Here is a 69,055-nt window from a genome sequence, read left to right on the forward strand (position 1 = left end):
GTTAAAAAGTTGCTGGTGGTCTGAGTTCACTTACTTGGAGTATGGACTAAGGAGGGGAAAGCAAAGAGATGCATGACATCAGCAGCAGAAAGCCTGCGACACGGCAGCTCTGCTCAGTTTTCTCCATGGGGAAAGACCGTAACACTTACAAATGAGAACAGGGCTTTAAGTAGATAGTATGCAATGGAAAACTGAGCTAGCAACAGTACTTAATGCTGGTTTTCTCAATAAAATCATTTTGCTGTGTAAATGCGCTTATAATGGGGATCTGTTATGAGTCTCAGGCAGGCGACATGAAAGCCGGCCTTTCAAAATCTGATTAGGTGGATAATGTTTGCAAACATGACGCCTGGCAAAACCGGTCTGATTCTAAGGTAAACTCATTTTGGACATAACTGATGTCTCACTGAGCTAGCTTTTCAAAGCATGTCTGCGAACACCGGACCCCCGGGGATGGTGTGTGCGTGTAGGGGAGGGAAATTCCGGGGTTTAATATATCAAGATGACACACACGCTGCACACTTCTCTTAGAAAGTCACGACGCACAGTACTGTGCATTACAGGTATGGAGAAACACCACCATAGAGTCAGTTGACTTTGTTTAACCTATAACCTTTTTTCCTCCCACATAGTAGGTAGTAACATCACACAGAAACAGTGCTCTGGGGACATTTTGGACACATCGTATACAGCGCAGCCATTCAAATCAACGGCAACAGAACGCACGAAGAACCTGGTTTTCTTTCAAAGCATGAGCAGTTCTCATTTTACAACATGTGTTTTAACATAATTCAAAAAGTGCAATCTTTGCATGACAACCAGATAATTCTCAAAGGTTACTAGTGAGCTGATAAAATTAACGTTTGGCAAGGAGGTCATGGTTTACAAGTAGGCTGTCCGCTCACCAATGCTCAGAAAAATTCAGAACATACTTTTCATATTTAGATCCGAAGAGAGGGGAGAGACATTCTACTCAAGTCATGGCTGGGCTTTCTGTCCTGAAACGAAATTGGGCAGGCCATTTGCGTGGTTTCTCTGGATAAGTTCCATTTATTGATCAGTGTACAAAAAAATCTTGGCATTCATTTGAAGAGAAAAGAAGTTGCTATATCCAAATATTTAACATTTTAACATTGTGAAAGTTCAACGTTTATAACAGGGCTTTTTAAAATGGAGAAAAGTTTTGGAAAATTTTTAAAAAGAAACTTATGATTTATTAGAGTACAGGATCCAAAACACGTTTTTAGAAAAATATAAAGTGCCCAAATACCAACTTACACAGGTGATACAGGCTTCCTGGAGCCCCATGAAGCATTCATGAAGAAAGACATTTAAAAACAGTCTAGATACATATTTACAGCTGGGTCAGTAAAGGTAAAACCATCTTTCTTGACTTTGATGTGTCTAAGAAAAAAGGAAATCAATCAAACCAGAAAACCAACAATTCCAACTCTCAGCATGCTCAGGTTCTTATTAATGCATCTCATTCATATTAATTAATTCCACATTATCGAACTTTCCCCTTTAAATCAGAGTAGTGTACAATCCTCCCAACCTCGGCGGGCCAGGTGCTGTGAGTGGTCACATTTCCAGATGCAGGTTCAAATCCTTTGATTTTGGATTTGACTGATGAGGAACATGGACAGTGGATAATAGCTCATTCAGGCTGGAGGAGCCAGGGGCCAAATCCCCATCTCTTTCTAGTAACTGCTTCAAGCCTTCCCCTGCTATGAAGTGGTCTTAGGTGGCTTTCCAAACCTCGGTCACCCCAGGGTTTCCAAAGGGTAAACAAGCAGCAGGCATTCAACATGGGTGAGAATACTGCATGCAGATGGACAGACAGATGCACAGACAGGCCCCTAACGCCCCATTCACTAGAGCAACTGCATTATTTTAAACGTTGAGAGCAAAGTAACTAGGTCCTAACTTCAGAAGTTAGCTTCTATCGATTAATGACAAGATTAGCTCGCTTGAGAACTGGCAGGCCGAGAGTTGGGGGAACTCCAGAGCTGCACGAAGACGTGCAGTTACTCTGGGCTCAGTTACTGAGAACTTCGGAAAGGAGCCAGTGCCGTCTGAACACATGGTCAGGCTTTCCCAGAAGATGCCACAACAGGCTTCGTCCTGCTGCCGTCACGACCCTGGCGGCTTGGAAAAGCAGATTCCAACACGCACATCTCCTTTCACACAAGTCCAACACTCTTCAAATGAAAGACATTCTCTCTTTCTAACCTGCCACATTCGAACAGGCCTTGAAGTGCCTCTAAGGAATAACAAGAGGTGTGAAACCACTTTTTTTCCCTTCAAAACCTTTTTTTTTTTTTTAAGGTTCATTAATTTTTTTTTTTCCTGATTACAAAAGCAAAACCTCATTTTTTGGTCTTCGGAGACCATGGAGTATGACTTCTAAGAGCAAACATTAACATCAGATTTGTATGTCTCACTACAAAAAGAACCCATCAGTGATGTAAGACCTACTCATGATACTGAAGTAGATTTTTTAAATTAAAAAATAAAAGTAGTCATTTAAAATGGAGGAATTGTAGATGAGTATGGAAAAATCCATTCACAAAGTTCACTATTTGCATTTTCTCAAAGAATTTTATGTAATAAAATAGAAAACTAATGATTTATAGAGATGTGCATAAACTCAAGAGAGGAATATGGAAGGGAAAACTATGTTATATTCCCATTTAAAATTAAAAAAAAGATAAAACACTTGAAATCTGTGTTTCACATATTAGAAAAAAATAAATTCAAATGATTCTAATTACCATTAGCTTGTTAATGTCTCCATCTCTAAGATGCTGCCAAGATAGCACACAACTTTACCTCTGAATATGCAACTAAATTCAGGGTAAAAAGACACACAGTCCTCACTCGGGACCGAACATGTTCCACAGAGAAATCAGAAGGAAATTATTGCAAATGCATAACCCCATCTGTCCAGCCAAGGAAATGTTCTGAGACAAATGCAGACACGGGGGAATGGAGTGAATACAAAGAATGATTACAGGAGCGTCGACTGTGAGATCTCATCAAGACAGAATGTCACAAACTGTCACCACAGGACAAGCATACAAGCCATGCCACTGACACAGTGCCTTTCAGATTAATTCACTAGTGTAGGCGGAGAGCAACATTGTCTTTGCAGCTGGGGAAGAGCACACGGTATTTAAACTTAGTAGGAGGCAACCAGCCCTACTGGTGGAGTGGCTTTCCTGGTGCAGCGGGTCCCGAGGGCTCCGTGGAGACGTCTTCTTCCGGAGTCCCGTTCTCTTGGAAGATAGCAGCAGCAGCAAAGGTGCAATGTCCTCTCTAGACTTTACTCATCTATGTTCTCTTTCTTTGCACTGTAAATATTCTGCACCGTTTCATAGACAAACTCCAGATCTTCTGGATACCGGATCTCCAGCTCTGCGTTTGGGATGTAGTGAGTGCCAGTAAACTCTGAGAAATAGCGTCCCACGTCAGGGTGTGAGATTTCTTGAGGCTCCACGTTATATTCCAAGTTTTCTGTTGGTAAAGAGGCACACGGGCATTCTCATTACAATGTCCACTGCTGCCACACCTTTCATCCAGGGAACCTCCCATCACCCCTTCCAGGTGGCATTTTTGGGGTGGAGAAGGGAAGACTGAAGATGTTTAAGGAGTCAGGAGAGGGTAATGGGAAAAGGGCAGCAAGTGGCAATCAGGAGAACGTGGGTGGTGGCACGGGTGTCCCAAGAGCTCCCCACGGAACAGCAGGATTTTCCTCATCTCTGAGCAGGATGTCTGGCTCCAGCAAAACTCCAAAGGTCTCTTGGGGACTGGCAAACTAGAGATTCAACAGGTCTCTCTGACTGGACAATGGGACAAGATTATCCCTGCCTGCTCTCTTTTTGGTAGTGGCTAAGTTTCTGAAGCTGCCATGTCACATGGTGACAAGTCTCGTACCTGCCACCCCTCTCCTCTATTCATAGGAGCCCCTCACGCAGACCACACTTTCCACCCGAGCTCTTTCCAACACTGGCCCTTAGCTTCCAACAGCGAGCAGCCTCTTTCCAGGGCTGCTGTGAGACCGTGGGATGAATGGAAGGTGGCTTGCACCTCCAAACCCCATGTAGATATCAGATGTTATTATCTGTACCATCTCTTGGGAAAACCATGCTACCTCTTCTCTCTGTTCTCTATTTTGCCACTAGAGAAATAGAAAATAAGGCCGGGGGCAGTGGCTTACACCTGTAATCCCAGCACTTTGGGAGGCCGAGGCGGGAGGATCACCTGAGGTCAAGAGTTCAAGACCAGCCTGACTAACATGGTGAAACCCCGTCTCTACTAAAAATACAAAAACTAGCCAGGCATGGTGGTGCACTCCTGTAGTCTCAGCTACTCAGGAGGCTGAGGCAGGGAAATCGCTTGAACCTGGGAGGAGGAGGTTGCAGTGAGCTGAGATTATGCCATTGCACTCCAGCCTGGACAACAAGAGCAAAAGTCCATCTCAAAAAAAAAAAAAAAAAGAAAGAAAGAAATAGAAAATAAGACTGAAAAAATGGAAAAGAAAAGAAAAAAAAAAAAAGGGCCAGGCGCGGTGGCTCATGCCTGTAATCCCAGCACTTTGGGAGGATGAGGTAGGGGGTCATGAGGTCAGGAGTTTAAGACCAGCCTGGCCAAGATGGTAAAACTCCATCTCTACTGAAAACACAAAAATTAGCTGGGCGTCGTGGCGGGCGTCTGTAATCCCAGTTACTTGGGAGGCTGAGGCAGAGAACTGCTTGAACCTGGGAGGCGGAGGTTGCAGTGAACCAAGATCACACCACTGCACTCCAGCCTGGACAACAGAGCAAGACTCTGTCTCAAAAAAAAAAAAAAAAAAAAAAAAAAAAGATAATACAGGCAAGGTATTTAAAAGGCTTGGTTTCCCACCTCCCCAGAACAACTGGAACAAGGCTCCTCCACAGAGCCAGTTAAAGGACGGTGCTTTGTGCGCCCTTCTTTGCCGCCCACGAAGGCCTGGCCCAAGACTGAGTGTGGCCCCTGATGCAGGAGAAGCCCAGCCATGCCCTCCATGACCTGGCACCGGAAGGGAGCTGGGCTGGGCAGATCCTCCTATTGTGACTGTGTCCCTGGGGCACCCCAGTTCCGATCACTCTGAAGCCATCCTTGGCACTGCCCATCACTCGAATGAACGCAAATGGGTCTATGAATTAATACCAGTAAGGCCAACGATGGGCTCACCGACACAAACAGTGTGGCCTATTATTTCTTAAACAGCTGGGTTAAACGTCCTGAAACACAAAGTCAGGGCATCAGAGGCCCTGCATCCCCGAAGTACACAGGATGAATGCAGGCATCTTTCTGAAGCACTGACTTTAACTGGTAGTCTTTGGGGAGAGGGGGAAGGAGTTGTAGGACTCAATCTGCAGGGTTCTTTTTAAACCACAAAACAGGAGGAGCTGAAGAAATGTGAGAATATGTTGTTTTAGGCTGTTTCTGCAGACTGTGACCAGGGACAGAACTGTCTGAACAAATCAGTACCGCTGAGGAAGTCACAGACACGTCATGTGCAGAGATGAATGTATGGAGGCTGTTTACCTTAACAGTACTTATGCTAGAAAAAATGGAAGAGCAGTGTAAACGTCCAAGTGTAGGTCACTGTGTGAATAAGTGATGGCACATTAATTCAGCAAAGCAGGAGGCGGCCATGAAAATGAGCAACCTGTTTGTAAGATCCTCCAAGAAAGGTGGGGGTAGAAAGGCTGTACCACTTAGAAAGGGCCTGGAAGGCCATGGATCAGGGGTTGCTCCATGACGTGGCACAGTGGCACAGAGTTTAAACTGGGCACTTACAACATGCCAGACCCCACAGTGGTGTCACAGGCACCCCTGCCACATAACCCTGGAACGAGCCCCCTTCTGCTGTTGCGTGGGCTGCCCAAGGGTTTAACCCTGGACTCAAACCAGACAGTCCCATTCCAGGGCTGAAGGGAACCAGAAGAAAAACCCAACACTCAGGAGACAGCAGGCAGGGAGGGGCTGGGTAGACTCAGAGAACACCGCTGCCCCCAAAGGGACGCTCCAGCCCACGTTACACACAGGAGCCTGTGGTTTCAGGACCTCCCACTTTTCCCAGAAGGAAACTGAGTCATCCACTAACTCTGATCTCTCTACTGTCGCCAGGTCTCTAGAGATGATTTTCTCTTGGGAAGAATCAATAAATGTTAAAAAACAAAATGCTGCAAATGTTTCAAAATGCCACTGGCTAAGATGCCCTTTCCTGTCCACCCACTGCTGCCACCTCCCTCTTCACATCCAGTAACAGGAGGAACCAACTAGCAAAGCATATTTTCCTTGAGGAGGCTTACGGGGACATGACCACAACCCGGTATCTTAACCAGGCCAGCTGCCAGGGCCCTGGCCTTTGGATTTTTTCTTTTTTGTAGAGACAGGGTCTCGCTACGTTGCCCAGGCTGTTTTCAAACTCCTGGGCTCAAATGATCCTCCTGTCTTGGCCTCCCAAAGTGCTGGGATTACAAGTGTGAGCCACCACGCCTGGCCATGTTTGGATTTTCTTGCAGAGCTGCACAGAAATAGTAGAGGGAGGGTAAAGAAGCTGGGAATACCATCGAGACAAAAATCCCCTTTGCTCTAAGGGAACCACTGTTACCTGTCAATGGTAAACAGGACATAGGTATCTGAAGTACACAGAATTCAAGCAGGTAGTTTAGAATAACTGCTTTGTTGCCAGTTCGTCTGCAGCAGTTCTCATCTGGGGGCTCTTTTGCTACTACAGGGACATCTGGTAAGGTCTGCAGACATTTTTGGTTGTAATTGAGAGCTGCTGCCAGCTTGCAGTGGGTGGAGGCCAGGGATGCTGCTAAGTACCCTACAACGCACAGGATGGCTCCCCACAAATGGTTATCTTGACCAAAATGTGACTAGTGCTGGGCTGAGAAGCCCTGCTCCAGAGACCCAGCCCTGTGTTTCAGCATTGTTCCCTTCTCCTCCACTTTTTCCTTTCTATGTATTATCGAGGAACAGCCTGGTGTTGGTAACATTCAGCTTCTGTTGGGAGGAGGAAAGAAGCGGAAACTCAGGTTATCATCCACAGATCTGCCAGGGCAACGTGACCCAACAGCTACTACACAGAATTCTGAATGTGGGCCCAGAACAAGACGCATGCGAAGTCCAGGCAGGGACGGTGGGAAACCAGGCAAGAGGTAAGTGACAGTCCAGGAGGGTGCTCCCAGCCCCACTCCTGGCTGTTAGAGAGGAACAAGGACTGGATTTGGTGCATTTACTGGCCTGAGCTCCTAGCTTGCTAAGAAGCAGAACAGGAAAAAATTAACAACATAATGAAGTTGGCAACTATGTATTATGAAAGAAAAATAAATGCCAATCCACTAACAAGATTTTCACAAAGTTTACCTGTAAGAAAAATGATAAATCTAAGTAACACAAAACTTAATTGAATAAAACATGAACCAGGCACCACTTAAAAGTTCTGAAAAATCCTGAGAAATCTTCCTGGATTCTCTTCAAGTTTTCAGAGAAATCTGTCTGCTTATTTTAACGTTCAGCTATCCCAAAATACATTAATAAATACTATGGAAACACTACCCATGAGTCCTGTGTGGGCACCTGTCCTGTCCTGATCCGGTCCTCCTCTCCAAGACAAAAGCACCATTGGTGCCAGTGTGTCTTTCCAGTCCTTCTCCTATGAGCACACACATAGGCAGCTAGATACCCTAAGTATACTTAAAATTTGGTATTGCTTTGTGTATGTGTACTTAAACAAAACGTATCCTAACCACTCGCCTGCAACTGGCTTATTCAATTGCAGCTTAGTATTCATTCCAGTCTGCACAGACCACAGGCTACTAGAAGACTCTTTGTGAATGACAACTGTCTTGCTATTTTAACGAAGGGGCCAAAGGCCTCCTTGTACAAGTGTGGAGGGATCAAGGTGGAACTGCTAGGCTGGAACAGAATGTGTGCTTGAGATTTTTACAATTTGAAAGCAGAGCCAAAGCACCCTCTGACATGTTTGTGCCACTTAACACCCAACCCCGCCCCCATGCAGAGGATCCCCATTCACCTCACCACACTTGCCAGCAGGTACAGCTGGCCATGGATTGTGTGTGTGTGTGTGTGTGTGTGTGTGTGTGTGTCGGGCCGGGCCGGGCCGGGCGGACTGTCTGGGTGTAAAGTTGAGTTTGGAAGTATCAAATAAATTATGGAAAAGGGAACCAATGTTGTCGAGCTGGCCATGGATTGTGTGTGTGTGTGTGTGTGTGTGTGTGTGTGTGTGTGTGTGTGTGTGTGTGTGTGTTGTCGAGCTGGCCATGGATTGTGTGTGTGTGTGTGTGTGTGTGTGTGTGTGTGTGTGCGCGCGCGCGCGCGCGCGCGCGCGCGCGCGTGTGTGTGTGTCGGGCCGGGAGGACTGTCTGGGTGTAAAGTTGAGTTTGGAAGTATCAAATAAATTATGGAAAAGGGAACCAATGTTGTCGAGGACATGCCATGTACCAAGCATTGTACAGGTGCTTTACCATTACAGACAAAACTTAAGAACGAGATGTTCACATGGTAGTTGAATTCCTGGCCTTTCAATACGGCGGCTGACCTAGACTCGAGAGGCGGGACAGTAGGAGCACTCTCCCACCCAGGGCCATGAATGTATCAAAGCGCGCCCCCTAGTGGGAACACAACATTACACACATGCAAGATGCCGGTCATCCCGTTAGGATTTAGGTGAGAGAGAACATACCAGGGGAATAATTCTCTTCATTGTACAAACTAAAACTATTTGAAGATGTCATATATGTATGTGATTGCTAATTCACTCTTCAACTCTCTGTGCAGAGCTAGTAATTAGAAAAGCATTATGAATGGGTTCTACCTGGGCTAATACGATCATTGGAGCCAAAGGCTGGAAATTTAAATCAAGAAAAGTGTTTAAAAAATACATTTCATAAAAACACATTAACCCAGAAATGTTCAAAAAAATATTTAATATGTGTTTTTAAAATTTGGCCTCTCACTGGCTAAAAATGGGCAAATGTGACCATAAAATTGTCCCACGTGATTATAACACGTTGAATAAATAAAAATCCAGGAATCTACGGCAGAGACAAGGGCAGGGGAGCAGAGATAGGGAGGGGGAAGGGAGAGGCAGGGAGGAAGAAGGCGGCTCTTGTTCGTTGAAGTAGAGAGAGTAACAGTGGTGGAAAAAACAGCACTCGGCAATTCTCATATAAAGATTTAGGAAGGATATTCAAAAAGTGCTAAAACCATGATGTTCAAGGTCACTGGGGAACAGGATCTTCACAGGATGCTACAGAGTGACCACGTGGATTTCTTAATTGAAATAGTGAGTCACTATCTTAGCCAGGTGACCAAACTCAGTATCACTCACAGGGGGCCCCTGATGAGACCCAGTGGGAAGCATGCGGTGAGGGATGTGAAGTATTCTCCCCAAGAATTCTTATCCCGATCTCATCAGGACTCAGACTTCACTCCCAGCTGGCAGACATCATACAGTTAAGGAACCAATGAGGCAAATCCAAAATGTTATACAATTTACAAGACAACGGCCAGGCACGGTGGCTCACGCCTGTGATCTCAACACTTTTTTAGAGGCTGAAGCGGGCAGAATGCTTGAGTCCAGGAGTTCGAGACCAGCCTGGGCTACATGGTGAAACCCCGTTTCTACAAAAACACAAAAAATAGCCAGGTGTGGTGGCGCATGCCTGCAGTCCCAGCTACTTGGGAGGCTGACATAGAAGGATCACTTGAGCCCAGGAGGTTGAGGCTGCAGTGACTCATGTTTGCACCACTGCACTCCAGCCTGGGTGACAGAGCACCCTGTCTCAAAAAAAAAAAAGAAAAAAAAATTACAAGACAACCAGTCTGGATTCTTGAAAAAGTCAAAGTCATATGAAAAAGGGGGGAAAAAATGAAGAATGAGGAACTGTCTTTAATAAGAGAGACTAAAGAGAAAAAAAACAACCAAATATAGTGAATGAATTCTGGCTGGATCCTGATTTTAAGAAACCAGCCAAAAATAGGCATAAAGTTATTTTGTGACAATTGAGAAATTTGAAAACTATTAGATATTATAAAATAATTGTTATTAGGTGTGATAAATTGCAGTTATGCAGAGGAATCTCCTTATACTCAGACATAATTCAGTATTTAGGTCATTTCTGCAATATTCTTTCAAATGGTACAGGAAAACAGTAAAATCTCTATAGATAAAGCAAATATGGGAATCATTCACTGTTGAATCGACTGGAGGGTAAATGGGGGTATTTGATGTATTCTTTTAACTGTTCCACGTGCGAGCAAGAATGATGACTTCAAGGAAGATGAACGGAAGTGGGCTGGAGTATGCCAGGCGTGGGAACCGTGCTGGGGCTGTAAGGGGAAGGCCAGATCCCTAGGGCCTGGTAAAGCATTCTGGACTGCCTGCCGATGAGAAACTCCTGATGGTCAGTCAATTCAAGCAGCAAGTGGCCCGGTCCAGGGACACACTAGGAAGATCCTCTTGCTGTTGCTAAGGGAAATGCCCCGTTGGGGACAGGCCTGGAGGCAGGTGCCAGTTAGGAAGTAGGCAAGCAGAGACCACCAGAATGGAAATGGGAGACACATGAGAAGACAGCAGTGGGTGTGTAGACGGATGTATGGCGAGGGCGAGGGCGAGGGGAGAAGAGCAAGACACGGCCCCCACGTGGTGTCACTAGTGAGATGGGGGAGGCAGGAGCAAGTGGGGTATGGGGGCACAATGAGTTCATGTTTTTTCTTTCTTTACAGAGATAATCGAGTTAAAACAATGGGTTCAGTGAGTCGGGGTAAGAACGTTGGAGAGAAGACCCCTGAGAGCCCTCCAAGCACACATGCCTGGGGGCTGTTACAGAGGTGGGCACGGAGCCCAGAGAAGAGCTCGGGATGGAAACACGGCTTTGGGAGTCACCAGCACATCCACAGACATCCCAAGGGGGAAGGAGATGAAGGCCTAGAGGAGAGTCCCCTGGAGAGGGAGGACCCTGAAGACAGCCACATATCAGGCATGTTGGGGAGATCTGCCCCTCAGCCCAGGACTCAGAGTCCCTCAGGAAATGCTTGCTGACGGAGTGCCGATGGAACCGCTGGCAGAAGACGGGAACTATCATAGTGTAGGAACAGCTTTGAAGTTCTACATTTTAAATTCAAGAAGCCAATTTGCTAACATTACCCAGCATTTAGTTCCATCTCAATTTGAGATGGTAAAACCAACAAGCAGATATTAATTTTTTCAGTAATGACAATTTTATGACTAAACCTTACATTGCACGTTTACCTAGATATGATTAGAGATCAACTTCTGAAGTGAACAAATCACAACCCCTAAAACCAAATACTTAAGACCAACCCTAAACAGTGAATAATGATGCCATGTGGTAAAGCCATAGACACTGGCCCACAGTGTTGTTGGAAAGAAAATGCTCGTTTATTCTTGTGAATGCCATATGTTGTAGCGTATCAAGCACTTACCAAGTGACTCGTGCTGGCACCAGTGGCCCAGTGAATCAGTCAATAATGTCCAAATCATGTGCTGACTTTTAGAGACTGTTTATATTCAACACAGCTTCAAAAGTTACATAACATTACCGTTGGTGCCTCCATCTGCCACAAGAAGCACATAAACCCCTTACACCGTCCCCATCACACTGAGACAGGGCAAGTGATCTGCAGTTTCAACAAACATTTATCTTGATGCTGCTGTTCCAGGGGACCCTTTCAGTTTCTGATTAACTGACAATAATCATTATTTTCCAGCCTTTTATTTGGAGATGAGGTCTCACTCTGTCACCCAGACTGGAGTGCAGCAACACAATCAGAGCACACTGCAGCCTTCACTTCCCAGGCTCAAGTGATCCTCCCAACCCAGCCTCCTGAATAGTTGGGACCACAGGTGTACACTACTCTGCCTGGCTAATTTTTAAATTTTTTTGTAGAGATGGGGTCTTGCTGTGTTGTAGCTGGGAACACAGGTGCACACGACTCTGCCTGGCTAATTTTTAAATTGCAGAGATGAGGTCTTGCTGTGTTGCCCAGGCTGGTCTCCAACTCCTGAGCTCAAGCAATCCTCCTGCCTCACCCTCTCAAAGTGCTGGGATTATAGGTGTGAGCCACCTCACCTGGCAATTTCCAGCCTTTCAGAAAGTTCTGAGATTTTTACACATCCCATATTTTGATTATTGGATTTATCAGAACATAATACAGAGTTAGGTTAAACCTCAGACACGAGCAGTTACAGCATGATGGATGAAGAGGAGGCTCTGTCAAGCTGCCTGGCTTCAAATCGTGTTCTCTAAGTTAAAATCTCAATGGCTTCCCTGTGCCTCAGTTTCCTCATCTAGAAAATGATGATGATGATGTTTCTCAGATGGAGTTAATATACATTAGAATGATGCCCGTCACAGAATGGCACTACATTAGCATTCACGTTCATTTTTATTAATAAATGTGAATTATTAATTAATCAATGTGAATGCTTTGACAGACATACACTGAATTCATCCTATTAAGTGGAGGTGAAATTCAACAGGAACAAAGAGAAGGGAGACTCACACTGAAGGCATTCTTGTCTCTTACCGGCTTCCACAGGCTCCGTCAGTCTCCACCTCAGCCTTGCCCTGGGCTGGCACCTGCCGGGGCAGCAGTGGCCCGGACGCCTACCCAACCTTACTGCACACTGGCGGGCTCTCAGGTGCTCCCAGGGCCGGCACTGTGGGCTGCAGTTCCCACAGGTGGCCACACGAGGGCGTCTCCGGCGTCAGCCGGCAGCCACAGCCTCGGGAGGCCAGGGGGCACCAGGGGGCCCCCAAGTGTTCACCTGGTTCCCTTCTAGTCTGGGAGGAGCCAAGGGCAGGGTCCAGGAGGCAGGACTTACAGGAATTTGATTGGCATAGACAGTGGCCAATCAGATGTCCGGGCTATGGGAGCGGAGGCCCTAGGGGAGGGAGGGTGTGACTACTGACCCCACCCCAGGGCTGCGCCTGTGCAGACCCAGCCACGTTTAGCTGACTGTAGGCTGGCCATGGGGCGTCTGCCGCCTCCGAAGGCACCCACGGCTCACGCCCACAGCACCTACCCGAGGGCTCAAACGTGCGCTGAAAACACACCCGCGGGGCCACTGGCACAAGAACCCGCCGCTTACCTTGGGCTGCGTATCGACAGGAGCCGTCCTCCACCAGCACGTTATAGAAAGGCTGGTGGTGGCCATGCGGCAGGCTGTGGACGTTCATGTTCCGGATCCACTCGTGTCCCATCATGCAGGTGGGGTCCCAGCCGTAGATCACACAGTTATAGCCATACCTAGTTAACACAGGAGGCGCAGTCAGTCCCTGCAGACCCGGCAGCAACAACCTCCAGACAACCGTGTGGCTTCTCAGCTCACATCCTCAGTTACCTGTTTTACTCTACGGTGAATCATTTTTCAGGACACCCCTAACCCCTTTTATAAACACCTTTTATTATCAACATAGCACTTTATCTGGAAAAGAATAAACTTTTCAACAAAAAGTGATTAGACGACAACTGGTTACCCAAAAGAAAAAGGTATGGGGACCTGGCCTGACAACAGCACACCAAATTCAATTCTCAGTACAACCCAGATTCAGGTGTTAAATGCAGAACTTCTAAAATAGAAAGTATCTTCATGACTCAAGATAGGGAAGGTTTGTTAAAACAAGGCACTAAAAATACAGCCCGTAAAGGAAAAGACTAACCAATTTGACATCACTAAAACCAAGAGACTAACAAATCCTGATCCAAACATTTAAAAATATGAGACAACTGGGGAAACAGAAATCTCACTAGATACTGTATGAAGTTAAGGAACTGGGGTTTTCTAGATGTGATAACAAGATGTTAAATATTAAAAGACAGAGAAGGAGCGAGCGCCCCTGCCTTTTAGAGGTACATACTGAAATCGCTACAGGTGAAACGGCATCAGCACTTGCGTCAATTAACCCAGGGAGGAAGGTCTGGAGGGTGCAGGGGAGAGTAAGATTCACCCCGTATGGCAGCTGTTGAGGCTGGATGACAGGAACACCACCTGGTTCCTTATAGTCTTTTCTCTCTTATAAATCTTTGCAAATTTCCATTTAAAAGTTAAAAAAAAATTGCAATAAAGAATGAAAACCACCAGCCAAAAACTGGGAAAAGATACTTGCAACTTATCGTCATGTAGAGACTGATACACAGAAGAACAACTACATATCATATTAGGGAGGACTAATAACTCAATAGAAAAAAAATACATGAAATGGGCTGGGTGCGGTGGCTCATGCCTGTAATCCTAGCACTTTGGGAGGCCGAGACGGCAGATCACTTTAGGTCAGGAGTTAGTGACGAGCCTGGTCAACATGGTGAAACCCTGTCTTTACTAAAACACAAAAAATTAGCCAGGCGTGGTGGTGTGCGCTTGTAGTCGCAGCTACTTGGGAGGCTGAGGCATGAGAATCGCTTGAACTGGGAGGCAGAGGTTGCAGGTGAGCTGAGATTGCACCACTGCACTCCAGCTTGGGCAACAGACCCAGACTGTCTCCAAAGGAAAAAAAAAAAAAGAAAAAAAAGAAAAGAAAAACGAAATGTTTGAAGAGGCGCTTAATAAAAGGAAACTTGGAACTTGGATAGCCAGTAAATATATGAAAAGAACCTCAACGTGTTTAGTCACCCAGGAGACAGAAACTAAAACCACAGTGATACATTATTTGCCCTTTCTCACGTAAGTACACTTTTAAAGGTCTGGCAATAGCACCAGGTGAGAATAGGAACTCCAGGCTCCTAGCCTGCTGGTGGGATGTAAACTGTTCCAATCATTTTGGATACAGTTTAATTTTGCCTAGTAAATAGAACAAGGGCCTATCAGATTTGAAGAGACTGAGATTAAGTGACAAGATATAAGAACAATGAGGAAATGAGAGAAAAACTTGTGGCTTACAAAGTTACTTCCATGTTCCCACACAGAGAAGGGTCAAACATCTAAAGGCCGCTAAAAACACTAGAAGATCTCTCAGGAAAGTAAGCTGCTGTTTAAAAAACACAAAGGTCAAAGACACGGTTCAAAAAGAAAAAAAAAAGGTTCAGCTTTCTGTCCTCCCCGCAGTGCGCACTCAGGGGATAAGTGATCCAGTCAGCTCCTCCTCCACTGTGTCCTGGGGGCTCACCAGGTGCACGTGTATCTCCGCAGCCCCTCTGGAACGGACACTGCAGGACAGACGATCCCAGGCACTCACCTCTTATGCTTCATAATGAGCCCGATGGAGTAGCAGACATCCCTGTGCTTCTCATCAGAGCGCAGCTTCACCTCTACGCCCACCTCCTCCTTTTTGCGCTCAATGTGCTCTAGAGTGTGCTGCACCAGGTAGCCCACCGCCCCGTGCTGCCCCGGGTCTAGGGTTTGGATGTGCTGGAGGATGTCAAGCACCTTCAAAACAAGACAGAAAGACTAAAAGATAATATTTTCAGCTAGGCCTTTTCTTTTTTGCGGCGAGGGATTTAGACCTACCTACGTAACCTAACAAAGGACCACAAGGGGTGGCTATGCCCTGATCGCCCCGGTCCAGGTCTCTGGGCCATTCTCTGACGGACCGCCACCAAATCGGCACTGCAGATGCCCAGGGTTGGGCTCTACTGTAACACTGGCAGCTGGCCCAGGATACCCCAATTCAACCAGTGTCAACCTGAGGAGTTCTTTGGAAACCAGTGTGCTGGGATAAGCGCTGGGGACGCAGGCGAGGGCCCGCCACCTAGGGCACTCTGGATGAGGTGGGCTCTAACAGCACCTGGCATGCTTGGTCGGCATGGGAAATGTGAGAATCCACGTTTTTTCAATACACAGGAATGATTTTTCACTTGCCACTCATGAATTCAGAGGGGAAAAAAATGCTAAATTGCTTTAATCGAGACCAAGAGGATGTTTGACACAACTGCCTCAGTGCTGGAAAAGATGGAAAAAGTCACAGAGTGGGCACCAAAGGGATGCATTCGTTGAGTTTATGAAGCTACACTAGAAGGAGGGAGCCACGTATATCAGAGTTCTAAAATCCTGCTGGTCACTTCAGTGGTCTTAACTCATCATGGTATTTGGTATTCAGCAGGCAGCAGGAAAAACTACATCTATGCAGAGGTTAAACTAGTAGCACAGAGTAGCAGGCCTGTCTAACCCCACTATTACTGCCTCTACTGCACACAGTCCCTCTGTGGAAAAAAACTCCACGTTTAAAAAGACACAGATATACAATTATTTCGCACCCATTATGTTTACAGCCCTCAGCATAGAACTTCTGACAAGGTTCTCCTTCCAATTTACTGAGTCCTGGATTACAGCCTGCTTAGTGCATTACAGCAACCTGGACTCTAGGCCCAGATCTGTCAGACTAGCTGGTGTTTTTACCTCTGAATTCCTTTCTTAGCTTATCAAATCATGAGTAATCACTGTCCTATTTGCTGATGCATTGTGAGCCTGTCAAAGTATTGTGAAAACTCCAGTTTTATGCACCGTGTTATTATCTTGCCTTTCAGACTGAGACGTGCTGGCCCTCAACATTTACTGAACACTATTCTCTGCTGGTCACTGTGCCAAGTCCATCAGGTTTTTTGTTTCACTTAATCCTTCCCATTTGAAGATCAGTAATTTCTTGATCTTCAAATTGGGAGGATTAGGTGGAAAAAAAAAAAAAAAGCTTTTAATCACTGCCACTTCCCGAACAGGACTCAGGCTTAGTGAAGCGACTTGCCCGGGGTCACAGGGTTGTGGAGAGGTGGAGTGAGGCTGTGGCTCTGGGTGTGAAGATCAACTCTTGGTCTCAACCAGTGTCATACCCTAGCAAGAGTAGGAGCATTTTAAATTAACTACTACAAAAAGTTCCAAACACATAAAAATGGACAAAACAGTATAATTTCAAGTACTCCAAACCCAGTTTTGACAAGAATCAACAGACAGCCAATCCCCCTGTGCCTCTACCTCCAGCCGGGTGCTCTTAATTCTGGGACACTCGCAGATTTACCCTTTACTTAAACAGGAAGTGCCTACTGACAGTGCCTGTATAATAGCTGTCCTTGTGGCCTGAAAGAGTACCAACAAGCCGCTTTTTCTGCCCCTCCACTGTGTTCTACACACACACAGCTCCCCTTCTCTCCTAGCAGCCACCTCCCCACCAGATAAGTAAAACGGTCAGAATTTGGCATCGTCAGAGAACAGAGGAAGTCTAGATAAGGTCAAGGATAATTACCCCCACCTTCGCTGGATGTGTGGCTGAGAGTGAAGGGAGAGGGCAGAAATGAAGACATTGCGCCTCGGGGCCTGGCGTATTTGCAGACAGTGTTGACCCAGGCACCACGCCGTCCCCACCAAATACTCTAGGCCTAGAATGCCGCAAGATCACCACTTCTGGGGCGGAGATCCTGGATTGGGGTCTATTACCCATGACGCATTTGCCTATACTGCTCTTCTCCCTCTAGCCTAGGGGTTGGTAAACTTTTTCTGTAAAGGGCTAGAGAAGAGACACTAGGCTTTGGGGACCACACAGTCCCTGATTTAACTACTCAACTCTGCCACTGTAGCTTGAAAAAAGCTATAGATAATAAGTAAACAAACACAACTTATTCACAAAAACAGGCTTTGTGAATCTGGCTCACAAGCTGTAGTTTGCTGGCCCCTGCTCTGTCCCTGAATTCCAGGTTCCCTCTAAGGTTCTCTCTGAAGTTCTTGGCTCTGCTTTCTTGAGATCCATTGTCTATGGGATCCGCTGCTTCTGGGGCTTCAGTTACCAGATGCTGATGCTGGGAGCTCCTGCTAAAGGCTACTGGGCATCTGCACTCGATGGCTTCAGGTCAGGACGAATGCATCATACCCCACACAAAACACTCTCCTACTACCAAAACAGGCCTGCTCTCCAAATACCTACTTTCAGAGTGGCATAAACTGCCCCCGTGTTGAAAAATCTGGACATCCTTTGAGTCTTCTTTATTCATATCTAATGAAGTTCTGCCACATTTTTTTTGAGACAGGGTCTCACCCTGTCACCCAGGCTGGAGTGCAGTGGCGTGATCTTGGCTCACTGCAGCCTTGGGCCTTGACCTCCCAGGCTCAGGAGATCCTCCCACCTCAGCCTTGCAAGTAGCTGGGACTACAGGCACGTGTGATCACGTGCGGCTACTTTTTGTATTTTATTTTGGTAGAGACCGGGTTTTGTCATGTTCCTCAGGTTGGCCTCAAACTCGTGGCCTCAAGTGATCCACCTGCCTCTGCCACCCCAAGTGCTGGGATTACAGGCGTGAGCCACTGCACCTGGAAGTTATTTCTTAATTATTCATTTAAACAATTTTTTGAGCTCCTATCATGGGCCAGGAATTGTGTTGAGAGCATGGGGAAGGCGACAGTTAGGAACAAGCCCCGGTCCTGGTCCTTAAAGAGCACGTTCTAATGGAGACGGATGACGGGGCAGCAGCTACCACAGACTGGACGAAGTTCTAGGAAGGGCAAGCACAGGAACGACAGGAAAACATGACCTGGACGCACACAGGAACCAGGGAAGGGGTTTCGGAGAAGGCAGAAGTCTAAGCTGACAGCTGGGCAGAAGTAAGCCAGCTAATGGAGTTGAGGATGAGCAGAGGCCCTGGGCAGAGACGCAGCACATGCAAAAGACTGAAGCAAGACAGTGCAGGCACACAGACAAAGTGGTGGGTGCAGCAGAGGACTAAGGAACTCCACGGGAGGCAGGGAGCATCAGGCAAGCAGGGCCAGACCGCCGAGAACCTAAAAGCCACACGGAGGAGAGCAAGTCTGGTCTTCAAGGCAACAGGGGAGCCACCCTGCGGGGTTTAAGCAGTGAAGGGACCTAATTGATACTTTGTTAAGATTCCTCTGGCCTGCATACACAGCGGGTTCACAGGGGCTCAGAGTCGAGAGAGGGAGGACAAGCAGGGGGCCAGGGCACTGCTTCGGGCTGCAGAAGTGCTGGTCTCAGTGAGTCAACTTTCACCCGTCTGGGAGACAGAGTCACGTGCAGGGGTGTAGCAGGTGTGTGGATGTGCTGGTCTGGAGCCCAGGGTCCAGGCAGGGGTCCAGTGCTCCAGCAGCCACAGCAGACAGGCAGAAACTGACGCAAGAAGAGGGGAACTGTCCTAGGGCACAGGTGCAGGGTAGATGTCTAGAAACCATCCTTCAGCCTTGAAGGGAGGAACTAGCAAGAGCCTGAGAACCAGAGACCACAGAGCAAAAGTAACCGAGTGTTCCCAGAAGGGAGTAGCCCGCAGTCACAGGGCAAGATACAGAAAGAAAAAGTATCTACTGCATTTATCAATGAGGAGAATGGTTTCAGCCAAAGAGGGTCACTGGCTTCCTTGGCAAGAACAGTGCCTATGGAGGAGGCATGGGAACGGGTCCTGATGTCCTGGGGAGTGAGTGGGAGGCAGACTAAGAGCTTCAGCTCTGGGGGAGGAGGAAAGGTGGCGACCCAGGGAAATTCCTGCAGAGCGGACAGGGAGTGCTTTTTGTTTTTCTTCTAATAGAAGAGAGGGGTGTTTGCCTTGGAAAATTGGAGGGATACCTTTTCCACTGAAAGGAAGAGAAAGAGGGAAAGGAGAACTATGGATCATGATGAGGACGAAGGTCTGGCAGCAGGAAGGAGAAGGTGCCTGTGTGCTGGCTTCTTCAGAAGCGCTCTGGCCTTGGCCCACTGTACCATGGGATGCCGCGTGGGGTGGGCTCGGGCATCACCTTGCCTGCACTGAACTCCTGGTGCCATCACGGCATGTGCAGGAGACCTGGCTAAGTTATTTAACTTCTCACTGCCTCGGTTTCATTATTTCCAACATGGCAAAAAGAAAAATAATATCTACCCTATAGGGCTGCTGAGAAGATGGGAGGAGGCGTTGAGTCAGTACTCCTGACTTAAAATCTCACCATCCTGCCTTCTCTACGTCCATCACAGCCATCATAACCCTGGATTACTGTGACAGTGACCAAGGCGGCTGCTGTTTCTTAGCTCTTCCTGATTTAATTCAATTAACAACAAGGCAACCTTCAGGCCGTCCCAGCTCAGGAATGTCTCCCTTTCACCTGATAAACTCAAAGCCTTCCACAAACTGGTCTCACACTCCGTAACAATTTTATACACACATATGTAAAAATACACCTCAAACCGCACACTCATCAGCATATAAATCCATGCTAGGCTGACATCTGCAGGTGCCACACCCTCCCACTCCTGGACCACGTGCAGGCTGTTCCCACTGACTAGAGTCATGTACTTTTCTGCCCTCTGAAGTTGTTTTTCATTTTTCAAGGTCACACCTCAAACCCTTCCTCTGGAGAGGAACCTTGTCCGATTTCTTCAGCACTCCCTGGCTTCTTCCGCACTGGGAGTCCCACAGTTTTCCCTGGCTGTCTCAGGGGCCCTAGCTGGATTATGCATTTATTAAGGGTAGGCAGTCACGCGTGCGCTGGCAATGAGCCACTTTTCTCCCCTAATCTCTGAATGAGGGGTCACCCAGGAGATGGTCTCCAGCAGCAAATGTCAAGATATCCCCCTAAAAGGGGATGTTAATAGCATCACTTCCACAATGACTCAAAATTTAACTATCAAATGTACATTTAAAGAAACTTGCAGGCCGGGCACGGTGGCTCACGCCTGTAATCCCAGCACTTTGGGAGGCCGAGGCAGGCAGATCACTTGAGGTCAGGAGTTCAAGACAAGCCTGGCCAACAGGGTGAAACTCCGTCTCTACTAAAAATATAAAAATTAGCCAGACGTGGTGGCACGTGTCGGTAATCCCAGCCACTCAGGAGGCTGAGGCAGGAGGATCACTTGAACCCGGGAGGCAGAGGTTCCAGTGAGCCAAGACTGCGCCACTGCACTCCACCCTGGGCAAGAGAGTGAGACTCTGTCTCAAAAAAAAAGAAAAAAAAGAAAAAGAAAAAAAGAAACTTGCTTTGCTCTGCATCTCATAAAAACTCCTTAAGTTTAAAGTAAAAAGTGTATATATATCCTGGTATCAAGAATAAATAGGCAGGGGCTGGGTGTGGTGTCTCACACCTGCAATCCCAGCACTTTGGGAAAAGGCCAAGGAACGCGGATTGCTTGAGGTCAGGAGTTCAAGAACAGCCTGGCCAACATGGTGAAACCCCGTCTCTACTAAAACAAATACAAAAATTAGTCAGGCATGGTGGTGTACCTATAGTCCCAGCTACTCGGTAGGCTGAGGCAGGGGAATTGCTTGAACCTGGAAGGGAGAGCCTGCAGTAAGCTGAGATCGTGCTGCAGCACTCCAGCCTGGGCGACAGAGCAAGACTCCATCTCAAAAAAACAAACAAAAAAACCCCCAAATAAATAAATAAATAAATAAATAGGCAGGGTGTGGTGGCACACACCTGTAATCCCAGCACTTTGGGAGGCCAAGATGGGCTTGAGCCCAGGAGTTCAAGGCCAGCCTGGCAACATGGTGAAACTCAGTCTCTATTAAAAAAAAAAAAAAAAAATTAAAATACATAAATAAAATGAAAATAAATGATTACATCTTGGACAAGTAGTTGGTAACTTCAGTGGAAAGTTTTCTTTTCCAATAATTCCTCTACCACATTACACAGATATTCTGGGAGGACATTTGCTATGTGGGCTACAGATGACATCTTTTCTTTTCTTTTTTTTTTTTTTTGAGACAGAGTCTCGCTCTGTTGCCCTGGCTGGAGTGAAGTGGCATGGTATCAGCTCACTGCAACCTCCGCCTCCCGGGTTCAAGCAATTCTCTTGCCTCAGCCTCCTGAGTAGCTGGGATTACAGATGCCCGCCACCACACCCAGCTAATTTTTGTACTTTTAGTAGAGATGGGATTTCGCTATGTTGGCCAGGCTGGTCTTGAACTCCTGACCTCAGGTGATGCACCTGCCTCAACCTCCCAAAGTGCTGGGATTACAAGCATGAGCCACCATGCCCGGCTGACATCTTTTCTTAAAACAGGAGCCTTGGGGTTTTCCTACTGATGCATCATTTCTTAGAACTATTTTAGATCTCCGAAGTTGTGAATCAGTGAGACTTTAAATTTAAGCAATGTAGAGTCACTTATAATATTGACTTTTTCAAGGAAGATTTTACCCCTCTCTAACGACACGGGGAGATGAGTTTATGTCGATGGCCTGTGAGAGCTCAGAATTAAATTCTGCTCTAAACAAACAAAAAGGACTATTCACACGTTTCCAGAGAAAAGCCAAGGCACAGTGGGAATGTGCAGCTGGCTCCTGCACCATTATACACAATGGGCCTCTCCACGTGCTGCATCCACACAGCTCATGGAGGTAAACACCACAGCCTTCTGAAAGGGCATGCTGCTGCCCAAAGGGGGCCATTAAAAAACTGAGAAAATTCAAGTTAAACAGTGTCAAAATTCAATGGTTTTCAAAGAGTCCTTCTCTAGTCCAGTGGCTGGACTTGAACATATCTAAGATCCAATTTTCCTGTGCAAACAGGAGTACTTATTCATGGCCAATGTAGTTGCTAACAGTACAGCTGGAGGTTGACCATTTACAGCTTTGCTTTCCCTTGCTGAGTGAGGGTGACTTGGCGAAAACGATCTGAGGGCCCCAATGGTTGTGTAGCGGGGACAGAGGCTTTGTGGTTCTAGGGTTTAAGGAGCTGACCACAAAGAGAAAAGGCAATTCCTGGCAGTAGAACCAATTTTCCTTAGAATAAGAGAAGTAAAAAAAATCTACCAATGGGTTATGATTGGGAGACTGAATAAATGTGTGTTTATTCCCCATGTTAACACAAAGATAAGCTTATCACGGGCACCCTTCAATCTAGGACTTCCCTTTCTAAGGCAAGTGCAAAGCATCAAAGTAAAATAATTACCTTCTCTGGCCAGATTCCCAGGTGGAAGTAAAGCCTGGCTTGGAGGAGGAGAAGCTGCACCTGGTCCGGGTACATTGCCAGATAGAGATCCAGCGAGTCTCTCAGGAGCTGGTATGACTGGTCGATGCCTTCCCTAGCAGAGGAAAAACAATCTTTGTCTTATCCTGCTTGTTTTTTCAGCAAAGACTCTCTTTTTCGAGGCCCAGGTTTTAAATATAATTGACACAAATCCCAAACGTTTTCTGATTCTGGTATTTCTTTTCTGCTCAACAAAGAGATACAATGCTCTTAAGAAAAAAAAAAATACACAATAAATATAAATCTTGTGCCCTATTTTAGTGATGGGTACTAAATTAAAATCAGAAGCATTTTTACTAAGCAGTCACTGCAATAACACTGTACATAATTAAAAATGAATTCTGAAGGCCAGGTGCAGTGGCTCACACCTGTAATCCCAGCACTTTGGGAGACCAAGGCAGGCGGATCACCTGAGGTCAGGAGTTTGAGACCAGCCTGACCAACATGGAGAAACCCCATCTCTACTAAAAATACAAAAATTTTTAGCTGGCCATGGTGGCGAGTGCCTGTAATCACAGCTACTCGGGAAGCTGAGGCAGGAGAATCGCTTGAATCCAGGAGACAGAGGTTGTGGTGAACTGAGATCACGTCATTGCACTCCAGCCTGGGCAACAAGAGCGAAACTCTGTCTCAAAAAAAAAAAAAGAATTCTGAGTAGGCGGAGCACAGAGGGTATTTTTGGCCAGTGAAACTACTCTGTGTGATACTATAAAGGGGGACACATGTCATTATGTGTTTGTGCAAACACACAGAATATATGACACCAAGAGTGAACCCTCATGGAAACTGGACTCTCGATGATAATGATGCGTCAGTGCAGGTTCACTGGCTGCAACAAATGCACTGCTCTGGTGCAGATGTTGACAGTGAGGGAGGCTGTGCATGTGTAGGGCAGGGAGGATATGAGAACTCTCTGTACTTTCTGCTCAATTTTGCAGTTAGCCTAAAACTGCTCTAAAAAATAGTCTATTAAAAAAAAGAATTCTGTCATTAGACATAAAACTATTACTATAATATACAGTCTACAACTTTCTACTTTCCCTGTAGGACAAATTTCCTTGGACTTAGAAACAAGACAGTTTCATATTTTTGTTTTCTTATCTAATGATAGGAAGGTATAAATTAAAAGACGGCAAAGCATTTGGATATGAGAAGATCTTGTCCTTGAAAAATATATTTTCTAGTCTAAGATATTCTTGTTACTAAAGAATGCTTTCAGTACTCGCAAAGAGAACTTCTCAGTGTCTACTGCAAAGATCTCAAAGAAAAGTCACTTGGCACATCTCAAACACAATTCAAGCCTCTAAAGACATGTGCTCTGCAGAAGTACTAGAAAACCAAGAAAACCTTACCGTTTTCCCAGGCTTAACAGGTTTCCCACCATTCTCTGTAACACCTTCTTGACATTGACCACCCCATACAGTGCTGCAGTCACATGCTGGCCGATCAAGTACTCGCATTCTTTCACTGTCAGCTGCTTGCCTTTCCCAAAAGCATCTATGTAGATGTAGTCAAAGATGTCCAGGGTCGCCCTATCCAAAGAGCCAAATATCAGATGAGAGCTGAACAATTCATTATTTTAAGTCTCCACAATAAGTAGCTCAAATCATGGGCTGAAGGCTGGGACCATAACAGTTCTACTTATAATATGAAGGTCTTGTCCAAGTTTAAAATCTGACCCCTTTGTGCAAGCCCAGTGTGCTAAGACCACAGCACACTGACATTTAAGAAACAGCACCAATGTATGTCATCTAATAGCGTCCTTTAGGAAGACTAAAACTCACTGCCAGGAGTATCTACAAGTTCAGCTAAGATAAAGATTCATGGAATGCCTGAGGCAGTCTGTTAATTCCATAGATTAGCAGCAGGTAACCGTCTGTGGATCCTGGGCCCTGGATGATCTGATGAAAGTTACAGCACCTCAGCCGGGCACAGTGGCTCACACCTGTAATCCCAGCACTTTGGGAGGCCAAGGTGGGCGGATCACAAGGTCAGGAGATTGAGACTAACATCCTGGTTAACACGGTGAAACCCCACCTCTACTAAGAATACAAAAAAATTAGCCGGGTGTGGTAGCACGCACCTGTAGTCCCAGCTACTCGGCAGGCTGAGCCAGGAGAATGGTGTGAACCCGGGAGATGGAGCTTGCAGTGAGCCGAGATCACGCTACTGCACTGCACTCCAGCCTGGGTGACAGAGAAAGACTCTGTCTCAAAAAAAAAAAAAGTTACAGCACCTCACACCAGAAGGATTCGGCCATCAGTTCTGCTGACATGCTGAGGTGGTCAGAGACCTGCTGAGCCCATCACAGCCTTGGGCTGGGAACCCTGTGCTAGAGCACAGAGAGCTGTGCCCCTGGCCTCGATCACACAGCTCTTCTTGCAGGTCTGCCTTCTGTGACCTGCACTGGAACTGCACTAGTATATGCTGGGGTGGCCCTCGCTGAGCACAATGCTGAGCAGTGGCCACATGATGCAAGCTCTCACTGCACTGCCAGGCCCACTCTCTGCACTGCCAGGCCCACTCTCTGTGAGGACTCATGGAATCCTCATGGAGGATTCAGGTGGCTCTGTTTCAGGGATATGAAGTGTTTCTTATGAGCTGCTGTTTCATCTTATATCTGAAGCCCACTACAAATCGTAGCATATTCCTCTCTTTGGTTGCTAAAAAAAGTCCAATCGAATTTCTTCCTTGAGTCATATTTATAACCTACCCTTAGCAAGGATATGGCTGGGTGCGGTGGCTAACGCCTGTAATCCCAGCACTTTGGGAGGCCATGGCAGGCAGATCACGAGGTCAAGAGATCGAGACCATCCTGGCCAACATTGTGAAACCCCGTCTTTACTAAAAATACAAAAATTAGCTGGGCATGGTGGTGCATGCCTGAAATCCCAGCTACTCGGGAGGCTGAGGCAGGAGAATCACTTGAACCCAGGAGGCGGAGGTTGCAGTGAGCTGAGATCACACCACTGCCCTCCAGCCTGGGCGACAAAGTGAGACTCCATCTCAAAAAAATAAAAAACAAAAATAAAATAAATAAACCTATGAGGAAAGTACAAAAAAAAATAAGAATTACATAAATGTTCTAGAAACAAGGAACTCTTAAACTCTTTTTATGAGGCTAGAACTTCCTAAGGACAAATGTACAAAAATTTCTAGGCCAAGATCATTTATGAGCTATCATAAATGCAAAAATCCTGGATAAAACATGAGTAAATCAAATGCAGCAATGTATTTTACAAATAAGTGATTAAGTTAGATGTGCCGCAACAATGGAAGGAGAGTTGAACATGAAAAACTCTATTTTGTAACAGATGCTAAGGAGATTGTGGAGAAAAAGGAATGCTTATACACTGTTAGTGGGAGTGTAAATTAGTTCAACCATTGTGGAAGAGAGTGTGGTGATTCCTCAAAGGCCTGAAGACAGCTAAACCATTTGGCCCAGCAATCCCATTACTGCGTATATACCCAAAGGAATATAAGTCATTCTATTATAAAGTCACATGCACACATATGTTCACTGCAGCACTATTCACAATAGCAAAGACCTGGAATCAACCTAAATGCCTGGATAAAGAATGGATAAAGTCTATCACTTTATCCAGTGATGGACTGGATAAAGAAAATATGACACATATACACTATGGAATACTATGTAGCCACAAAAAAGAACAAGATCATGTCCTTTGCAGGGATATGGATGGAGCTAGAGCCATCATCCTTAGCAAACTAACAAAGGAACAGAAAACCAAATACTACTGCATGCTCTCACTTATAAGTGGGAACTATGTGATGAGAACACACGGACCCAGAGTGGAACAACACACACTGGGGCCTATCAGAGGGTGGGCGGTGGGAGAGGATCAGGAAAAATAACTAATGGGCACTAGGCTTAATACCTGCATGAAATAATCTGCACAACAAACCCCCATAACACAAGTTTACCTATGTAACAAACTTGCACATGTACACCTGAACTTAAAAGTTAAAAAAATAAATTCTATTACAACAAAAAAATCTATTTCTAAACATATGGACTAAAAGAGAAAACCTTATCATATGAGTAGACACAGAAAAAGAATTTTGAAAAAAAAAAAAATCAAATGCCTAGCTATTAATAAAACTTAGCAAAGTAGGAATTTAGATGGTAGCTTTCATAATCCGTAACCGCTCCCGACAGCATGCCTGATGGTGAATTTTTGTTTTCTTTTTCTGAGACAGGGTCTTGCTATGTTGCCCAAGCTGGCCTTGAACTACTGGGCTCAATCAATCCTCCCACTTCAGCCTTCCAAGCAGCTGGGACTACAGGCGTGCGTCACCATGCCTGGCTTTGAAATTTTAAAAGCATTCCATTTAAAGTCATACCCAAGGCAAGAGTCCCTGCTATCTTTGTTTTTATTCAACTTTGTACAAAAAGATCTAGCCAGCAGAGTAATGCAAGAGAAAGAAACAAATATATATAGTTACAAAAAAGAAGAAACCAAATTGTCACTATTCACAGATACTATGATTATCCACAGAGAAAAGCCAGAAATGGACAAATTATTAGCACTACTGATTTATTCAGCCAAAGCACTGAAGATCAAAACTGTATCTAGATAGCAACCACATCTCTGTATATCATTAATACTTAAAAAACGTAATCTTAAAAATTACCATTTACAACTGCAAAAAAAAAAAAAAAAAAAAAAGGAAGGTACCTAAGAATAAATCTAACAAGATGTTAGCTTGATGAAGAAAAAGATAAAATCTTTTTAAGGCCAGTAATGACAACCTAAACAGAGTGGTCCATGTTCACAGAAAGACTGATAGTGAGACACTGGCAATGTCCCCCTATTAATCTAGAACTCGAATTCAAAGTAATCCCTGGCTCCAATCAAAAGACACACAGGGTTTCCAAAGAACCTGACAAAACTGATTCTAAATCTATATGGAGAGCAAAAGCTAAAAACAGCCAAGGCAATTTTGAAGAACTAGCTGGAGTTTCATCCTACCAGATATCAGGGATAATTATAAAGTTACAGTGCTTAAGAAAATATGGTCTTGGTACAGGGACAGAGAAAAGTGGCCAAAGGCAGAGAGCAAAGGACAGAAAGGGCCATAGCCCAGCAGCTCCTGCCTTGGACCTGAGGGCTGAGTCCCTTATGGGGCTCAGTGCTTGTTTCTGTCACGTGTCTGGGGGGTATTAAATTATTTCATTGTTCATTTGCATTATGGTATATGTCCACTGTAGCGCAAGAAGGAAAAATGATGTTAACTGCATACAATCCTACCCTGTAGTAAGTTATCGTGGCAAATGACATGGTAATTGGTGTTTTAAATGTTTTATATTGTACAGAAATCTTTGGTGGATTATTACATAGGCATTTAAGAATATTTTGGAGATACTTGGGGAGATTGGTTGGGTTATTTGGGGAGAGGGAATGGGATGAAAAATCATTTTTCCCACTTAAAATAATGGAAATTGGGTCCCCACTACCCAAAAATTAAACCATCCAGTACATCCTCAGAAACACACTTCTGGAACACAAGGGAAGCCTGTACGGGTATTTAAGGCAACATACAGAAGTAATGAACCATCAACATTTGCATGGAAATAAACACGGCCAGGCTCGGTGGCTCACGCCTGTAATCCCAGCACCTTGGGAGGCTGAGGCAGGCGGATCACTTGAGCTCAGGAGTTCAAGACCAGCCTGGGCAACATGGCGAGACCCCGTCTCTACAAAAAAAATTAGCCAGGTGGTGGTGATACATGCCTGTGGTCCCAGCTACTAGGGAGGCTGAGGTGGGAGGATGGCTTGAGTCCAGGAGATGGAGGGTGCAGTAAGCCAAGATTGCGCCAATGCACCCCAGCCTGGGTGGTACAGCCAGACCCTGTCTCAAAAAAAAAAAAAAAAAGAAAGAAAGAAATAACAAACACTTTCAAACTGGTGGTTAGCTCTGGAGAGGAGAAAGGGATGAGGAAGAGTACCCGGGAGGCTTCAACTAAATATGTAACGTTTTATTTCTTAAACTAAGAGGTAGGAACAGAGACCAATTGTACTTTTTTGCTATGTCACGTCAGAAACTCTCCTGGGTATATAATATACCGGGTGATCTCATTTCATCTTCCAAGCTGCTTTATAAAATACATTAATCCATTTTACCAAGGAATAAACTGAGGCCTCCTCAGAGGAAGGCGAAGTTTGAACCCAGTTTGACTATAAAGCTCTGGTACTTTCTATCACACAATTCATCATTAAAGGGTATCAGAGTTAATCATTAAGACAGAATTTCAAAGATCAGGACATAGGTAAATAACTTTTTTCTTTTCCCCCTAAATTGTAGATTTAATGAGAATATATTTCTACCTGTTGAACTATTTCTTTCAGAAAAGCTAGACTATAACTGAAAAGGAGCTTTTTGCCCTACAGAGCACTAGGTTTAAAAAAGAACAAAACAGAACTCAGTAACCGGGTCTCTAAAATTCTCATCAGTCACCAACCTTGCCTGAAGGGGAACGTGGCCACCCTGTTCAATCTCCCCTGCTTTCTTTCCCTCCCTTCCTCTCTTCCTCTCCCACTCATGTGGGACAAAGGGGGAAATTTTACGGAAGAATGAAAAGAAATAATTTCTTTAAGAACTCTTTGATCTGATCTGCTTTGGAACAAAGGGACTCTGAGAACCACATAAGACCCTGAAATCAGAGTCTTATTTTTTAAAATTATACTTTTTGAGATAAATGTAGATTCACACATGCAGTTTTAAGAAATATGGAAAGATCCAGAGTACCCTTTTCCCAGTCTCCCCTGATGGTACCATCTTAACTGTTATAGTATAATAACACAACCAGAATACTGACACTGATACAGCCAGGAAACAAAACAGTTCCATCACCACCCTAGTCCTATTTTTAACCTGTGTGGTAACACCCAACTTGATGTTGAAAATCAGACTGCCTCTCAGCACAGAGGAACCAAATCTTCAGGACCACAGATAATGTGTCACGGATGCTCACCCTTCTGCGCCTTGGCACCACCTTAATAAGAAGTGACTTGGGAAGTTGACAGGCTCCAGTGGGACTCCCAATTGCCGAGCAATTGTCAAATAGAGCAGAGACATGCTGATTGGGATTCCTGTTCTGCGAATCAAAACCTAAAGCAGAAAAAATGCTTTTATTTCACTGGGATGAACTATACGTTCTCATTCTTTCAATAAACATTCTCATTAGGCACCTATTGTGCATTGGGCATGATGCTCATTTGTGAGGCTTAAGTGAGTATTTCACTTATTTAGGTCAGGGGTGGGTAAACTATGGTCCATGGCAATTCCGGTCCACCGGCTATTTTTATACAGCCTGTGTAAGAAGAAGTTTTATGTTTTTTAATGTTTGAAAAAATAGTTAATACTATTCAAAGACATATGAAAGTAACATGAAATTCAAATTTCAATGTCCATATATACAGTTTTGTTGGACACAGCCACGCTCAGTTGTTTTTATATTATCTGTACCTCCTTTTACACCACAGTGGCAGAACTTGGTGGTGAACAACAGAGACCACATGGCCCTCAATGCTGAAATAATTTTTTTTTTTTTCTTTGGGACGGAGTCCTGCTCTGTTGCCCAGACTGGAGTGCAATGGCGCTATCTCGGATCACTGCAACCTTCCGAGTTCAAGCAATCTCTTGCCTCAGCCTCCCGAGTAGCTGGGATTATAGGCAACTGCCACCATGCCTGGCTAATTTTTTTGTATTTTTAGTAGAAACAGGGTTTCACCGTGTTGGCCAGGCTGGTTTCGAACTCCTGACCTCAGGTGATCCGCCCACCTCGGCCTCCCAAACTGCTGGGATTACAGTGTGAGCCGCCATGCCGGGCCAAAGATGAAATAATTTACTGCCTGGCCTTTCACAGGAAAAGTTGGTCAAGCCCTGATTTAGGCCCTCCTTCTTCCACAAAGTATTTAAGACTGTTCCAAGGAAAAGTGTGTACGATATAAACACAATAAAATGAAAGTAGCAGACAGGGCAACAAACTAAATATGAAAATGGAACTAGGCAGAAAGCAAATAAAAAATATAAATATAACAGATGCAAACCTGACACAGCTGGGCCACAGGTTCCCCCAAATGGCTAGAGGCCAGTGCAAAGAGGACCCTGATTAGTTCCACAGTTTAGTGTTCACGAGATACAAACTGACCAAACAGAGTCAGAGAAATATCTATTTTTAGTCAAAAATTTATCTCAAGGGTTTGCATATGGAGGATACTCAATGAGGAAACAGACAAACTCCACAACAATATCCTTACAGCGGAAGGAAAAATAAGTTTCATCGAGCACTCAGAGACGGAAGGCATAGTACTGACCTTCAAGAATGTACGGTCCATCAGAGAGAAGCTTAAAAAAATACATATAGGATGGACACAGTGGCTCACACCTATAATCCCAGCACTTTGGGAGGCCAAGGCAGGAGGATCACTTGAGGCCAGGAGTTTGAGACCAGGCTGGGCAACATAGCAAGACCTCATTTCTACAAAAAATAAAAAATTAGCCAGGTGTGGTGGCATGTAGTAGTCCTAGCTACTCAGGAGGGCGAGGCGGCAGGATCACTTGAGCCCAGGAGTTTGAGGCTGCAGTAAGCTATGATCACGCCACTGCATTCCAGCCTGAGCAACAGAGCGAGACCCTGTCTCTAAAAACAGAAAAAAAAAAATTACTATACCTATATTACTATACCCATATATTACTGTACCTATATTTACCTGATGCATATATAAGTTTAGGGCATTATAGTAATCCATTCGATTCCCCTTGAACTTCAGTTGGTCATAAAGGACATAGTTCATGGCATCCAGTACCTGGCTCTGGAGTTCTATTTCCATTATCATGGATGATTCACCTGAAACACAGAGATCTACTCTGGGACCCAAGCACAAAAAAGGTTGTGACAGGTGCCCCAAACAACTCACAACATGAAGACATTGGCAATGGCCTAACAATATTAATCAAGTGTTGCCAATCTAGGAAGCAGAAGGCGGTATGCATTTGAAGTGTTTTCGGTTCAACACTTCAACCAGGTAAATACGTGGTCACGTCATTTTATCACTTTTTCGTGACATAATGGGAGCACACTAACAAATCTCTCAAATTAACCAATTCCTCTAGATTTTCTTTCGTAAATACAGCTGGATCCAAAGCAATGCCACACCTGCCTTGAAGGCCAAGCTGGGGTGGCGACTGTTTATGCCCCGAAGGGTTTTGCAAACAAGCTCCACGATGCTGTCAATTTGGGCCTGGATGTCTTTGAGGCTGATGTCAGAGAGAGGATTGCAGTACTGGTCAATATATACAGCACCTGAAAATGAACAAGAATTACCAAATAAATTCTTACGTTACCCTTTTCTTATTAGTTTGCAATTTTACCCTAGACATTCTGGGACATGGCTCTTTACACCATCCCACTAGATAAGCTTCATGTTTTAGCCACGGACCTTGCTGCTAACACACTGAGAAGGAGCAACAAACATTTTCATAACAAAGTAGCTTAAACTTTAAAAAAAATAAATACATAAATCAAACTTCTCTCAGAAATCATGGACTAAAAAACTGCATGGTATGTGGCGCAGTCTCATGTTCTATTACAAAGAGAAGTAAATAACATCAAGGAGATCTTTTCAAGCTACTTCTCTCTCCCTAGCTGTTATAGGTTCCAAATCCAACAACTCTGAAAACTTAATGGTATAAGGCAGTTCCTTTAAAAAAAAAAAAAAAAAACAACTTGAAAGCCCTCCATGACAGATGTGCCATTTCAACAAATTACACGTCTCAAGGGTGAACAGTAAATGGACTCTGGAGCTAACCCTACTTTCCAATGAGATAAACAGTTATGCTCGGGGAACCTACAGCTGAAAAGCTGTGCAGAGCACACTGCAGACAGTCTCTTAAGAATCACTCCTCTTCACAGTCTTAGGTAATTTTGGAAGCAGAGACTGAAGGGCTAACAGCATCATTTGGGTAAGGACACCGTTATGTGGGAAGCTCTTGAGTCACCTTAAATTCAAGAGATCTCAGACCAGCTCAGAACCTGGACTCCCTTACCAATGCTCCAGAGCTCAAAGCAGTTGAACGGGTGTCAAGACGCCTCGACCCCAGTCCCAGTGTTGCCACCAGCCAGGGACTGTCTCCTGGGCCTCCGTGGGCCCCAGCTTCCCTACCTGGAAGCTGAAGCAGTTTATGCTGCACATTTCTGAAGTCCGTTCCTTCCTAATGCTATGATTCCCAGACTTCTTCGATGGCATCAGCATTATTCTAGTCAGTCACCAAGGATCAGAAACTTGGAGAGCCAACTGTCATTCACTCAACTACTAAACAACTTCCAATGGCTTCTCAATGCTTATGACACTGATGTGGAAGTTCTTTGAAAATTATAACTTTGTATTTAGAAAATGAAAAAGGAGTATTTGTTTTCATACATAAGCTACAAAAAAATATACTATTCTTAACTGTGAAATAAACAGAAGATAGGATGCTTCTCAACTCCAGTATACAAATGAGGGGATTCTAGGGTGGTGAGAATTTATTTTAATCAACTGAAACAGATGTTTCATTTCCTTCTGGATGATACTAGGTTTTCATACACTTGATAAACATTTACACTAAGCATTGTGGGGTATACAGTGATCCTAACACAAGGACCACAACACAGGAAGTTTAGGGACTAGTTACAGAAACAAATGTATACACAGGAAACAGAAAAAATGCAAGACAGCTTACTGTTAAATGCTACTGTAGCTCTGACATGAGTAAAATCTCCAAGTAGTCAGTGGAAATTTAATGGAAGTGAGGCTTGAGCTGAATTATGGAGGGGAGTAGGATTTTCAAGAGGGATTATGAGGAGGAGGGATATCATGAATGAGGAAGTGAAGCCAGGTGTATTTGTGGGGCACCAGTCTAGACAATGGCCTGGCTGGAGCAAATGGGACATCCTGGAGAGTACGGAGCAAAGGTCTGGACCAGATTATGCAGGGCACTGAAAAGCAGGTAGAGGTTAAATATAAAAGAGAAATCAGTTGTCCACATTGCAGGTTTCACATGCAGTGGTGAAGGCTAGATTTCTAATTGGGCTGGCACTGGTATTTTGGCTGACTTGGAGGGAAGAGGGGGTAATGTTCATGAAAGCAAGTATTAACTCAGAAAGTTGTTGCCAGGAGAGGTGGCCATAGACTGCATGAGACTAGTTACAGATGCCAGCCAGGTGTGGTGGCACTTGAGCACAGGAGTTTGAATCTAGCATAGGTGACATAGCAAGACCCCGTCTCTAAAAATAAATAAATTTTTTTTAAAAAAGGAATAGTAACAGAATGGGAACATGACTATGAGATACACTGGAATGGAAAAAAAAATCAACAATCTGGTAAAACACCAGAAGTAGAGAATAAAAGTAAACGACCAGTCACATTTATATTTCATAACCATAATTTATGGGAATGTTTGTGTAATATTGTAGGAATTCAAAATCATTTTAAAAAAATGAAAGTCTCACTTTGTTCCTGTTCAACTTAATAAGAACAAAAAGATTCTCCACTCCCTTCATCTTGCCTGTCCACTCAACTTCTTCCTTCTCACCTTTCATTATGGATAAGCAGACTCACTGATGCCCAAGAACGTTCTGTCCTCAATAAACTCCAACCCGAGAGGTTAAGGGATTTACTCAAGGTCACAGGGAGACAAAATTGGATACATTTACTTCTGATTTGGAAATGATCATTAAAGCTCGGAAAAACAGGAATTTACTTCATTAGCTAAAGTATCACTCTCACATTTTAAGCCAATGATGCATCTTTAAAAAACATTATTTCTTTAGTGGACTTTGATAAAATCTTAGCTCTAAATTTAATAGTTTGAACTACCTCATTGGTCAGGCCCTATAATCCAACCTGCAGAAGCCCACGCAACATGATTTACTTTTCCACTTCTTTACCACAAGGAACACAATTCCCTCTGCTGGTCTTAAAAAACTAATCAGTTACCTACAGAAATACTACTGTCCACATATATAGGAAAAGACCCACCTTCAAGATATGACTCATAGTCATCTGGCTGCTGAAGAAAGGCCTTAAGATTATTTAAAATTTTCTGTTGCCGCAGGTAGTAAAGAATTTTTTTTGCGTAGTATTTCCAGGTCAAAGCTTTTCTGGAAACAAAAAGTCAGTAAGAATTAAGATTTGAAAACTTTCAGTTATCTATTTTTTACATTACACTAACATACCATGTAGTTTGCTTAACAAGAAAAATATAATTGGTTCATTATCTTATAATAATTATAACGGAAACACATAGCAGTCTTTGAATTGTAATATAATACTAAATTAGTTGTACTGAAATCTGAGGAACAGTTATCTGCCTGGCTTCAGACTTACTTGCCTGTATCTTTGGTAAAAGGAAATGGAAGAGCAGCCTGAAAAAGGAATTGAGCTGGGGGAGGTTCAGAAGATGGGGAGGCATCTAGAACCTTTTTCTGGTCCCCCTGCTTGGGCCACTTGGGCCTGGGCACTCACTGCCATGGTGAGTTCCTCATGGTTTCACATATTATGAAAACTCCTATTTTCCAGACCAGAGTTCTCTCTTGAACTCTAGACCTGTGTATCAACTACTATCCACCTACTCCACATCCCACTCAGATAGCTGAGCACTTTCATCTTTCTTCCCCTCCCAGAGTCACCCTCATCTCAGATCAAGACATCTCCATCATTCTAGTGAGGCATAAAACCTGCGAGTCATACTGGATGCCTTACTTTCTCTCATAAGCCATACTTAAGACCTGTCAGCCAATGCTATCAGTACTATCTTCAAATTACATCCAAAATGTGCACACTTCCCAATTACTCCCACACACCACCATCAGCATTTCTGTGTTGCAGCAACATCCTCCTACCTCAGCTTCCCGCTTCAGACCTGGCCCCTCCACAGCCTATCCTCAATACGGCAGCCAGAGCACTCCAGTAACATGTACAGTCATGTCACCCAACCCTCGCCTCCAAGTCTCCAGTGGTTTCCCACCTTGCTCCAAGAAAAAGCCCAAGTCCTAAGGAGGACTTAAAAGGTCTCTTAAACTCTCACCCCATTATCTCTCTGACCCCAATTCCTGCCACTCCCCCTCAGTCCAGCCACCCAAGCATTCCAGCTGTTCCTTTACTGTCTGGCGGGTGCTCACCTTAGTGCCCTGTTCCTTCTGCCTGGAACATTCTCCCCAGAGATTGCAGTCCGTTCTCACCTCCTCCTCGGTTTCAACTCAAATGTCCCCTTGAGTAAGACCCCCTACATTATTTTAAATGGCACCCCCTCACCACTCCCCTGCCTTCTTCCCCGATTATATTTCTCTACAGCATGTTTCATTTTCTAATGTAACCAATTTCTTATTTTTCTTAGCGCCTATCTCCCCCACTACAGTATAAGCCCCATGAAGGCAGGGATTTTTTTTGTGTTGTTTACTGCTATATCCCTAGTGCCTAGAATAGCGTCTGGCACATAGTAGATGTTCCATAACACTTGTTGAGTGGATAAAATTCTTCACCACATATCCCAAATACATATGGGGATTATAAGAAGTAGGAAAGAGACAGTGATGAAACTTATCTGGCTGACAACATGAAGAAACAAACAACTTGCCAATCTTGAGAGAGGTCAAAGAAAATCTGCAGAATGATCTATGTTTCATCTACTTTTTAACCTTTGAGTTGTAAAATATATCAATCTAGAAAATTGTGTGAAACAAACAAGTAGCTTAATGAATCATTACAAGGCACATTCCTGGATCTAACACTCTTGCCAAGAAAGAAAATTTTGTAAACAGCCAAGAAGCCCTCTGGGGCCCCCCGCAACAATAATCACAAACCACACCTCTATGGTCATCACTTTCTTGCTTTTCTCTTTAGTATTACCATGAAATATACATCCCTAAACAGGCGAGTCTGTTTTGATGCCTTCTAAATCTCTTAATCTACAGGATCCTCCTCCATCTTTGTTTTCCCTTGCATTTTATTTGTTGAAGAACCTGGGTTGTTTGACCTGCAGTTTCCCATCGCCTGGAATTTGCTGACTGTACCCACATGATGTAGTTTAACATGTTCTTCTGTCTTCTGATCTCCTGTAAATTGGATGTAGAGGCTACATGAGATACAGATTCCATTAATTTAGCAAGATAATTTCATAGAAGGTAGTGCATTCTCCCATCAGGAGGCAATAATGCTTGGGTGTTTCTTTTGTGATGTCAGCAGCACTGCTACTCAATGTCTTGATCTGTTCATTCATTTGAGGTTACGAAATGGTGATATTAGAATTCAATCAACCCTTCTTAATTCATTAGCTGGGATACTTCTATAAGGAAAAACCTCCCCGTCTATTATTTGATCCCCCATGATACAGTGCATGGAAAAGGCAGGATAAATGCTCATATCTTCTATTTACATTTTTTCAAAACAATGATATGGGTTTCTATTTATCCTTCAAAGGTGACCAATTAATTTTTTTAGTATTATTATGGACTCAGAGAGACAAGCATATTCGATGCATTTCAATCCATTCCTGTTATTATCCACACTGATGCTCTAACTGTCACATCTTTGGCCACTGGAAGCCTCTTCATATTGGTTCCTCAATACTTCCGACATAAAGTAGTGTCAGTTTTCTTACTATCTGGTTAGGTTTCCAGGATGCTCCAGGCTCATCTTTTAAAATCCTTGCGTTGGACATACAATCAGTCTTTCTCCAAAAACCCTGGCTTCTTTTGTGGAAAATGTTGTATCAAGATGACAATCTGGATACCAGGGAAGATCAATTCCACTAGGTTGGTTATTATTTCTAGATCTTTTCACCAGACAGACCTAGGAAGCCTAGTGTTGATGTGCACGTGTGTGTACAGGTACATATGCACATGCACTTACATATACCTACATATATTTAAATATAAAATACCTTTTGAGTTCACACTGGCACTTCCAATTCAAAAATATATGGCTCTGACCTTCTTCTATCTTATATCTATGTCTTCTTTATTCCAGGAGAATTCTGCTTCTCCAGGATATCACAGGTGATAAAATTAGAGTATCACATCATTATTCATTTACTTCATTCCACATCTCTCTCTCATACACACACACCAGCCCTCGGAATAACAAGACTAATGTTCTCATCACTTTTTTTTTTCTTTTGAGACGGAGTCTCGCTTTGTTGCCAGGCTGGAGTGCAGTGGTGCGATCTCGGCTCACTGCAATCTCCGCCTCCTGGGTTCAAGCTAGTCTCCTGCCTCAGCCTCCCAAATAGCTGGGATTACAGGTGGCATCACCACACCAAGCTAATTTTTTTTTAATGTATTTTTAGTAGAGACGAGGTTTCACCATGTTGGCCAGGATGGTCTCAATTTCCTGACCTTATGATCCGCCTACCTCAGCCTCCCAAAGTGCTGGGATTACTCATCACTTTTATGATTACTGAAAACAGCTAAGTATTTTGCATATGTTCTCCCCCACTGTCCATTCATTTTCTTAAACAGATGCATTGTATTTATACTGACATGTCTTACAGACATTACACATGCAATACTTTCTCCCCTAAAACCCTCATTTGAATTTAAATCTAAAAATAAATACATGTTTAGTGCTCACTGCCAGTCCTTATATCAGTGTTTCTCTGTTTTGTTTTGTTTTTTTTTGGGCAGGGAGTGATTTTTGGTCATTTGAAATTCATTTTCCAGGAGATTTCGCAGGAAGGACTGAAAAGTCACTGAATTCTTGTTAAGTTGTTAAGTTTCTGTGCAGTCTTCATATCTGGAAGTCAGTTTGGCTGGATATAAAAATCCTTGGCTGACATTTTCCTTAGATCATTGAGTATCTTAAATAAGTTATTTTTTCCTTTGGCACAAAAAATTCTGGTGAAAAGTCTGATGATATTCTTATTTTCTTTTCCTTATAAATGACTTTACCTTTTTTGCTTGGATGCTCAAAGGACTTTCCTGTCTTTAAAATCCAGCAATTTTACTAAAATATGTCTCAGTATTGGTCATTCTGTGACACTTTTCTCAGGTACAATGTATGAATTTATCTATCTATCTATCTTTATCTATCTATCTAATCTATCTTATCTTATCTATCTATCTATCTATCTGAGACAGAGTCTATCTATCTATCTATCTATCTATCTATCTGAGACAGTCTATCTATCTTTATCTATCTATCTATCTATCTATCTATCTATCTACCCATCTATCTATCTATCTAAGACACAGTCTCACTTTGCCACCCAGGCTGGAGTGCAGCGGCACAATGTCAGCTCACTGCAACCTCCACTTCCCAGGTTCAAGCGATTCTGTTGCTTCAGCCTCTTGAGTAGCTGGGATTACAGGTGCCTGCCACCATGCCCGGCTAATTTTTTGTATTTTCAGTAGAGATGGGGTTTCTCCATGTTGGCCAGGCTGGTCTCGAACTCCTGACCTCAGGTGATCTGCCCACCTCAGCCTCCCAAAGTGCTGGGATTACAGGTGTGGGCCACTGTGCCTGGCCCAGTGTATGCCCTTTTAATATGCTGTTTCTAATCTTTATTGTAGGACATACTTTTTTAAGACCACATAGCACATCATAAACACAAACTGATTTCAAGCTGATGCTTTAGCATTTATGGAAACTACACTTTTTCCTTCCCATGCTTTCCATATCCAAACCATAAGCATTTGCCAGGAATGAATACAAACAGGGTCTTCCATGAAAACAGGTATCCCAAAATATTTTTAAATGCAGGGTATTCTATCATTTAAAAACAACCTTATTTGTTTGTTGGCTTACACTTATAGTCCTAGTACTTTGGAAGGCCAAGGTGGGAGGATCACTTGAAGTCAAGAGTTCAAGACCAGCCTGGGCAACATAGTGAGACACTGTCTCTACCAAATAAAAATTAGCCAGGCATGATGGCACATGCCTGTATTCCTAGCTACTCAGGAGGCTGAGGCCAGAGGATCCCCTGAACACAGGATTCAAGGTTACAGTGAGCCATGATTACAACACTGTACTCCAGCCTGGGCAACAGGATGAAACCCTGTCTCAAAAAACAAACAGGGCTGGGCGTAGTGGCTCACATCTGTAATCCCAGCACATTGGGAGGCCACAGCAAGAGGATCCTTTTTTTTTTTGAGACTGAGTCTGTCGCCCACGCTGGAGTGCAGTGGTGCAATCTCAGCTTACTGCAACCTCAGCCTCCTGGGTTCAAGCAATTCTCCTGTCTCAGCCTCCCGAGTAGCCAGGATTACAGGCGTGTGCCACCATGCCCAGCTAATTTTTGTATTTTTAGTAGAGGCAGGGTTTTACCATGTTGGACAGGCTGGTCTTGAACTCCTGACCTCAAGTGATCAACCCGCCTCGGCCTCCTAAAATGCTGTGATTACAGGCGTGAGCCACCATGCCTGGCTGGGAAGATCTCTTGAGGCCAGGAGTTTAGTATCTGCCTGGGCAACAAAGCAAGACTCCATCTATACAAAAAATAGAAAAAATTAGCCAGGTGTGGTGGCAAGTGCCTGTAGTCCTAACTACTCGGGAGGCTGAGGCAGGAGGGTCACTTGAGCCCAGGGGTTTGAGTCTGCAGTGAGCTATGATTGCGTCATAGCATTCCACCCTGGGTGACAAGAGTGAGACTCTGTTTCTAAAACAAACAATCCTTTTTTAAGGTCAAAATATGTGTGTTGGGTAACCTATTCGTATTTATTTCTAAAAAGACCATAATATATGTCTTTACTAGCTATGCATTTTCATCTTTTTTGGGAACCTGATACGTAAAACGGCAGTATTTCATTGCTGTTTAATTTAACACTTTTTTTTTTTGAGACGGAGTTTCACTCTTGTCGCCCAGGCTGGAATGCAATGGCGCGATCTCGGCTCACTGCAACCTCCGCCTCCCACGCTTCCCAGGTTCAAGCAATTCTCCTGCCTCAGCCTCCCGAGTAGGTGGGATTACAGGCGCCTGCCACCAAGTCTGGCTAATTTTTGTATTTTTTGTAGAGACAGGGTTTCACCACATTGGCCAGGCTGGTGTCGAACTCCTGACCTCAGATGATCCAAGGACTTGGCCTCCTAAAGTGCTGGGATTACAGGCGTTAGCCACTGCACCCAGCCTATTTAACACTTTTTGAATAGTGTATTAAAAGGTTTTTTCCGTGATTGTTAGATGTTAGGATTTGTTCTTTTGTGAATGTGAATGCCATCCTCCTAACCTTTGAACATTTTTCAATATCTCTTGAGTTCTACTGACTTCGTTCATGCTCTCTTGGCCATATAGAAGTGTCTGTTCTTTCACAGCCTCCGCATTGTCATTCTTGGTTAAGGTGGTCTCCCTTAGACTATACAAAGTCTCCTATTTTCTTGAGGAATGTTCACTGTGATCATTTGAAAATTTCAGTTGTTTAATCCTTTGGAAAAATGTTTGCATATGATGCACATTTTCCTTTCTTCCAGATGGATATTCAGTTATGTCCAGTACCATTTCTTTAAAAATCCATTTTTTTCCCTCGGAGTTTAAATATATTAAATTATCTTTTATTCTGGGATGCATTTGTCAATTATCCTCTGCTACTGATGCAGCTATTTTTATTGAATCACTGTGCTGTTTGGATTATAAGTAGCTTTATAAGATGACCTAATATCTAGTGATGCCAGTTTCCCATTATGATTACTAAAAAATTGTTTTCTGGCTCTTGTGAATTTAGTCTTCTGTATATATTTTATGACATCCAAATGAAAGAAAAGAAAAAAGCAAAACTACGCCCCCTGCTCACCACCCCCAACAAAAATACTTTGTTTGAATCCTAATTGGAATGACACTAGGTTTATACATTAATTTGGGGAGAACTGACATTTTTTGTGATAGCAAGTCTTCACATTCCAGGACATGCTATCTATTTTATGTCTTTCAGTAACATCCTATAGTCTGAACTAGGAAACCCATTCCCAGGACTCTACTGCCTAGAAACATCACTCCTCACAGTGACACAAAATGGAAAAAAAAGTGGTTGTCCATCTATAGGAAAATTATGTAGGCCAGGCACAGTGGCTCACGCCCACAATCTCAGCACTTTGGGAGGTCGAGACCAGCAGATCACGTGAGATCAGGAGTTTGAGACCAGCCTGACCAAGAGGGTGAAACACCGTTTCTACTAAAAATACAAAATTAGCTGGGTGTGGTGGTGGGCACCTGTAATCCCAGCTACTCAGGAGGCTGAAGCAGGAGAATCTCTTGGACCCAGGAGGCAGAGGTTGCCAAGATTGCGCCATTGCACTCCAGCCTGGGCTACAAGAGCGAAATTCCATCTCAAAAAAATAAAAATAAAAATAAGTAAATAAATTATGTAACGTACCACAAAAGAGTAAGCAGACATTAACAAAAGTAATTTTGATGTTTTACGCATTGAAGAGGATGGATTTCCATAAGGTACTGTTGAATAAGAAAAAACAATACAGAAAAGTACCTATTATGTGATCCCAATTTTGTGCAATAATGATCCCTTCCCATACTCAACACTGTCAGCATGAAGAATGCAACCTGGGCTGTTATCAAGAATTACAGAGGTGGGGGCAGGAAAGGACGATGTAAACAGAGGGAATGGGGAGGAAAAAGGAAACAGCATAAATAAGAAAAAAACCAGGTCTGTACTAAACACCAAACCAAAACAACCAACAAAGTATGTATGAGGTCCCATTTATGTATTTTAAAGTACATATGCACATTAAAAAACACAAGTCAGCTTTTATTTTTAAGACTGCACAATACTGACTACTAGATCATACTTCAATTCATTTATAGATAAACCAAAATAGAAATGGAAAAATGACCTCTGCATCTGAACTCATCCAAGGCCTAGAATAGTGACACATCTTACCTCTACCCACAGTTGTTCCACTGATAGATATTTCTCTCTCCTAAATCCCCTTTAAAAAACAACAGAAATATTTTATGCCTTGTTTGTGAGATATTTCACAAAGATTCCTTTTAAGGAAGATGTTAAACTAACATTCTTATCTTCCATCACTAGAAAGTTTTCAGAACTTTTAGAGCAGGAAGTCTTTTCCAAAGAAAAGTTAGGCTGGAAGCCCAGTCATCTTTCAGAGAAAAACTGGAAATTAACCTTCACAGCAGAAAATAAAAGGCATATGAAATTTTAAGCAATAACCAAGAGATAAGGGGTTCTTCTTGATCAAGTGAGTCCCTAAGTACGCAGTTTTCTTACTGGAAGATAAAAGAAAGACTCACCCAAAAATCTACAGTGTTCAAAGAACAAAGTAGATTATTTTGTACCACAATTCAGAAATTGTAAAAAATCATCCATTAAATTAAGACATGCCTAAGAAATTATTATTTTTAAATCAAAAGATTCAATTCATGATAGGCAAATCTGATAGTAAGTGGAGAGGTAATAATGAAGGAAGGATGATTTCTATTACCAGAAGGTTTCTTTTTTTTATGAGACGAAGTCTTGCTCTTGTCCCCCAGTCTGGAGTGCAATGGTGTGATCTCGGCTCACTGCAACCTCCGCCTCCCGGGTTCAAATGATTCTTCTGCCTCGGCCTCCCGAGTAGCTGGGATTACAGGTGCGTACCACCACACCCACCTAATTTTTTGTATTTTTTTAAGTAGAGATGGGGGTTTCACCATGTTGGCCAGGCTGGTCGCGAACTCCTGACTTCAGGTGATCTGCCCACCTCGGCCTCCCAAAGTGCTGGGATTACAGGCGTGAGCCACCGTGCCCGGCCTATTACCAAAAGGTTTCTAAACAACACAACAGATACAAGGGTCTGGGGCACAGTATTTGACCCATAGTAGTGCTAAACATTAATTCCATTTTCTTTCCAAAAGGATTTTTGTAAGGTTTCTTTATATGTCAATTGTCTTGGTGTATCTACCTAATATACACAGAACTTTTCCAAACTGTAACTATGACAAGGCGTGAAATATTTGGAATCACATATTCCAGGGTTTAGCCACACAGAAATTACAGCAATTTATTCTGGACTTATTAAAACAAACAAATCCCTGCTAAAGCTATGGCTTACCTTCCTTCCATATTTAGGATACACACCAGTTCATCCTCAAAAAAAATCTCTGGTCCTTCAAGGTTCTCAATGTCACTGAAGCCATTACAAGGAACCTATGAAGAAGACATATACAAGTAGGCCTCAATTATGAGTAATGATGCAACTCTCTCTCTCACAAATTTGAGCTGAAATAAAGATGTCCACTACTAAAGACAGTGCTAACAGTTATTCTACACTACCTTGCACTACCAGTCATGGGTAGAAAATAACATAAAGTAACAATAATTTATTGAGATTTTGTTATTTGTAATCAATGATGTTTTCACAGACTGGAATTTCTGAAACTGACAACTCAGAGTTCTAACGTAAAGAAAACTAGCTCTGGCCGGGCATAGTGGTTCATGACTGTAATCCCAGAACTTTGGGAGGCCAAGGCAGGCAGATAACCTGAGGTAAGGAGTTTGAGACCAGCCTGATCAACATGGTGAAACCCCGTCTCTACTAAAAATACAAAATTAGCCAGGCATGCCTGTAATCCCAGCTACTTGGGAGGCTGAGGCAGGAGAATCACTTGAACCTGGGAGGCGGAGGTTACAGTGAGCCAAGATTGCACCATTGCACTCCAGCCTGGGCAACAAGAATGAAACTCCCTTTAAAAAAAAAAAAAAGAAGGCGGCGGCAGGTGCAGTGGCTCACGCCTGTAATCCCAGCACTTTGGGAGGCCAAGGTGGGCGGATCACCTGAGGTCAGGAGTTCGAGGCCAGCCTGACCAACATGGAGAAACCCCGTCTCTACTAAAAATACAAAATTAGCCAGGCGTAGTGGCGCATGCCAGTAATCCCAGCTACTCGGGAGGCTGAGGCAGGAGAATCACTTGAACCTGGGAAGCAGAGGTTGCGGTGAGCTGAGATCACGCCATTGCACTCCAGCCTGGGCAACAAGAGTGAAACTCCGTCTCAAAAAAAAAAAAAAAAGATCTTCTGAGTTTAAAAAATTCTATGGCTTCTCTCAGTTTTCTTTTTGCAAGTAGCCAGAACATTTCAGGTCAACCTGTGTGCATTCTGAGAACACAGGAACACCAAGATCCTGGGCCAAAGCAATCACCCACCCACAGATTAATGTTAAGTATGCTCCCGCTGTGTTCAAAGTCCTTGACATACTTCTAATTAAGCAGTGGTACAGGAAAAGGGGGAGCTGAGGAAAAAACACAACAATCCATCATTATTACACAGAGGCACAGACTGTTCAAAACATACACAAAACCAGCTGGACTAGAAATGGAGGTTGCAGGCTCATAGTCCATGACCAACTGCACCAAACATACCTAGTACCAAAATCTACGTATGTGCAAACACATTCAAATCAGCATTTACAATTTGTGATTATGAATGCTTTTAGCCAGGGCATGGCTTCTCCAAAGTAGAATACAAATTTTGTTTATTCTAACACTAATAAATATTTATAGAAACCAATTACACTAAGGAATGTCTATTTGTATTCTCCATAGGGGAAAACATTCAAATTTGTCCAAAGTTCAAATTTTCCCTTTCAAAACTTGAAAAGCCTTGAAAACATTTCAAATTATGAACTCCATTAACTAATAGTAATTAAAATTAGAGAATCCAAAGGGGTCTTCAGGAAAACAAAAAAGTGAAATAAATCAGATTGGCTCTATTTCTAGAACCCCAACTAGAAATAAATATCTAATAGTTTGTTGAACTCAAAACATTAGTGTGGATTATTTTCCAGAGTTACAAAAAGGGATCAGGAGCAGATACAGAAACTTCCGTGAGGCCAGGCGCGGTGGCTCACGCCTGTAATCCCAACACTTTGGTTTGCAGAGGCCGGCGGATCACTTGAGATCAGGTGTTCAAGACCAGTCTGACCAACATGGTGAAACCCCATCTCTACTAAAAATACAAAAATTATCCAGGTATGGTGACGCATGCCTGTAGTCCCGGCTACTCGGGAGGCTGAGATATGAGAATTGCTTGAGCCAAGGAGCAGGAGGTTGCAGTGAGCTGAGATTGCGCCACTGCACTCCAGCCGGGGAGATAAAGCAAGACTCTGTCTCAAAAAAAGAAAAAAGAAAGAAACTTCCATGAGACATTTTGAGGAAAGAAAAAAAAAAAAAACCCCACCATGTATTTCTGCAATATTAAAAAAAAAAAAAAAAACCCAAAAACTTTCCAGGGATAATAAATGCAAGACAATTTATTTCAGGGAGTAATAACTCTGATTTATAGGTAGCTCTTAATCCTCTGTTACCTAACAAATAATGCAGTTCACTACTGGGTAGAACCTGCAAAGCCAGAGAGAAGAACCACATTAATTTCGTCAACCCTTCTGGGAAAACAACCGGGAGAAATTTATAGTGTTCAATCATTGATAATTCCCCAAATAACGTAGGAGTTGCAAAAAAATCCGTTGAACCCATTTGAGAAATAATGCTGATCTGGACTCCGTCTACATTGTGCTGCGTGGGTCCCTCCCTGCTCCCTCCACCCCCATTCTCTCTCTGGCTTTAGAAAAGTAAAGCTGGCACAGACAAATGGCTTCGTGTTGTTGGATAGGAGGAAAAGGACACAATGACTCTTGCAGCCATCTAAGTGAGTAAGGGATTGTGAGAGCACTGAAAAGGGGAGCTGGATGAGCTCATGCCTGCAGACCCAGACACATACACCAGCAAGCCAAAGCTTAGAGCCACATCAACAGATCCTTACGTGCTCTGAAAAGAACCTCTTTGAGAACGAGGCTACAATCTTCCGCGCTTCTAACCCAGCTTTTTGCCGAACTTTATACTCTTCCAACCAATTGACGTAGTCGGTGGGGCTGTAGTGTTTCATAAGGGAAGGCCACCTACGAGGAGAGAAACACCCCCTCAGCTTAACAGAAACTCAAAGGCAGGCGGCCACGAATCCAAGGCAGCCTTGGAAACAGGGACAGCAGTGGCGTCCAGTGGTAAGAGGGACCCCGGCGAGGGACCTAGTTCAAAACCCCACCAGCATTCACTCACTCACTCCCGGTGTGACCTTGGCGTAGCGGCATGAATGATGTCTCCATTCCCCATCTCTAAAATGGGGACAGTTGTAATAACAACAACAATAATAATAATGACAATGGCAGTGAGCACTGATTGAGCGCCTCCTAGGAGCCGGGGCCCTGCGTGCGTGCCTCCCGCACATCATCTAATTTAATAAACACGGTGAAAGGTAGGTCTAATGATCACCACCACTCAAAGTCTATGAACGAGGCTCAAAAAAAGGAAAGTCGCTCCCCCCAAGGTCACAGAGGGAGTGTGCACGGCCAGATTTCATCCTGGGGCCACGCTGAAATCTGTGTCGTCCACAACCACCCCGGGGATGCTGCGCCCGCCCGATCGATGCATCACTGGGTCCATGTAAACATTTCAGCCCGGAGTCGGGCACAAAAGAAGCGCGCAAAAGGGACGAGCCGCGCCGCCGCCAGCGTCACCCTTGACGAAGGACCCGGCTGCGAGGCGCTCCTAGATGCGCCATTTGGGGACCCAGGGGTCCGCCTGGCGTGGCCCCGCAGGGTCCGGGGCCTGGAGGCCTTTGTCTGTCTGTCCGCGGGAAGGGGTCAGGGGTGGGGTCCGGGCGCGGGGCGGCCTCGGAGAGCGAGCGGGGCGGCTGCCCGGCACCGGGGGGCGTAGGGCGGTGGGCGCGCAGCCGGGGCGCGGGGCCGCTGGCTCACCTCACCCGGAACTGCTCCTTCCACACCTTCCCGCTGCTCTGGCACAGCTCGCGCAGCCGCCGGCAGGTGCTGGAGACACGGCCGATGTCGGCGGCCGTCAGCGAGCCGCAGCACAGGATGTACTCCAGCACCTCACCCGGCAGGTTGACGAGGCAGCTGAGGCCCGCTACCTCCGGCGCGGCCTCCTCCGCCAGCGCCGGCACCACCTCCATCGCGCTGTCGACTGCTGCCGCCGCCATCTTGTCCGCGTACCTGGGGCCGCCGCGCGCGCGCGCGCGAGAGTGCCGGGGCGCCCCGCCTGGCCCCGCCTATTGGTCTTGGAGGCGAGTCCTGAGATCGCTCCGCCCACCCGCGGGCCACACCTCCCCTGCATCGGCTTGGGGCTGCGCGGGTGGCAGCGCCGCAAAAGGGAGGACATAATTGCGCTCTGTGCTTGGAGCCGGCAGCGCAAGCCGCCTCTAGTCCGGGACAACAATAGTAGCATTGATTCTTTTAAACGTAATTAATGTTTAAAATTAACAAATAAAAATGGTATCTCTTCTCACGCGTGCTGAGCACTTTCTGTGCGCATTGGACCTTCCCCAATTACCCTACGAACTTTCTCCCCGTATTACAGATAGGGAAACTGAGGTTCGGAGCGTGAGAGGGCTTGCTCAGGATCCCTTGTCTTGGATTTTTTTCCCCCTTTGGGAAGGAGTCTTGCTCTCACCCAGGCTGGAGGGCAGTGGCGCTATCTCGGCTCACTGCAACCTCTGCCTCCTGGGTTCAAGCGATTCTCCTGCCTCAGCCTCTCGTCTGGATGGGATTACAGGCGCGCGCCACCACGCCCGGCTAATTTTTGTATTTTTACTTTTTTTTTTTTCTTTTTGAGACGGAGTCTCACTCTGCCACCCAGGTTGGAGTGCAGTGGCCGTGATCTCGGCTCACTGCAACTTCCACCTCCCTGGTTCAAGCAATTATCCTGCCTCAGCTTCCCGAGTAGCTGGGATTACAGGGGCCCGCCACCACAGCCGGCTAATTTTTGTATTTTTAGTAGAGACAGGGTTTCACCATGTTGGTCAGGCTGGTCTCGAACTCCTGACCTCAAATGATCCGCCCACCTCGGCCTCCCAAAGTGCTGGGATTACAGGCGTGAGCCACCGCGCCCAGCCCCTTGTCTTGGATTCTATTTCAGATCCGCTTGACTTTTGCTTGTCGGTAATCTTAACCATATGATGTAATAATAACAATATTCTTGAGTGGGTGCTATGGGAAGCCCTCCATGGTAGTGTAGGGGAGTAATAATAATCCTCAAATCTCTGCCCTGATTTTAGGCTAATAGAGGGCAGGCAGAGAGCTCTCCTGTACTGGTTTCTTAATTGTTTCCAGCTCAACAATCCTTCATATTTGGGGAGCATAGTCTAACCTCCCACAATAGGTACCACAGTTATACCTATTCTACAGAAAAGGCAAAGTTCTTCCAGGTGGCAGTCACTGGTTCAAAGTCACAGAGACAAAAGTGCTAAAGCCTGGATTTGAGTCTTCAAAGCGGGAGTTATTACTCAGGATTGGGTGGGCAGTCTCAGGATCTGCACATTAAAAAAAAAAAATCAGTTTAGTTCAGTGCCAAAGCCCTGTGTTGTGTGCCCTGGGGATACAGGGATGAGAAAAATGGAGTCTTTGCTTCAAAACTTCAAAGTCCAATTACAGTTAGAAGGATCTGTTGTCAGTACATGGAGGCTCCAATGAGGTACTCCTGGCAACTTGAAAATCAAGATGCCCTGAGAGAGCTGAACTAGTGAAGTGACTCTCAATGGATGGGGTTGAGCCATCCGTGGCTCCCTATTGCCCGTAGAAATGAATGTGACATCCCAAACATTGTTGCAAAGCAACAAACTCCACCTCTTCTTACGTATCTGAAGTCTTTCTCTCTCACTAGCCATGCATACCCCAGCAAGGCTGGTCATCTCTTTCCTCCCATTTCTGGCCCTGCATATACTAATCCTGCTGCCTACAATGCACTTCATGCAGTCCTTCCCCTTCCAGTAGCTCCTCCTCTTCCTCCAGGGCTCAGCTTAACCTTTCCAAATGCTCTCCCTTCCCCCGCCCCAGCACCAGCACCAGATATGGCTCCTGCCCAGCATTTTGCATTCTTGTAATTACTTAACTTACAACTATTCAACATGCATCTTTCCCACTAAATCTGAAGGGAGTTCAGTGCTAGGACTGTGTCTGAGTCACCTCTAGAAGCCTAGTTACTTGACCCATGCCCTGCACAGAGCAGATTCTCAATTATCTATTGACTGCGATAGTCTAACCAGCTGTTTGACTAGGGAAGTTACTTAGCCTTTCTGAGGCCCAGTTTTTCAACTGTAAAATGGGAATAATAATTAATAATAATAATGCCTGTCTCCTGGGGCTGTTCTGAGAATTAAATGAGGAAATTCATGTGAAGGGCATAGAACAGTGGCTGGTATAGAAAAAAATCCTTGAGCCGGATGCGGTAGCTCACACCTGTAATCTCAGCACTTTGGGAGGCCAAGGCAGGCAGATCATCAGGAGTTTGAGACCAGCCTGACCAACATGGTGAAACCCCATCTCTACAAAAATATAGAAACTAGCTGGGCATGATGCCAGGTGCCTGTAATCCCAGCTACTTGCGAGGCTGAGGCAGGAGAATCGCTTGAACCAGGGAGGTGGAGGTTGCAGTGAGCCGAGATCATGCCTTCACACTCCAGCCTGGGTGACAGAACAAGATGCTGTCTCAAAAAAAACTAAACGAAAAAAAAAATTGCTTGATAAAACTGTGTGGGAAGCAGGGAGAAACGGCTCAATGGATATGGGTTTTTTTGTTTGTTTTTTGAGACGAGTCTCACTCTGTTGCCCAAGCTGGAGTGCAATGGCACGATCTCAGCTCCCTGCAACTTTGGCCTCCTGGGTTCAAGAGATTCTTCCACCTCAGCCTCCCGAGTAGCTGGGATTACAGGAGCATGCCACCATGCCTGGCTAATTTTTGTATTTTTGTAGAGACAGAGTTTCACCATGTTGGCCAGGCTGGTCTTGAACTCCTGACCTCATGATCTACCTGCCTCAGCCTCCCAAAGTGCTGGGATTACAGGTGTGAGCCATCATGCCTGGCCTGGATATGGATTGACTTTGGGGTGATGGAAATGTTTTGGAACTAGATAGAGGTGGTGGTGGTGGTTGCACAGCATTGGGAATATACTAAATGCCACTGAATTGTTCTCTTTAAAATGATTAAATTTTTCCAGCATGGTGGCTTAAACCTGTAGTTCCAGTTACTCGGGAGGCTGAGGTGGGAGGATCACTTGAGCCTAGGTGTTCAAGGTTGCAGTGAACTATGACTACACCACTGCACTCCAGCCTGGGCGACAGAGCAAGACAACACAAGGCCTTTGTGACTCCACTGTCTCCCGGTTCTCCTTTCACCTCTGGGGCTGCACCTTCTCCATCTTCTTTGCAGCCACTCAGATGTTACATGTTGAGGTATCTTGGGCCTCAGCCAGCCCTCTTCTTTCACTATCTTGCTTCTGTCCACAACTCGAATGATGATCCAAATCCAATTGAAATATCCACATTTCTCTCTTCTGCCCCATCTGCTCTGGGATCTAGTCTGGCTTAGCCTGCTCACGTGCCATTCCCTTTGGGCCCTTCAAACTCAACTTATCCAGGAGGGAACTCATGATCTTTCTTCTCCACTTTACCTTGTCTTCTCTTAGTAGTTCCTGCCTTAGGAAGGGCTACTCAGTCATCCATTCCTGTAAAACATGAACTTGTCACCATCCTTGCTACCTCTTTCTCCCTCACCATCCATAACCAAATGCTCAACAGAGGTTAATTTCTGTATGCCTCAGTTTCCTAATCTATAAAACAGGGATAACAATCAATCTTCCTATTAAATAAGACACATACATCAGTTAGTATTGCTGTGTAACAAATAAACCCAAATTTAGTGACTGCTCTGTTTTTGGCAATGTGGGGACAAAGGTGAACAGAGTAAAGTCACAAATGCCCTGGTCACAGAGCTGAGATATTAGCATAGGTGACAGCGGATACTGCCAATACTATCAGGACTCATCAGTGCTATCCTTAGGCAGTGATAAGTACTGGGAAGAAAGATATAAAACAGAGGAAGAATATGGAGAATGTGGACAGTGGCAGTCTCCTTTTTCTTTTCTCTTTTTCTTCTTTCTTTCTTTTGTCTCTCTTTCTTCTTTCTTTTTTCTTTTCTTTTCTTTTCTTTTTTTTTTTTGAGACAGAGTTTTGCTCTTGTCACCCAGGCTGGAATGAAGTGGCACAATCTCTGCTCACTGCAACCTCCACCTCCTGGATTCAAGAGATTCTCCTGCCTCAGCCTCCCAAGTAGCTGGAATTGCAGACATGTGCCATCACATCCAGCTAATTTTGTATTTTTAGTAGAGATGGGGTTTCACCATGTTGGCCAGGCTGGTCGCGAACTCCTGACCTCAGGTGATCCAGCCACTTCGGCCTCCCAAAGTGCTGGGATTACAGACGTGAGCCACCATGCCTGGCTGGCTTTTTTTTCTTTCTTTCTTTCTTTCCTTCCTTCCTTCTTTTTTCTTTCTTTCTCTCTCTTTCTTTCTTTCTTTTTCTTTCTTTCTCTTTCCTTCCTTCCTTCCTTCCTCTCTCTTTCTTGTTTCTTTCTTTTTTCTTTATTATTTTTTGAGATGGAGTTTCGCTCCTGTTGCCCAGGCTGGAGTGCAATGGCTGGATCTTGGCTCACTACAACCTCTGCCTCCCGGGGTTCAAGTGATTCTCCTGCCTCAGCCTCCCGAGTAGCTGGGATTACAGGCATACACCACCACACCTGGCTAATTTTGTGTTTTTAGTAGAGATGGGATTTCTCTATGTTGGTCAGGCTGGTCTCGAATTCCCGACCTCAGGTGATTCGCCCACCTCGGCCTCCCAAAGTGCTGGGATTACAGGCATGAGTCACCGTGCCCAGCCTCTTTTTTTTTTTTTTTTTTTTTTTGAGAGAGAGTTTCACTCTGTCATCCAGGTTAGAGTACAGTAGCGTCATCTTGGCTCACTGCAAACTCTGCCTCCTGGGCTCAAGCCAGCCTCCCACCTTAGGCTCCTGAGTAGCTGGGGTTGCAGGCACACACCACCACGCCTGGCTAATTTTTGCATTTTTTTTTTTGTAGAGACAGGGTTTCACCATGTTGTGCAGGCTGGTCTCCAATTCCTGAACTCCTGCCTCGGCCTCCCAAAATGCTGGAATTACGGGTGTGAGCCATGGCACCCAGCCTTCTTTTTCTTTCGTTTTAACTTAAATTGTTTTCCTTGATTTATATTTGCAATATGAAATAGAAGCTTGGCACAAACACACACTCATGCCAGCCTGGGGAGAGAGGGCTAGGGACAAGATCACTTGGCAGCAGGGCTGGTACCCCAGACGCTTAGTTAGGATGGCAGGAGGGGGAACCAGAACCCTCACCCAGCCCCTCCCACCCTGGGGTCCATGAAATGTACAGAAGTAGAGAAGGAAGTATGGGATATTGATGAGAGTGTCCAGGGCCCGGTGGGATTGTATAAAAGAAAGGCGCACACACAAAAGATTTACGTACCTATCAAAGGGACAGAGGATATAATTACAAACACAAATTTTCTCAAGGAAATTCTCCAAGAAAGGAAGAAGGGAATGAGTCTCTTTCCTTTTTGGCATAGGGAAAACTCTGTTTTTAAATTTCCCCTAGGATACCCTTTTGCTGAACTGGCCTCACGCCCTGAATATATCCAGCTGGTCCCCTCAACCCTAGTTGAACCTAATTGGGGTCCACTTGGCCTGCACAGCAAAGCCAAATACTGACATTGGGACTGCAGCGAGGGAAAGTGAGGCATTTATTGCAGGGCCCCAGTCAAGGAGAATCGGGCAGCTCATGGTTTAAGACTCAAACTCCCCGATGGCTTACAGGTAAGAGTTTTTTAGTTTGTTTGTTTGAGACAGAGTCTTGCTCTGTTGCTCAGGCTGGAGTGCAATGGTGCTATCTCAGCTCACTGTAACAACCTCTGCCTCCTGGGTTCAAGTGATTCTCTTGCTTCTCAGCCTCCTGAGTAGCTGGGATTACAGGCATGCGCCACCATACCTGGCTAATTTTTGTATTTTTAGTAGAGGCAGGGTTTCACGATGTTGACCAGGCTGGTCTTGAACTCCTGACCTCAGGTGATCCACCTGCCTCGCCCTCCCAAAGTGCTGGAATTATAGGTGTGAGCCACCGTGCCTGGCCACAGGTAAGTTTTTAAAGGCAAGGAGGCAGAGGTTACAGGCAAAGTCATAAATCAGTTACATGGAGGCTATCCATTGGTTTGACCTAAAAAGGCGGGACATCTGGAAGTAGAGGCCCACAGGCCATAGGTAGATTCAAAGGTTTTTTGTTGTGTTTTTGTTTTGTTTTGTTTTGTTTTGTTTTTTTGAGACGGAGTCTCACTCTGTCGCCAGGCTGGAGCGCAGTGGCACGATTTCAGCTCACTTCTACCTCTGCCTCCTGGGTTCAAGTGATTCTCCTGCCTCAGTCTCCCGAGTAGCTGGGACTACAGGTGCACGCCATTACGCTCAGCTAATTTTTTGTATTTTTAGTAGAGACAGGGTTTCACCACGTTGGTCAAGATGGTCTCGATCTCTTGACCTTGTGAGCCGCCCGCCTTGGCCTGCCAAAGTGTTGGGATTACAGGCGCTAGCCACTGTGCTGGGCCCTGGATTCAAAGACTTTTTGACTTGTGATTGGTTAAGGAGGTGAAGCTTTGTCTAAAACAATTGAGATTTGCAGTAAAGAATGTTAGCTCTGGCTGGTGGCCGTGATCTCCTCTAGACCCCACAGGAAGAAATTTAGAACAAAAAACAGTGGTCAGAGTTCAGTCCTCAGTTTCTCTTTATGTGAGGTCTACGGCCAGTGGGTCTGTTTGGTGGGGGTCTGGGATCCTGAAAAACAACTCACAGACGTGTGTTAAGACACTATCCTTAGTTTCTGTAAGTGAACCAGACATCCCATGATTCTAACTTTCTTGCTAGTGTTTTGAGCCACTATTACCTTCTTGCTTATCAAGTCACTCATTTACTTCTCAGCAAGGTGCCTGGAATTACTAGCGAGGTGCCTGGAATTTCCCCTGAAGGAACTCAAAATTTTTCGTCATTTCCATGCTTGGGAGGCCTGCAAGCCCCTAAGAGGAGTTCCTGCTCCATCCCACAGTCCCTGCTAAAATCACCCTGCACAAACTCAAATCCGAGAATAAGCCCCTCTGGGATCCCTCCTCCCTGGCTTCCCAGTGGTCCTCTAGGGTGGCCTCTCCCTTACTGCAGTGAGGTAGCAAACTTATCTTTGTTGGACTACAGATGAATTTCTCGTTATTTTTGGCTGGCGAGGTCAACACCCCTCTCCAATGAAATCTCCACAATCTAGCTGCAGATACCATTTCAACTCCCCTCAACACTGTCCACACCTGTTTTGCCAAGATCCAAGCTCCCATTCTTTCTGTAATCTTAAGATGTTAATAAGTTTCCAAACTCCATGGCAGCAGGGAGGTGAGTAATCTTTTGGTGAGTCTCTTCCGTGTGCATGTTCATAAATTTGTATGCCCATTCTCTCTTTCTCTCTCTTTTTGTTTTGGAGACAGGGTCTTGCTCTGTTGACCAGACTGGAGTGCAGTAGAGCAGTAATAGCTCACTGCAGGCTTGAACTCCTGGAATCAAGCCATCCTCCTGCCTCAGCCTCCCAAGTAACTGGGACTACACATGTGTGCCACCATGCCTGGCTATTTTATTTTATTTTATTTTTTGAGATGGAGTTTCACTCTTGTTGCCCAGGCTGGAGTGCAGTGGCATGATCTTGGCTCACTGCAACCTCCACCTCCTGGGTTCAAGCAATTCTCCAGCCTCAGCCTCCTGAGTAGCTGGGATTACAGGCATCTGCCACCACGCCCGACTAATTTTTTTTTTTTTTTTTTTTTTGTATTTTTAGTGGAGACAGGGTTTCACCATGTTGGCCAGGCTGATCTCGAACTCCTGACCTCAGGTGATCCACCTGCTTCGGCCTCCCAAAGTGCTGGGATTACAGGAGTGAGCCATTCATTGCACCTGGCCTATGCCTGGCTATTTAAAAAAAAAAAAAAAATTATAGAGATGGGAGCTTGTGATGTTGCCCAGGCTGGTTTTGAATTCCTGGCCTCAAGCAATCCTCCTGCCTTGGCCTCCCAAAGGCCTTTTCTCTTATTAATCTGCCTTTTGTGAGTTGATTTTTCAGTGAAACTTCTGAGGGCAAAGGGGAAGTTTCCCTTAGTCCCTACAGTGTTCCTTGTCCTCATAATTAATACATACATCCTTTCTTTTCTGGTCCACTTCCCTGTCCACCTGAGGGCCTTTGCTGATACAGTTCCTTTTCCCAGGAGTGCCTCCTCAGCCACACCTACTCATCTTTCAGATTTCTGTTCAAGTGCTCCTCTGTAGGAACACAAGTCCATGAACCCAGGCTAGGCAAGCTCCTTCTGCCTTGTGCCTTCGCAGAACACTATGCCTTTCATTCAGTACACACTCGCAAACTGTAGGAATGCATACATGGCCATGATTACTAGATTCACCCTCCCGCAGGGGCAGATCTGGGTTTAGTGGAGCCCAGAGCTTATGCTGTTTGGAGGCCCTATTTTATTGTATTTTATTTTAAGACGGAGTCTTGCTCTGTCGCCCAGGCTAGACTGCAAGTCTCACGCTGTAGCCCAGGCTGGAGTGCAATGGCGCGATCTTGGCTTACTGCGACCTCCGCCTCCCAGATTTAAGCGATTCTCTCACCTCAGCCTCCCAAGTAGCTGGGACTATAGGCACACAACCTCACACCCAACTAGTTTTTATGTTTTTGGTAGAGATGGTGTTTCACCATGTTGGCCAGGCTGGTCTCAAACTCCTGACCTCAAGTGATCTGCCTGCCTCGGCCTCCCAAAGTGCTGGGATTACAGGTGTGAGCCACCACACCTCGCCTGGAGGCCCTGTTTTAGAGAAGAGATACACAAGGATGAATTCACAAGTACACAAGAGTATGTAGAAAGAGTATGTAGAATGAGAAAAGAAGTGGCCTTGGAAGGGAGGGATCTTTCCAAGGGAGGGGCCTTAAAGTTAAGCCTCATCACTTCCATCAAATCCCTTTCTATAATATAGCAACTGGCTGGGCACGGTGGCTCATGCCTGTAATGCCAGCACTCTGAGTGGCCGAGGTGGGTGGATCACCTGAGGTCAGGAGTTCAAGGCCAACCTTGCCAACGTGGTAAAACCCTGTCTCTACTAAAAAATACCAAAAAAAAAAAAAAAAAAAATAGCAGGGTGTGGTGGCGCATGCCTGTAATCCCAGCTACTCGGGAGGCTGAGGCAGGAGAATTGTTTGAACCTGGGAGGTGGATGTTGCCTCAAAATAAAAAAAGGCAACCTCAGCTGGGTAGGGTGGCTCACGCCTATAATCTCAGCACTTTGAGAGGCTAAGGTAGGAGGATCATTTGAGCCTAGGAGGTTGAGGCTGCAGTGAGCTATGATCACGCCACTACAATCCAGCCTGGGTGACACAGCGAGAGCTTGTCTCAAAAAAAAAAAAAAAAAAAAAAGGCAACTTCTATGAAAACACGGCTTCTGTCCAGTTTTGCTGAAATAGTTATTGAACGTACATCGAGGACATCTCATGTTGTCCTGCAGAGACACTTTCTGACCAGCTAATCAACCCCGTTATGTGCAGGGTTTGCTCCCCCACCCTCCTCATTGTCCCCTCAGAGCCACCTTATTGCTGAAGACATCCCTGACCACTCTTTAAACAGTCACTTTTTTCCCTGTTTATTTTTTTCTCCAAAAATTACTTAATCATCACTAACATTCTTCTTCCTACCCACTCCTCCTCCACTTCTTCCTCTTTCCTCCTCCTCCTCCCCTTCTCCTCCTCCTCCTCCTCCTCCTCCCCCTCCTCCTCCTCCTCCTCCTCCTCCTCCTCCTCCTCCTCTTCCTCCTCCTTCTTCTTCTTCTTTCTTCTTCTCCTTCTAGCTTCCTTATGAACCAGGCTCAGTGGCTCATGCCTGTAATCCCAGCACTTTAGGAGGCCAAAATGAGGCCAAGATGGGCTGATCACTTGAGGTCAGGAGTTTGAGACCAGCTTGCACAACATGGTGAAACCCTGTCTCTACTAAAAATACAAAAATTAGGCAGGTGTGGTGGCAGGCACCTGTAATCACAGCTACTCGGGAGGCTGAGGCATGAGAATCGCTTGAACCTGGGGGGCAGAGGTTGCAGTGAGCAGAGATCGTGCCATTGCACTCCAGCCTGGGCGATATAGCGAGACTCTGTTTCAAAAAAAAAAAAAAATTAAAAAAAAAAAAATAATAAAAATAAATAAATAAATAAAGCTTACTTATTGTCCCTGTCCTTCTTCTGTGATGTGAGTGCTACTGGTTGATCTACCAGAGTCTGCCACATAATAGTTCCTCATTCTATTTCTATGGAATGGATGAATGAATCCTACAAGCACATCAATTGAGCTGACTGTATTTTGTGTGTGGGGTGGACATGAATCATTGGGAGCCAGAGGATGGACTGTGTTAAGCTGGAAATGATCCCCAAACATGTCCAGGTTCTAATGCCCGAGAACTGTGAATATGTTACCTTATGTGGCAAAAGGGGGCTTTTCAGATGTGATTAAGTTAAGGAATCTTGAGAAGAGGAGATGATCCTGGATTATCTGGGTGGGTCCAATGTCATCCCAAGGGTTCTCATAAGAGGGAAGCAGGAGGGTCAGAGGCAGAGGATGAGGTGGGATAATGGAAGCAGAGGTTGGAGTGATGCTGGGCTGTGAGTCAAGGAATGTGGGAGGCTTCCAGAACCTGGAAAATGCAGAGAAATGGATTCTCCTCTAGAACACTAGTAACAATCAACGGATACAGATTTAATTCATATTTTGTATTAGCTTTCCTTTTTCTTTTTCTTTTTTTTTTAAGGAGTTTCTTGTTGCCCAGGCTGGAGTGCAGTGACGTGGATCTCTGATCACTGCAACTTCCACTTCCCAAGTTCAAGCAATTCTCCTGCCTCAGCCTCCTGAATAGCTGGGATTACAGGTGCCTGCCACCAGGCCTAGCTAATTTTTTGTATTTTTAGTAGAGATGGGGTTTCACCATTTTGGCCAGGCTGGTCTTGAACTCCTGACCTTAGGTGATCCACTTGCCTTGGCCTCCCAGTGTGCTGGGATTTCAGGCGTGAGCCATCGCGCCCAGCCTTAGCTTTCCTTTCCCTTTGTGTGTGTGTGTGTGTGTGTGTGTGTGTGTGTGTGTGTGTTTTGCTTGTTTGTTTTGTTTTGAGACAGAGTCTTGCTCTGTCACCCAGGCTGGAGTGCAGTGGTGCGATTTCAGCTCACTGCAACCTCCACCTCCCGGGTTCAAGCAGTTCTCCTGCCTCAGCCTCCAGAGTAGCTGGGATTACAGGCGCCCACCACCATGCCTGGCTAATTTTTGTATTTTTAGTAGAGGTGGGGTTTCACTATATTGGCCAGGCTGGTCTCAAACTCCTGACCTTGTGATCCGCCTGCCTCGGCCTCCCAAAGTGCTGGGATTATAGGTGTGAGCCACCACGCTTGGCCAGCTTTCCTTTTTCTTTTTCTCTTTTTTTTTTTTTTTGAGATAGGGTCTCACTCTTTTTTCCAGGCTGGAGTGCAGTGGTGTAATCACGGTTCACTGCAGCCTCAGCCTCCTGGGCCCGAGGGATCCTCCTGCCTCAGCTTCCCAAGTAGCTGGGACTACAGGCGTGAGCCACCATGCCTAGCTAATATACTAGCTTTTTTCAGTTACTCTAACAAACTACTACAATCTAGTAGCTTCAAACCACGCAGTGTTATTATTTTACGGCTCTGTATGTCAGAAGTTCCCAGTGGCTCTTTCAGGGCTAAAATTGAAGTGTTTAGCAGAGCTGTGTTCCCACTGGAAGCTCTAGATGGACATCTGCTCTTTGTCTTTTCAGCTTGTGAAGGCCACTCGCATTCCCTCGCTCACAGCTGCATCCCTCCAACCTCTGCAGCAATAATGCAGTATGCCAGGGAGATTTTGTGGCTGTTTGTTACTCAGCATTAGCGTGGCAAGAGCTGACTGGTACAAAGAGGCAGACAGGACATACGCACAGACACGTACACAGACAACTATTGCCAAGCAACACTTCCTGGGTGCAAAGTGATTGGTATTGACAAGCAGCATAGCCAGAGGCTACAGGCAGGCACCCACAAAGGGGCTGTTTGAATCAAACCCTCAGCAATAGAAATGGTATCAACAGAAATAAGAGAGGAAGGTGGGTTTCCAGGTAGTGGGGAGTGGCAGAGGCAAAGGCCCCATGGGAAGGAAAATAAAAGCTGTGTTTAGAACCGCTGGGGTGAATCAGCCCAGAAAGGTAGACTTCAGTGGAGCTGAGGAAGAAGGGGGAGCCAAAAAGGGCCACTTGTGGTCACACAAACACTGACTGTTGGCCAGAGGGGCTGGCCCTTCCTCCTCTGATCCCTAGTGGCACCGAATGACTTTGAGCAAAGGCATGACGGGATGAAAGAGATGTTTTAGGAAGGGCAATCTGGGGGCAGCATGTGCTTTCCAAGGAAGGCAATGCCACCGGCCTGGAGGGAAACAGAACAGGTGTCTCTCTCCCTGTAGACTTTGCCGGCAGCGTTCTGCTAATAACAGCCTTTCCATTAGAGACTCTTTTCGAAACGTTCAAGACTAAACGGATTCGGTGACTCACTGCATCATGTTTAATTAATGCCACAGATACTACACTTCGAGTTTATCGCATGTCTCTGAGGCTTTCTCAAACTTGTTTTTTTTTTATTTTGAGATGGAGCCTCGATCTGTCGCCCAGGCTGGAGTGTAGTGGCATGACGTTGGCTCACTGCAACCTCCACCTCCTGGGCTCAAGCGATTCTCCTGCCTCAGCCTCCTGAATAGCTGGGACTGCAGGCACACACCACTATGCCCAGCTAATTTTTGTATTTTTAGTACAGACAAGTTTTCACCATGTTGACCAGGCTGGTCTCAAACTCCTGACCTCAAGTGATCCGTCTGCCTTGGCCTCCCAAAGTGCTGGGATTACAAGCATGAGCCATGGCACCCAGCCGGCTTTCTCAAACTTAATCGTTGCTTTATCCGGTAGTTCCTTTCTTCATAAGAGGAATTGAAGGAGAGAGGAGGAGAGTGGAAAACATCACCCCTGAATATCTTAAAATTCTTGGTCACAGTAAATTAGCAAGGGGCCAAGAGAGTGAGGCTTCCCATGTCAACTCTGGGTTCCATCAGAGAAAACCTAGACGCTTGAAGGCCAGGAGATCACTCACCTCTGTATCCCCATCCCTGAGTCTAGTAATACGAAGAAATTTGAGGGTTTTTTTGTTTTGTTTTTGTTTTTTAAATCACTTTACCTGGCTGGGCGAGGTAGCTCACACCTGTAATCTCAGCACTTTGGGAGGCCGAGGTGGGAGGATCACCTGAGGTCAGGAGTTTGAGATCAGCCTGGCTAACATGGCAAAAACCCGTCTCTACTAAAAATACAAAAATTAGTCAGGTGTGGTGGCGTGCATCTGTAATCCCAGCTACTCGGGAGGCTGAGGCAGGAGAATCGCTTGAAATCCAGGAAGTGGAGGTTGCAGTGAGCCGAGATGGTGCCACTGCACTCCTGCCTGGGTGACAGAGCGAGACTCCATCTCAAATAAAAATAAAAGTAAAAATAAATAAAATAAAATAAATAAATAAATAAAACAAATAATCACTTAACTAATTACTCAGGTCTCAACTTTTCTGCTGTCTGATTAACGTAACCTCATTTTCCTCTAGAGGCCATCACTAAAGTGATTTCCTTTTAATGATGTGTATCAAACACTAAGTTGATTCACCTGGTTGTAAAGACTTTGCCTGTTTTTGATTTCCTGGTAATCTTGTGGAGGGTACCACAAACAAATAAACACATTTTGACTCTGTAAGGGGCTGTGAAGCCCATATTCTATGTTCATTTGTAGTGACTCAAAAATATTTTTATATTCCCTCCCCTACCACTTGTTTCCCACCTGCTTCTCTTTCTGATTTGTACTTGGGAAGGTTCTGTTTTGGTGTAGACTCGGGTTTTTTACGTGGTTGCCAGGAAACAGAAGCCATTTGGTTGAGATGCATATAATGTTAAATTGTTCCCGGCTGCCTCTGGGGCAGAGCCTGTTGAAACTCCAGTGTGTATATAAGTCATGCCGAGATCTGGTTAGACATGAAGATGTCCGAGACTTTCCCTGGACAGGTCAGGGAGATGCCCAGGCTCTGGCTTTTTTTTTTTTTTTTTTTTTTTTTGAGATGGAGTCTCACTCTGTCACCCAGGCTGGAGTGCAGTGGCATGATCTTGGCTCATCACAACCTCCACCTCCCGGGTTCAAGCAATTCTCCTGCCTCAGCCTCCAGAGTAGCTGGGACTATAGGCACACACCACCATGCCCGGCTAATTTTTGTATTTTTAGTAGAGACAGGGTTTCATTATGTTGGCCAGGCTGGTCTCGAACTCCTGACCTCGTGATCTACCCACCTTGGCCTCCCAAAGTGTTGGGATTACAGGCATAAGCCACCGTGCCTGGCGGCACCGGCTTTTAAAAGGAGAGAGTCCTATAACTGCAGGTGGTCCGAGGAGGCCTGAGAAACTCAGTGCTTAAGTATCAAATAACTTCAAGATGGGCTGTTGGAACTTCTAGAAGACACAAAAGCTGAGAAGGCTGGAAGGCACTAGAGCTGGGGCCTTATTTTATCTACCTATTCTACTCCATTCCATTCCATCCTGTCTTGCCCTAAGCATATTGCAAATATTAACTCATTTAACCCTATCGTAAACCAATGGTGTAGAAACAATCATAACCTATTTCACAGTGAAGAAATGGAAGTATAGAAAGGACGGGTAACTTACCCAAAGTTGCACAGTTAGAAAGTGGAGGAGCTGGGATTTGAACCAAGACAGTCCGAGTGTCTTAGTGACAACATGGGGTGGTGGATAGGAATGCAAGATTCTTCAGCTGCACAGCTTGGGTTCAAATCTCACCTCTAACATTGACATGCTATGTTGGCCTTGCATAAACTGTCTGATCCCCTTGCACATCAGTTACCCAAGCTTTAAATTGGAGGAGAGTAAATGGTAACATGTCAAAGCATTCTTGTCAAGACTAGCTTTTTTTCTTTTTTTCTTTTTTTGCCTTACTCACTCTGTTGCCCAGGCTGCAGTGCAGTGGTGCAATCAGGGCTCACTGCAGGCTTGACCTCACAGGCTCAAGCAATTCTCCCACCTCAGCCTTCTGAGTAGCTGGGACTACAGGTGCACACCCCCACACCCAGGTTTTTTTTTTTTTTTTTTTTTTTGAGACAGATTCTCGCTCTTTCACATAGGCTGGAGGGCAGTGATGCGATCTCGGCTCACTGCAACCTTCACTTCCTGGGTTAAAGCGATTCTCCTGCCTCAGCCTCCTGAGTAGTTGGGGTTACAGGTGTGTGCTACCACACCCAGCTGATTTTTGTATTTTTAGTAGAGATGGGGGTTTCACCATGTTGGCCAGGCTGGTCTTGGACTCCTGACCTCAGGTGATCCACCCGTGTTGGCCTCCCAAAGTGCTGGGATTACAGGCATGAGCCACTGCGCCCGGCTGTATTTTGTATTTTTTGTAGAGACAGGGTCTCACTATGTTGCCCAGGCTGGCTTGAACTCCCGGGCTCAAATAATCCTCCCACTTCAGCCTCCCAAAGTGTTGGGATTACAGGCATGAGCCACTGTGCCCACCAAGACTGGCTTTTAATAACTGTTAGCCCTTCTTAAAATTGGCTAATACATTGTTGTAGGACAGTAAGTAGGGCATGGATTTCCCTGACTCCTGCTCTGTCTCTGATCTTCATCCCACACTTGAACTTAGGCATGAGGCTCAGGGATGGGATGGAGGAGTCAGGAGTGATGTATGGTGCAGGTGGGGTGGGCAAATGAGTTGAATAAGCTACTTGGTAATTTAAAAAAAGCTGAATGTTGGCTGGGTGCAGTGGCTCACACCTGTAATCCCAACACTCTGGGAGTCTGAGGCAGGCAGATCACCTGAGGTTAGGAATTTGAGACCAGCCTGGCCAACGTGGTGAAACCCCGTCTCTACCAAAAATACAAAAAAAGTAGCCGGGTGTCGTGGCGGATGCCCGTAATCCCAGATACTTGGGAAGCTGAGTCAGGAGAATCATTTGAACCTGGGATAGATGTTGTAGCGAGTCGAGATAGTGCCCTGCACTCCAGACTGGGCGACGGCGATGGAGCGAGAGTCTGGCTCAAAAAAATAAAAAATAAAATAAATAAAAAAGCTGAAATGTCTAGTCACAGGATCCAAATCGCCATGTCTGGAAGGGCATGATGAAGCCTCATCCCCCTGCGTCAAACCCAACTGCTAGTTTATTCCTTTATGGTCACAAATCTGTCAGGCATTTGACATCAGTGCTTCTTCATTTATTCTTTTTTTTTTTTTTTTTTTTTTTTCCGAGATGGAGTTTCTCTCTTGTTGCCCAGGCTGGAGTGCAATGGGGTGGTCTCGGCTCACTGCATCCTCCGCCTCCCGGATTCAAGTGATTCTCCTGCCTCTCAGCGTCCTGAGTAGCTGGGACTACAGGTGTGCACCACGATGCCTGGCTAATTTTTGTATTTTCAGTAGAGATGGGGTTTCGTCATGTTGGCGAGGCTGGTCTCAAACTCCTGACCTCATGTGATCTGCCCACCTTGGCCTCCCAAAGTGCTGGGATCACAGGCGTGAGCCACCGCGTCCGGCCTCTTCATCTACTCTTTTACTGCTTTTGAGGTCTCTTTGTTTCGGAACTGGGCCTGAAACCAGCCAGGAATTAGTTTAGGGTCCTCAGGGAGGAGGGCCCTAAATGGAAGAGGGCTGAGGGTGAAGGTCCTACTGTTTCTCTGGGGCCCTGGCTATGGATGCAGCTGTGCTGGAGGAAAGGGGGTGTTGGGGAGGCAGGCAGAGAGGATGCTCAGCTGCGCCACCCAGATCTGCATCGGGAATCAGGAACGAGTCCCCTGGCTGCTGGGAGCACTCTCAGCCTTCAGCCCCTTGGGTGTGGCTTCTGCTGGTGAGAGTTGCCTGACTCAAGATGTACGGGTCTAAAATCCTGCCTTCCAGTCCCAAATGGGGACACCTCTGAAAGGTCACCTTTAGAATGCCCTGCAGGGCTGGCTGAAGCTTCTGTTGAGACTTATGGCAGCTCAGCTTTGCCTCTGACCAGAGAGGCCTCCTCTCCTCCCCTCCTCTCCCCCTGCCCTTCACTTCTGCCTCCTCCTTCTCCTCCTCTTCTCTCTTCTTCCCTTAGCTTTCTTCTCCCCTCCCGCTTTTCCTCTCTTTTTTCTTTCCCTCCTCTCTGCTCCTTCTCCTCCTCTTTTCTCTCCTTCTTCTCCCTCCTCTACCCTCCCTCCTCTTCCCTTCTTTTCCCTCCCTCCCCTCCCGCTCCTGCTCCTTCCCTGGTTTTTCTTCTCCTTCTCCGCTGTCCCTTCCTCTCTCCCCTCTTATCTCCTCCCCTCCCCTCCCCTCTCCTCCCTTACCCTCCCCTCTCACTCTCTCCCCTCCCTTCTCATCCTCTCTCCTCCCCTCCCCTCCGCTCTCCTCCCTTACCCTCCCCTCTCACTCTCTCCCCTCCCTTCTCTTCCTCTCTCCTCCCCTCCCCTCCCCTCTCCTCCCTTACCCTCCCCTCTCACTCTCTCCCCTCCCTTCTCTTCCTCTCTCCTCCCCTCCCCTCCCCTCTCCTCCCTTACCCTCCCCTCTCACTCTCTCCCCTCCCTTCTCTTCCTCTCTCCTCCCCTCCCCTCCCCTCTCCTCCCTTACCCTCCCCTCTCACTCTCTCCCCTCCCTTCTCTTCCTCTCTCCTCCCCTTCACTCCCTTCTCTTCTCTTCTCCCCTTCCCTTCTCTCCCCTCTCCTCCCCAAGAGCACTCCCTTGTCAGCCTCCTGCCAACTCCATCTCAGAGCAGGCTTCTGGGGCACCCAACCCAGGACAGCAGGCCAAAGTGTGAGAAACTCCAAGCAAATCCAACAGAAGACAGCAGCCAGCCAAGTTGAATCCACTTTTTAATATTGTAACCATAATGCAAACAAGCATAATAGGCTTTTGTTGAATCCCATAAAATTGGAAGATGAGAACTATACAGAAGAAGAGCATGCGACAAACACAGCCTGGACAGCCTCGCAAAGAGCGTGGGGTGGGTGTCAGTCCTTCAAGGAAGGTGCTGGAGCACAGGGACACTTGGCAGAGATTAGCAGCATTGAGAGCTCAGAGGTAGGGGGGACGGCCGAGTTTCTGACAGCGTGTGTGTGTGTGTGTGTGTGTGTGTGTGTGTGTGTGCGTGTGTGTGGTGAGATGCGACCAGGTCTGCCCACCTCCCCAGCTTCCCAAGCCCGGAACGGACACTGCGACGTGGGGTGCTCGGCACCGCTCTTTGGGCCTTCTGGAAAACCACTGCTGAGCCAGGAGTGTGAGTCTTAACGATCACAACGAGAACACAACAATGAAAACAGTGGCGGCAGAGCACAGGACATGGGAGGGGACTGAGACCCAGCTCAAGAGCACTGGATCTCAGTGGGTCTTAATCAGAACCAACACCAAGGACATAGTGTCTTATCGAAATGGACTGCCATCCTCTGTTCTGGCATGGGAGGGCTTTTTTTTTTCCCCCCCACAGGGTCTCATTCTGTTAACAAGCTGGAGTGCAGTGGTGCCATCTCGGCTCACTGCAGCCTCTGCCTCCTGGGTTCAAGTAATTCTCCTGCCTCAGCCTCCTGAGTAGATGGGATTACAGGTGCCCGCCACCACACCGGGCTGATTTTTGTATTTTTAGTAGAGATGGGGTTTTGCCATGTTAGCCAGGTTGGTCTCTAACTCCCGGCCTCAAGTAATCTGCCAGCCTCGGCCTCCCAAAGTGCTGTGATTACAGGCATGAGCCACCACGCCCGGCCTGGGAGGGGTTTTTGAAAGCATCCTGCCCTCCCCATGCCTCCTCCCCCAGATACCCTCAAATCCCACTTTGGCAGCAGATAATGGAAACAACCATTGGGCTAGGCAAAGTTTCTGCCGCGTGCTCCAGGAAATCTATAATGAGAAGTCCTGGGGTAGCCAGCAGAGATTCTCTTGACCCTGAAGTCCAAGAGAGGGCTGTTGCCCCCTGGGGACGTTGGGCAATGTCTGATGACATACTTGATTGTTACCATTGGCAGGACACTGCTACAGGTACCTCGTGGATGGAGGCCAGGAATGTTGCTCTGCTTCCTACAGTGCCCAAGACTGCCCCCACAAGAAAGAATTACCCAGCCCCAAATGCCAATAGTGCTGAGGTTGACAGACCCTGCGCCACAGTCTCCTAGAACTTACAGTCAAATCTGGGCACTTCGATGTCCTGGAGTCATTTTCTAAAAGACTGCAGGAAGCAGTGCATGGAGGCAGATTTGTTCTTTCCTGCCAGGGCCATCTCGTTAATAAGGGACTGTGTTTTGGACCAGACAGGCATAGCCCGCTCGACCAGAACTGTTTGGATACTCCAGAACAAAACAAACTCATATAAACATACTAAGGCATATTGGCACCTGACCACCTCCCTCGCATGTGGCTTTGATAAGTATTAATAGGAAACAGACTCTTGACAGACACTGCTTTCCATGGGTGAAAGTGTACCTGGGTCGTTACATTTGGGGAAAGGCAGCTTTTCTTTTGGGGTCCCTTTGCCACGAGGCAGGGACTGGCAGTGGGCCAAGGATAGGGAGTGTGAAATAAAGGGCAGAGGCCAGGCCAGGTTGGCCTCCAAAGGTCAAATCCCTGTTCATGGGGAACATCTGTGTTGACTCCTTGGGAGGCAGGCCCCTTCCCTCAGACCCTCAGACCTGTGTTTCCTCAATTCAGCGCCTGGTCTTTTATTTTAATTTTTTTAAGAAACAGGGTCTTGCTCTGTCACCCAGGCTGGAGTGCAGTGGTGCGATCCTAGCTCACTGTCACCTCGAACTCCTGGGATCAAGTGATCCTCCTGCCTCAGCCTCCCAAGTAGCTGGGACCACAGGAGCATGCCACCATGCCCAGCTAATTTTTTTTTTTTTGGTAGAGACGAGATTTCGCTATGTTGCCCAAGCTGGTCTCAAACTCCTGGCCTCAAGTGAGCCTCCCACCTCAGTCTCTCAAAGTGCTATTACAGGCATGAACCACCATGTCTGGCCTACTTTTTGAGACAAAGAGGACATTCGGATGCAGGAGACTTTGAAGGTTGGGGACAGCCAGAGAGTATGAATGGGTTATAAAGGAAGACTAGTTAGTGTTTCTCTCTCCTTGTTGCTTCCTGGCAGTCTCAGACTACCTTCCTGATACAGACAGAAGGCTTTGAAGACATGGTGGCCACAGCGGCATGCTGGGTATCTGGGGCAGCGGGTAGGGAAATATACAAGGAAACATGGCTGGCTTAAAACACAGGCTAGAAGTCCATGGATTTCCTAACGGCATGAATGAAAAGGCTGCATTAGGCGCTGGTGCTATAGGAGTGAAGGGGCTCAGGCATCTGGATTGCCCATCCTATTAGGACCATTTGCCCTACGAGCTAGGTCAGGACACCTCTCACTTGTTTTGAGCTTAGGGCAAGACCTGACCTCTTTCAAAGTCCAGAGCAGGCAGCTGCTGAAAGTGTGTTTGGCCAGAAGATTCCGTGTTCTTAGCCAATGTCTACTGGCTGGGGGTCAGTTTTCCCTCCGGGCATCTGAGCGTGGCTGGACTTGGGAAGGATTCACCCTGTCGACTCCAGAGAAGCTGACTATCACATCAGCTCTGAAAACTCATCTTTTCCCTGAGCCTGCTCTTTGGAGACCTCTCTCTCAGCTAGGGGCAAGATGTTTTATTTTATTTTATTTTATTTTTTTTGAGACAGAGTCTTGCTCTGTCACCCAGGCTGGAGTGCAGTGGTACAATCTTGGCTCACTGCAGCCTCCACCTCCTGGGCTCAAGCGATCCTCCTTCCTCAGCCTCCCAGGCAGCTGAGACTACAGGCGCATGCCACCATGCCCGGCTAATTTTTGTATTTTCTTAGTAGAGTCAGGGTTTCTACTAACTGGCTGACTGGTCTCCAACTCCTGACCTCAACTGATACACCTACCTCGGCCTCCCAAAGTGCTGGGATTACAGACATGAGCTACCGCGCCTAGCCTGCAAGATGTTTTAATTTCTCCTTTGTTCTCACCCTCTACAATGGATGGGGCGCCAGGTACACTGATTCAGTTCCTGGAGTCTCTTTATCACTACATCTGCCTCTTCCCTCACTCAAGCCTTGGTTGCA

The 69,055-nt window shown here is 45.6% G+C and overlaps 1 protein-coding gene across 2 annotated transcripts; it reads right to left on the bottom strand.

Annotated features, from left to right (window-relative positions):
• Positions 1-1,027: 1,027 nt before the first annotated feature.
• Positions 1,028-48,032, bottom strand: FBXO21 (F-box protein 21). 2 transcript variants are annotated; one of them, XM_002823827.6, is made up of 12 exons: positions 47,714-48,032; positions 46,723-46,858; positions 44,018-44,112; positions 35,003-35,124; positions 32,140-32,286; positions 31,694-31,830; positions 29,953-30,089; positions 24,308-24,487; positions 22,878-23,010; positions 15,264-15,454; positions 13,181-13,338; positions 1,028-3,516 (listed from the first exon to the last, which is right to left on the bottom strand). In XM_002823827.6, exons 1-12 carry the CDS (start codon positions 47,950-47,952, stop codon positions 3,326-3,328), a joined length of 1,866 nt encoding a protein of 621 aa, XP_002823873.1. In that variant the 5' UTR covers positions 47,953-48,032; the 3' UTR covers positions 1,028-3,325. The 2 variants fall into 2 exon arrangements, with proteins under 2 accessions (XP_002823873.1, XP_003778181.1); XM_003778133.5 differs by having other exon boundaries at positions 15,264-15,475; positions 47,714-48,030.
• Between the last annotated feature and the right edge of the window lie 21,023 nt (positions 48,033-69,055).

This window comes from Pongo abelii, chromosome 10, assembly GCF_028885655.2.
Source record: "Pongo abelii isolate AG06213 chromosome 10, NHGRI_mPonAbe1-v2.0_pri, whole genome shotgun sequence".
Classification (NCBI taxonomy): Eukaryota; Metazoa; Chordata; class Mammalia; order Primates; family Hominidae; genus Pongo; species Pongo abelii.

Bases quoted from the DNA above. Each gene is read 5' to 3' on its own strand.
- FBXO21 (XM_003778133.5), bottom strand. From the start codon at position 47,952: ATGGCGGCGGCAGCAGTCGACAGCGCGATGGAGGTGGTGCCGGCGCTG. The intron at 44,113-46,722 runs GTAAGGATCTGT...TCTTCTTCATAG, and splicing joins AGAGGTTCTTTTCAGAGCAC to GTTCCTTGTAATGGCTTCAG. The intron at 32,287-35,002 runs GTGGGTCTTTTC...GTTCATTTTCAG, and splicing joins CTATGAGTCATATCTTGAAG to GTGCTGTATATATTGACCAG.